The 70,799-nt window shown below is 42.7% G+C and overlaps 3 protein-coding genes across 5 annotated transcripts; 1 reads left to right on the top strand and 2 right to left on the bottom strand.

Moving 5' to 3' along the window:
• Window positions 1-10,745: 10,745 nt before the first annotated feature.
• Window positions 10,746-19,778, bottom strand: NME5 (NME/NM23 family member 5). The gene is made up of 6 exons (XM_050905446.1): window positions 19,653-19,778; window positions 18,721-18,887; window positions 16,494-16,699; window positions 16,015-16,115; window positions 14,856-14,974; window positions 10,746-11,765 (listed from the first exon to the last, which is right to left on the bottom strand). The coding sequence occupies exons 2-6, from the start codon at window positions 18,847-18,849 to the stop codon at window positions 11,679-11,681; spliced, it is 642 nt and encodes a 213-aa protein (XP_050761403.1). The 5' UTR covers window positions 18,850-18,887; window positions 19,653-19,778; the 3' UTR covers window positions 10,746-11,678.
• Window positions 19,779-29,401: 9,623 nt separating this feature from the next.
• HNRNPAB (heterogeneous nuclear ribonucleoprotein A/B) lies at window positions 29,402-58,037 on the top strand. 3 transcript variants are annotated; one of them, XM_050905286.1, is made up of 9 exons: window positions 29,402-29,464; window positions 29,584-29,884; window positions 33,003-33,171; window positions 33,256-33,414; window positions 33,834-33,965; window positions 35,779-35,887; window positions 35,981-36,133; window positions 36,212-36,296; window positions 55,797-58,037. In XM_050905286.1, the coding sequence occupies exons 2-8, from the start codon at window positions 29,622-29,624 to the stop codon at window positions 36,280-36,282; spliced, it is 1,056 nt and encodes a 351-aa protein (XP_050761243.1). In that variant the 5' UTR covers window positions 29,402-29,464; window positions 29,584-29,621; the 3' UTR covers window positions 36,283-36,296; window positions 55,797-58,037. The 3 variants fall into 3 exon arrangements, with proteins under 3 accessions (XP_050761243.1, XP_050761244.1, XP_050761245.1); XM_050905287.1 differs by lacking the exon at window positions 55,797-58,037 and adding an exon at window positions 36,552-36,876; XM_050905288.1 differs by lacking the exon at window positions 35,981-36,133.
• Window positions 38,965-48,248, bottom strand: PHYKPL (5-phosphohydroxy-L-lysine phospho-lyase). The gene is made up of 13 exons (XM_050905285.1): window positions 48,190-48,248; window positions 46,121-46,239; window positions 45,116-45,275; window positions 44,389-44,463; window positions 43,444-43,531; window positions 43,233-43,349; window positions 42,929-43,011; window positions 42,429-42,654; window positions 42,008-42,162; window positions 41,412-41,501; window positions 41,069-41,199; window positions 40,569-40,625; window positions 38,965-39,143 (listed from the first exon to the last, which is right to left on the bottom strand). The coding sequence occupies exons 1-12, from the start codon at window positions 48,246-48,248 to the stop codon at window positions 40,597-40,599; spliced, it is 1,332 nt and encodes a 443-aa protein (XP_050761242.1). The 3' UTR covers window positions 38,965-39,143; window positions 40,569-40,596.
• Window positions 58,038-70,799: the final 12,762 nt, after the last annotated feature.

The following is a 70,799-nucleotide window of genomic DNA, read 5'->3' as shown; positions in this document are numbered from 1 at the left end:
CGGGGTGCTTTGTACGCTTTCAGCACAAATTTAATTACAGCTATGATCAAATAAATATTTGGGAAAAGTAACAAATAGCTCTATGAAGAGAACGGAGAGTGGCAATCAGCACCTTCCAGCAGGAAGCCGAGCAGAGTTTTAAACCCCAGATGGTCTTTGGGGCACTTTTACTTTCTCTGTTCTGTGAAGATGTAATTAATTTCCACATCACCATGATTTGTTCAGTATCGTATTAACCACCCTGCCTCGTAACGAAGCTAACCACTGACAAACTCTTCAACTCATTCCCTTGAAATCTGACTGTAGGAGGACACTGACCTCACCCCAGGGCGCATTTTTCCTGGAGACTTTTTCTAGCACTAAAAACGCAGTTACATCTTGGTAGGCTATTAAATCCACATGTGAAAATAAACTCATCTATCATCTTGTACATGCAGTTTAGCTTCCTTTTAAGGAGATATAAATGCATTAGAGCATCCCATTAAAGCAATTTACATGTCTTGCTTTATTTTCCCAGACAGGCCATTTCTTCCTTGGAGATTACTGGCTTTTGGGAAAATGTATCAACTAAGGAGTCATGGAATAACAGACTTGTCCTTCAGGTGCTACTCCCTGGAACAAATGCCACCCTGGCCTGTGTTTTGAATGACGGGCAGCTTTTCACACAGACCTCTTCGCCCCTGAGACATTTCTTTTTCACAGCCACATGGCAACGGGGGAAAAAAAAAATTAAGGCCCAAAGGCTGGAAAAATGAAAACAGCGAAGCACCGCTGAGACAAGCAGATCGGTGCTTACAGGGTACAAGGAGATTTGCCGGAGAGACATGCCCCACGGGAGCTACATTCGGCAGCAGTTTGTCGCTGGGGTCGCAGTGTCTGGGAAGCGAAGGGGGAAGAGCCATGGTGGCAGGTCTGCTCCCCAGGTTTAGCCCAGCATTGTCCTCTGCTCTGTCGAGTGAAGGTCCATCAATCATCGTTCGGCAGCTATCTAATGATCGAGGGGCTTCTCCACAAGCACTCGGCTGCTAGAGACAGGCAGCGAGCAACGCTGGACATGAAATCTCCATCTCACCCAGCTCACCAGTGTGTAGCTGTTTCTGTGACGGACCAAAGACATATCCTTATCTTCTGAGATACCAGGGAAGACACACACACTTCTCTGCTTGCTGAAAGACATGGATTCTTAAGATAGCTAAATAAATGAAACAAGAAAAGGTCTAATGGTAAAAAACAACAAAAATCCTTAAAAAAAAAAGGTTTGGATGTGCTAGTCTTCCTTCTTAATTCCAACTGTGTCCCTACCACCATGGACACATTGGCTTCAGCCTGTTCCTCAGAGGTTTGACTGCTAATCCACTCACCAGTCCTTGAGGAAGAAACGCTCTGGAGATTTCATCTGGGTTAGAAATAGTCCTCACTTCCTAATGACAGCCCAGCCGATAAGACAGCACTTTATGGTCCCGACTGCTGCTGCTGTGGCCTGCTTTCCATTGCAAGCCACAAATTACAAAGTGTTCTTTCACTGAAATGCCTTCAGTAGTATTTATATTTAAGAGAAACTCCAGGTTGCATAGATAAGGTAGCTGACGATGTGCAGTTTTTACATTTCAAGTTTTTAATGTATTTTTTTCTAAACATCCAGCATTTCTTGACACCCGTTCATATTTTTTTAAACTTTTTTTGCAAAAGAGGTAACTGTTTCCAGCAGAAAGCAATTTCTGACTAACTTCACCACAGGCCTGCAGCGCATGACATGCAAATAATACCACTGCAAATATGCAAACAGCTGGGGAAAAGGTGAGTAATGCAGTTGCTTGGCAAAGAATTGCAGCAGCCTGTATTCTCACTTAAAAATTTTAGAACACGCTTGCTGTGACGCAAGAAGAGATCACAGCGGGCCAAAGGCCTGGAGCCACCCGACTCTGGCTTCTCACTCCTCTGCCGCACCAGCAATAAGGCTTTGGGAACACTGAGAGGTCACCTGGAAACACCTCTGGCCTGTGGATAGGTCGGACAGCCTCCTCGCAACTATAATTTTGTCCTTTTTAGGATGTCAGAAGATGTCCTCAGATCTGGCCTCAATCTCCTATTATCTCAAAACACCCCGAACAACGTGTTTGACTCCCTGGTGATGGTCCGGAGGAGCAGACAATCTGCTTCCCAGGCTCTGTCACACAGGATGGTGGAGAAAAACAGATGTAATCCGTTTTGGCAGTGATATACGTTTTCATATTACTTTGCTGCTATGTTTATTTCCACTGATTTTTTTAAAAGTAGTTGTTCAGGATCCCACACATACTTAAGTATACTTAAAAACACTCCTTCCACATTAATCACACATGAGGAACAAAATATTTTGTGCCAACATACTGATACTTGCCCTGGAGAGCCCTTTTTTCCTGGAGAGCAGTGCACTCCACGACACAAGACACCTGGACCAAGTCCATCGGTGTGCCAGAGCAAGATAATCAAAGCAAGATTGTTACATCAGGCTTGGACATCTCAGGGAAGGATGTACAAGAGAACGTTGTAAGAAAGGGAGCAAATTTATGCTTCCTGCAGTGACAAAGATGAATGTATTGATTGGGCCTGAAGGGATGTGAGAAAAAAAGACTTCTTTTCTGCAGGACAAACCATTAGAACTAAGAGGCTGAAGCCAGAAGCAGAGCCTACAGGTTAAGTAATGGCTCAAGTTAATTCATAAACCAAGTTTAACTACTTTAGCAGAAAAAAAAAACCCAACCCAACCCAACAACAACAAAAAAACCCAACCCAGGCTTGGAATCAGTTTTTGAAGTGTTTCAGCCAAGGAAAAATGCCCTATCCACTGCAGTGGGCAGTCAAGTAAACTTACGGTGTGGCTGGCACGTCAGATAGCTGGTACAGCGGTCAGGAAAAGTCAAGCCTGGAACAAAACACGCCATCAGCTGTTCACACGGGCACAGCCCCCTTTATGGCGGGGCACCACGTGTCCTCCAAAGTGAGGGTCTAGATACCTTCTCAGGACATTGCCTCTGTACTTTTAGTCATTCAAGAAAGGAATAGCTCTTTGAAACTAGGGAGTGATGCCAAAAAATCTTGATTTCCACAAAGGGAAGTCAGGTATAACAGCACCGATGGCAGGGACAGGACTACCCAGTCTGTGTAGAGACTTAGACTACCCCAAGGCAGCCTCTCTCCGCTGCAACCTCGCCTAAAAGACTCCCCATCGTCTCATCTCCCAGAGATTTACTAATTTAGCTGAATGGGTTAATTGTGACTCATCTTATTATTTCTTCCAAAGAAAAGATCCAGAAAGTTACTGCATTCCCCTTAGGTGTCTGCACCCCCTGCTGTGGCCTGAACTTAAGACACCAGAGGAGCTGCAATATTAGCTGCACTGGAACGTTTTGGTTTTCCCTTGCAAAACAGGCCCATCTCTCCAAGTGTGAATATGCTTCAGTTACCTAAACATACTTGAGAGGGGGGAAAAAAAGGAAATTTCCATTTTTCGTATTTAACTAAAGAATTCCCATTTTTGTTGAAAGCAAACAGAAAAGGGCATGCCTCAACATGTTCCCCTTGCACTATATACCAAGGTAGGAAGAAACTTTTAGAAGACAATTTTTTCCTCTAAAGATTAAACGAATTCCCATCAGCAATCTGTCACCTCTGGACCAGTGTGCAAATCCTACAACCTCCGTGAGCAGACAGTTTAATGTTACACATGCGTGCACATAAAAGACACATTATCTTTCTGGAAATACCCACGTGGCAGCAGGTACTGCTGTTTCACAGGCACAGGTGGGTTGGCACATATGAACAGTGACTTCTGAAAATTCTTCTGTGTTTAAACTTTCTCAACCATAAGGAAGAAAACCCGTAGCAGAACTGCAAATTAATACTAGGTGACAATGAAACAATTGATTTTCATTGGAACTGGACAGATAAATAAAGATCCAATTTTTTGTCAATACAAGGGAGTGAAAAATCAAAAGCTGCCAGTTTATACTGTCAGGACGTTACATTCTCAGATCATACCCAAATTGACATAATAGCATTCACCTCAGTAGAATTACATCAGATTATAGCACCTAAGGATGTGGCCCAACATCATCTTCTGCAGTAAATCTGTAAAAGCATACATAAACCTGTTCATTTCATTTAAAAAAAAAAAAAAAAAAAAAAAGCTTTACCTTACACCTTTTCCCTCACGTCAGCTGATGAGGGTCACATCAATTGTTTGTACCCAGAAAAAAAGCAGTTAGAGGGGGAAAAAAATAGCTAGAAAATTGAACTGTCTGTCAGTCTTTGCTCTCTCTGTCCAGGTCAGTCCTGCCTACGCACACTTGCCATCGTCACTGAGCTGAGCAGAGTTCAGTAAGAATATTTGCAAGGTAGAGGCATAGGGAAACATTTTATTTCAGTGTTGTAGGAACAGAGGAAGACACAGGCAGCTGAAGCTGAGTTTGCAGAGAAGAGGAACACGTCTGTCCTCATTTGGCCTTTTCTCTACCTGTTTGTTTCGCAGCTCCGAACGCTGGTGTAAGTGAACACACCGCGTGGTTTCCTCTTGGATCATTGCCTTTAGTGGCTGTAGATAGCAACACAGAACAGAAAACAAAACAGTCAGAGATGCTGCTAGAGCAGTGAAACACGGATCCTCCCAGTCACAGACTCATCTGTATCACTGGAGCTGAATTACTCCAGCCTCGGAGCTACACTCCGAACCTGCTAGTTCAATACAGACAGACATGACATCAGAACTATGCCGGCTCTGCTCGTTTTCACTTCCACAGATGAAGCATGACTTCTCACTCTCCTTTACAGCTCCCCAGCCTCCTTCTCCCACCGCTGTGTTACGTAAAAGTTTTCTTATGACTATTTTCAGTTGAAATGTTGTTTTGGCTTCAATTTATTCCCACTAAACTGAATTTACATGTAATTGTTACTGCAATGCTTTAGCAAGAGACATACTATAATACCACCTTTTCCTTTACTATAAGACATTCTTATGCTAGACCAACTGATTCTTTAAGGTTATTCTGCAATATATGTTATTTTTGAAAATAAGCTTTGGCTGGACTGAAACGAGACTGGCCACTCATTTCTGATCACTGATTTGGGAAGTCCAGAAGTCATTAACAGACTTGTAACAGGCATTACTACAGCGATAGCAGCTTTCTCCATCAAAACATCATACCACACACAGAGAAATTCTCCACACATATTCAGGTAACAGTCACTGCCTCCAAAGAAACATTTCAAAACATGACATGCCAAATGATCCAAGCACCAAACGACTGGCAAACCTTGAGAACACAGGTGTTAAACTCCCCATTCCTACGTACAGGTAGGTACTTAAACGTGCAGATCCCAGCAGTGCATATGCAGTAGCCATCTGCTTGTGCAATTACTCATATTCCCACTCCAAAGTCTGGTGCAGGCAATAGGTGCATGAGCACTAACGCTCCAAGAAATGGACTGTTCAACCCAGCAGTCCACGAGGTGTTGGATGATCGTGGGAATATTTGCCCACGTTCAGATGGGGAAATTGAGATGTTAGGCACACAGAAGACTGGTGGACAAGCCTGAATGAAGAGTCCAGGAGCCTTGACTTGCGTTCTGTTCCAAAAAAGACAGTGAAGAGACTTCCTCAACATTAACTCAGAGGATACTAGGCTGGGCTGCGGATCCAGTACACGGTGCCAAATCTCCTTAACTACAAGCGGGCGTTTTTTTTAATTGAAGAGATATACTGATATACTGCTCAGCTGATATGACACAAAGCTGGAACTAAATAGAGATAGGTTTTATTCTTGATCCTGCTGCTGCTCCAAAGGATGACTCGAGAAGAGCCATTTCACTTCTCTGTCCCTGACCTTCACACTTGTACCACTTGCATACTGCTAGTTCCTTTGTACAGCATTGCCTCATCTACTGAGGAGAGATGTTATAAAGAAACTAGGTATTGTTATTTAAACTATGTTTATGGATTACTTAAAATTGTTCATTCCGGGAATCCCATGTAGTCTTAAAAAGGAACATTTTACAGAGAGAATGAGCAACTGGTAAAGATACAGCATGGCTGCTTTGTAGTGTGGTGACATTCTTTGCCATAGGTAATGATGAATTAATAGCAATTATAACACTAAGTTTGGAGAATGCCTCGACACTGAGTCAGCGCTCAGGTGAGGCAATGTTTTATTGCAGTTCATTGAAAAAAAAACCAATAAAAGGCTTAAGAACCACCACAGATCCTAACTACATGAAGCTAATAATCAGTATGATAAACTATCATTTACATGAATAGGAAATTGAATGGACATTTCATTTCCTACGCCTTTGTTGCTCCCATTGAATTGCACTGATGGTGCTATTCAGGGAAGCCAGCATGGTGCCTGTTTACAAGAGAACTTTGCAAAACAAAGACAGTCACGGTCAAAACTTTGCTGGTCAATTCAGTATATTTACATGGAAGACCTCTGAAGAAAAAAATGTATTCTGAAATAGCCTCATGGGATAGTTTAGTTGGAAGTGGTAAGTAGCAGGGAATGATCTCACGGCTATCTAGATGTGCGGTGGCCACAGAAAAAAGCATCTGGTTTTCAAACAGAGGCTTGATCAAATTTTCCTCATCCAGGCAAAAACACCATTGCACAACTCCCTTAGCAAAATGGCAAACGACAAAGTGTTCTGCATGCAGAAAACAGTATTGTCCAAATCCGGCTCCAGAGAAATCTGGCACAAACTCTTTGCTTTCAACACGAGCGGAGAATGTGCCATGCCAACATCTGACAATACATTTCAGACGTATGTATAACATACCATCTCAGCAGCTCCCAGAAATGATCTGATTTTCCTTCTTTCTCTTAACTAAGAGAATGAAATTGCTCTGGATTTACAATGAAGCAAACTGAAAGCACAGTTGGAACTGCTGTTTTTAAGAAGACCTTGCTATGCCATAACTTTTCACGGTTCAGCTGCTAAATTACACATTATAAAAATAAGTAAGTGCAATTGAGAGACTGTGTTAATCTCAGAAGTTTAAACATTGCCCTGTAATGACTGCTTTATATTGGCGCATAGTAAAGTACTTTATGGGGCATGCAGGAGATCTATCCGCACGTGTACGTTAAATACTCCTGGGAATTTTCTCACATAGAGAGACGAGGCCTGACACAAAACTAAATACGTACAAAACATTGCCATCATTCACACTGCAACAGGAATGCCACCCAGTAAGAAAAAACTTTACAACACCTAAAAGAGATAAGAACCGATAGCCAGCATAGCAATAAGGTGTTGCTTTTGGAAGTGCAGAATTTCCTAACCTGACAATCAGTGCAGATTCTGGAAACGTAACAAAAACCAACTGTCCCCTTGCAAGGACATGAGAGCTTAGGCATTGACTATAAATAGATTATAAAGAAGCATGGGTGGTTTGCAGAGCAGTTTACTAAAGCCAAGAGTATTTATAGTCAAATTAGGTTCTTGCACATAAAAATTCCCTGGAATTTAGGGTGAGTTCGTATGTGATTCCTCGCTCAGGCAGTCTGGGGCTGACAGACTGCACCCAACTGCCTTTGGCAATTCTCTCTAGTAATACAAAAGATCCATCCAGGCTGGCTCAGAGATGCCAGGTGAGAAGACTTTTAAATAAAGTAAATATGATTGTAAAGAAGTTGCAGGTATGGTACCAGTGTCGTCTTTTTTTTTTTTTTTTTTTTTTTAAATAATCATGCTTCAGAATAGTACCACAGCTAAGCAAGAATGAGTCAGTCAGGTGTTCTCAGGGGACAAAATATGATGCCATACAACAGAAATGTAAGCATACCCAGCAAGGCAGTACATGAAGTACTTCTTATGAAAGCATCACCTCCCTCAGCTGTAAAACACTCACAAGCAGTAAACTGAAGAGAATTCTTAATCCTTCAGTGTTATCATGAGAGTATCATTCACCCACTTGTCTGCAAGCTGCCTTCTTCTCCCACCACCTGCTTCGTCTTACAACAATGCCTCATTTCTGGCTCAGAAGACCAACAATAGGCTCTCCCCTGAGCTTATGGCAGCATCTCCACCATCGCTTGGCAGGAGGCAGCATAACAATAATTTGACAGGCATCCTCCCGAGGAGACTCAACACATCAGTCATGCCGCTGACACGCTCCATACCCAGAGGAGCTCATCCAGACTACGGAAGATTTCTAGGTACGGGCAGCTGCTCTTGATTGACCATCCAAAAGATAGCAAGTTTTTCCGTTTCACTAACAGCAGAAGTACCACCTATTTCCTGTGACGGTCCTTGCTACACTGCCGTGCTGGTTTGAGCTAAGTCTGCTTGAGTAAAGGAAAGCAACAGGTAATCAGTAGAGAGGACTGAAGTCCTATTTCTAGTCCAAGAACAAATCAACTGACTGGCATCTAGAAGGAAATAGCACTGCAAAAACAATTGTAAATTACCTTTTTATGATGTGCAAAGAATCTCCCTTTCTAACAACATAAAAATAATTACTCTTCAGATTTTTTTAAAAAGGAAATTGAAAAAAAACCCAGTATTTTCACCACAGTATTTTCAGAAGATGCACTGTTGTTGGGTAGCACCAAAAATGACCAACATTTACTGTCCAGAATAACACAAATTATCTTGATCTGACTGCTCTGACTTAATGAATTAACTATGACTCTTGTATAATTAAATAGAATCTGTCATTCTAACATGGCACTGAAAAAGTGAGAGTTTGAGTCACTCCTTCCCTTCATGTAGTGCCATGAGACAAACGTCCATCAGTTTATCACCAATTTTGCTTAGACAACTGTTGCTTAAAGGATGGTCAAGATTAATAGCTTGAATGAAGGAAGACAGACAAATCCTCTCTTCTTTTCCCACGTGAGAAAGACGAGGGTTTGCAAATCTCCATGTAACACTTTTTTTTTTTTTTTTTTTTTTGCTTAAAGTTGCTGAATGAAAGTCCTAAGCTCTGAACAGCGACTCATTTCTGAAGCCTGGCATGCTGGAATGCTCTGGCTTACGTAGGCAATGGGGAACCGCTTTTGATTGAGGTTTCTGCCATCTTTAAAGTATGTTCAAGGTTCCTGGCAGTTTAATTGCTCTTAAAGATAATAAATTCCTTATGAGACAGGAAGGCTGAACAATCATATACTTCAGACTAGCTTGATCTGTATAGTTCCAAGAATAACTTCCAGTGCAGGTGACAGCAAGCATATGATAAGCAAAGTTCCAGGAGAAAGTCTGTTGAAAAAAACAGAATTATGGGAAACAGACTGAACCGCCGGGTTTATGGACATAGCTCTATTCCAGCACTCGGCACTAAAACTAAAATGAACTCCCTCAAAGTTAAAAATACCCAATAAAACTCAATAGGCAAGGTAATTATTTTGACTCGACAGAGGGAGAAGACAGGTCACTCGTTCCCACAGAGAGTAGCTTACCTTGCTGACACCAAATAGTAAGACATCTTTCAGTTCATCTGTTTTTTCCAAAGCTACATTTTCCATGATACAGATTTATAACACTGGCCAAGCCTATACCATCCTGGGCCAAATAAAAACCTAAAGACCAACAGAAATGTAAGCAGCACGTCCTCCCACAGCCTCTCCTGTGGTGTCACAGCTCCCCCAGGGGACCAGGCTGGTTGTCCAGGCTGGTTTTACATTCCCAGGACTGACCTTCTACCCACATCCTACTTATTAATGCAGGTTCCTCAAGATCTCAGCTGTGAGATTTGCTGGATCAATACTTGTCCTCAGTGTACAGATACAGTGAGTCAGGATGGCACCCAAGGGATGAAGGTATCTTCTCTCTTTCTACCTTTCCCTTGGAAAAATGGAAGTGAACGCCAGTCAGCAACTGAAGGTGTTAGCTCTAATATTAGAGAATAAATCCATGATAGACAGACACTTGAATTTGCAACATGAGCTGCTTTTGCCCTTTCTCCTACCCCTCCTGGCAAGGACCCACACACTCTCTGTGGAAGTTATGATCTCCCATAGATACAATATAACACAGGTCTGTCACAAAAGCAAAACTGAAAACTCCAGCAGTAAGGTACAGGAGAGATTTATTGTCAAGCAGTATCACATCAAAATAAGTAAGAAAATGCCATAGTAACTAACAAAATACAGGAGAATGTCTTGTGAATTCACCAGATTTTAGTTTCTAGCATCTTCAAAAAAGAAATTTTTTAATTTGGCTGACAGGAAACCACAAAGCACAACTGTCCTGTAATTGGAACAATCAGACATGTACAGGGACAATAATTATAGGCAAAATAAATTAGTTGTAAACGGATCTGTTTACTGTTTTTCTAACCACCTCATATTTTTTTCTTCATATTTGAGGGTTTGGCCTTTTTTTTTTTTTTTCTTATCGTAAAAGTCCCAAGATTTTTAGGTCTCTGTACTGTAGGGACCAGTTTTCCAGATGTTTATTCTCTGGGCTGGTAATAGTGGTTTATTCCACTAAGAAGATAAACAATTAGCTTAAACAAAGTTTAATATTACAGACAAATGACTTATGTTTTTGGTAATTACTCAAGTTGAGGGAGCAAGTTTTTCATGAAACAAATTACGAAATTGCTTGTTTGTTTAGTATTAGTCAAGCATATTTCAGGGTTGTGAAAATGACATTGTTTTCTCCATCCTAGCCAGTCAAACCATAAGATACAAAGCTTGAAGTTAACAGCGCAAGTACAGCTCTTTGAAGAAAATTAAAAAGCCCCACCCCACCCCCCAAAACAGTCCAGTTACTTTAGAAAAAGTAATAGTGCAGGATTAACCCATTGCCTGTTGAATAGCATGGCTCCTAACCCATTCTCTTGAAATTCTCAAATAGAACACAGTAAAGTTCAAGGGTAAAAAACAATACAAGGAAAACAACAGAAATCAGCATACCTTTTAAGAGCAGGAGAACACAGAAAACACCCTTAAGGTGAGCTGTTCCAATTAAGCACCTTTCTTTCAAACAAATGTTGGAAGACAGCATTAGTCCTTGACTAAAATACACCTTCTTGTGACTTCTAATGGAAATCAAAGACTGATTTATAATCACTGCACCTTTCGCCACTGAGATGGGAAAGGTACATTCAACGTACCTTCAAATAAGTCCTTCAAATTACATTCTGACAAAATACATCAGGCTCAAGTGAATCATCCCCAAGAGTGACCTTAGCTCAGTGATGTAACCGGCAATTAAAATTCTGAAGTTGCTAATATGCCTCCAGTAATTGTTTTCTAAATTACATCCAAGTACCTCCCTTCATAATGGAATTTGTGTCTGCTAAAAAACCGCTGAAATGCAACTCTCAGTTTCACAAAGCACAGGCCAGCTGTATGTCATTTGGGAATCTGCACTAGTGTAAATAATTTTGTTCTCCCCAGACAGTCAAACCAAGATAAATGGAGGAAATAGCAATTAAGTCACACCTGACGGGAATTTTGTCTTTTTCTCATCACTTGACACCATAAATTTATCATGTAATTCTACATTCACTTTGTCAATAGAAAAGCTACTAGAACTATTAAATCCTGGTTAAGTGTAAGTTTATTTATCCCATGAAGACGCAGGTAGTTATGACAATAACAATCACTCCAGATAATATTGATTACATAGCCAAGGGATACACTGAAAATGGTATGTATCTGTAACTTGGAATGCTTGAGATGGTTTCCACTGAGCTCTCACCCCTGATGCTCTTCTTCAATGATCTGATGTTGCAGCCTAGGTTTATTAGGATTGTGTTCAATCAACCAGTCAGCAAGCCAAGTCTGTGGAACAAAAAAACCCAAACATTTTCAGTTTTCTGTTGTTTTCAGCTAAATGTATGGGAGAATATTAAAAGCATTATTTGAAACCTCTGATACAGACACCCTCCTAACCGTGCCGTGAAATGAAGACCTTTCAGAAAAAATGGACGTACAAATAACCTGTTTTTTCAAAATGTTCATTTAAATCTTCATAGCTTATATTGCTTTTGAACAATTCACACTAGCCTTTAGAAGACAACTTTTTCTGGCAATGTCTATCTTTGTGTATGTACAAGAACATTTGAGCCATGCTTCAAATAATCTGGTTAACTCTGTTCTGGAATGAGGCTATACAATACTCATGAAACTGCTTAATGAAATATTACTCCTGACAACACTTACAGATACTTTATCTAGCAATCATTCATTAAAAGTGCCAGTCTTCTGCACCGAAATCACCTTATAGTACCTAAAACTTAAAAACAAAACATGGTTACTTTTTGAAATTCATCTTGTAAGTTTTCCAGCACATTGTACTTAAATAAGAATGTGGGAGGCAGGAATGCTGCGAGTCCTAACTTCATCTGCCAATGTCTTGGCCTGGCCTGAGGCATATTAACCTTTTGCCTCGATTTCTCCACCTGTAAAGAGAAGTTTCTAACACATCCTTATTCACTTCACAAAGCTATTGAAGATTAGTTTCTGGAATGCTAAATACAACAAACTTCGTACCATACTGTAAAGTGAAAAATGATAGAATAGTAGACCAGTAAGGTAAGCAACACTCTCCTTATATTACCAGGTACAAAAAGATTGGTTTGCAAAGAAAGAGACAACAAGCAGAGCACTACGACCACCCTCGCAGGTTAGTCAGCAATAGCAAAAGAACAGTAAGAACTCAAGACAGAAATGGAAAACAAACAAACCAACCAACCCCTAAAACCCAAACCACAAAAGCCCAAAAGCCCTTAGAAAGACTCCTTGGGAAAATGAGAAATTTTTAAATCATTTGAGCCTGATGAAATTTATCCTATGTTACTTAGGGAATTGGCTGAGACAAACTCTGTGCTGCTAGCAAGTATTTCTGAGTGGACAGATAGTTTCTGATGCCATCTTCAGAAAGGAGGGGGGAAAAAAAAAAAAAGACCCAAATCATCCCAACTTCAGTTCTTCAGTTCCTGGAAGGGTACTAGAAAAAGAGAAAACCATTCCATCAGTCTCCCTGTAAGTCACCTAGCAGACAACAAACTGAAAAGCAATAGCCAACATATATTTCTGAAAAAAAGTTGTATCAAATCAACATTATTTTCCTTCTGTTACAAGGTCATAGACATTATGGACAGGGAAGAAGGAGCAAATATCATGTTTTCATTTTAGTAAAGCTATTGACACTGCTTCATATAGCTTTACAGCTTTCTTAAAAGCACAGAAGGAAAGCATGGTCTCGATGAAGTTACCATTAGTTACCACATAACTGGCTAGAAACTTGTGCTCAGAATGCAGGGATTAATTGGAAGCAAAAACAAACAATGAGTTAGAGAAATGTGACTTATAAGGTAAGAGGGAAAAAAAATCACTTTTTAATATAGAGGAGAGACAACTGAAGGGAAAAAAGATGGTAACGCTCTTCAAATATGCAATAGGTTGCTGCAAAAAAAAGGAGATATTACATTGTCTCCAATGTCCTCTGGGGACAGTAAAAGAAAAAAAAAAGTAATGGGCAAAAAATTGGAGCACAGGAGATTTAGGCTAACTTTCAGTGAAAGCTTTTCAACTAAGTATAATTAAGCACTGAAACAGATTGCCTAGGGAGACTGTAGATTCTCCATCATTTGGAGTGCTAAAGAACAGGCCAGACAAACATTTGTTAGGAATGGTTAGATACAATTGGTCTGGCCTTCGGGCAAAGGGACGGATGAAAAGACTTCTTCATCTCTGTTTTCTAGATTTCTATGGTAACAGTGCCAGACATACAGATAAAGTGAACACGTCATAAAGCTGGAACAATCACAGTACATTTGATCTGACCCCATGTATACCACATAGTTCACAGAAACACCCCTGAATTATTTTTCAGGCTTTTTTTTCCTGAAATGTATCTTTTAGAAAAATGCAATGTTGATTAAAAACCTGATAATGGTGTAGAATCCACCACAACTACCAGTAAGTTGTCACACTGATTAATTATCTGCATTCTTAAAGAAGTACTAGTGTGAATGACTTGTGCTTTAAGAATACAAAACACATTTACGATATTTCTCCAGATGAAAGAAAGCTAATTTTGTTTAGGGACTGAAAAAAAAAAACCACCAACAACAACAAAAAAAACAACAGGAAATTAACTCTAGTCTAAGAACTGTAATTTGAATGACATCCATGGTTAAAAGGAATAATATGTGAGAGGAGGGCAAGATGCATCAGCTTGATAACTAGAAAGGGGTCACAAGAAGACAGAAGAATTTTCCGTAGGTCAGTTTGACTACTCAAGATAGATTTCACTCAGAAGAATCATAATTCATTTTCCTGGTGAACTGTGGAACAACCCAAGTAAATGCTAATCAATGCTGTATAGTCAAAATAATAGCTTATCCTAAAGAAGGATTGATAATATTAATTTAAATAAACATAACAATGACAAATATAGACAGCCTTGCTAAGAACTCTACAGTATTTTACTCAACTGTGCAACTACTACCAGTGTGATTAGCATCTAATCTTACTTAGTATCTATTGTATGAGAGCTATTTCATCTCAAACTCACCTCAAAAACAGCAAATAAAGCAAAAACTTATATTTGACATCATATGATAGTACCCATTTACCTTTCCAGCCATCTGTAACAACTACATGTTAGAAACAGTTTTATAGAAGTCACCTAAACCCCCTGTCATTTCATCAAGGCTGATTTCATTTAGTCCTGGCCTTCATTTCATCTGTTAACAAACCAATCAACTTCTTGAAAGGCAAATGTTATTTGATTAGCTCATTAGCAGGTAGCTAAAACAGCACAGCTCTTTAACAAAAGAGTAGCTTTCCCCCATACAGGGACTTTACTAATACAAAGTAAATGTATCACAAAGCATACAGCACAATACTGATATACGTACATACCATTGGATCTGCTGGCTTCTCTTTACACAGTGCAGTGAGCCCAGCTAGTAAAGTAGGCTTTACATAAAGGTTCAAGTAATCCCTAGCTCTTTGTCCAGCCGGAATTGGCTCCAGGATCACTGCAACGAGTAACCACAGGTGTTGGAAAGCAGCTTGTAGAGTGATTAAAAAAGGCATTCTTTCAAAGGTTGTTTATATATGAGCTGCTGTTTTCCTTAATAAGTTAATAATACCTAATGGTTTTTACAGCTTCTCCCACAACAAACTGCAAAGAAACTACCTAAAACCCTTTACAATGTCCCTGAGGTCATCTTACTAATTATAGACAATTATGAAAGGGGAGGAAATCGGATCATCTGGGGAAAACCTATATCCTTGAAGATGCATTGGTGCCATGAGAGAAACAATATATCCCATGCTTAGTACTTTCTTCTTGCAGGTTCCTCCTGGTTTCTGAAGACGTTAAAAATCTCACCTTAAGTCCAGCTTTGTCGTTAGGGTGAGGAGAAGAGACATGGTTTACAATGGGTAAGGTTGGTAGGGAAGTGCAACATCTTTTATTAAACTGATTGATACAATTGACAGAAACAAGTAAGTTTTTCTAGCAGAGTTTCCCTTGCATTTTTCTGTCAAAGAGCAATGTCACCTTTCAACTGTTACATTACAAACAAGAGATCCTCTCCCAGCCTTTCCAGGTTCTATGGTCCATTTCTCTGGCTCTTAACTTTGGAATTGCACTATCATGTGAGCATCCAGCTGCTGTTGAACAGGAATTACTCAGCCTGAGCCCAAGAAAAGAGTCAGTATTCTCAAGCCAACAGGAGTCCCCGGGGCTGACAGTGCCAGAAAGACATGCTGGAGTGTAATAGCTTCCCATTTCCTCTCATTTACCAGCTTTGTCTGCTCCAATTCCCAGACCACAGAGTTTGAAAAGTAAAAGCAATCCCTGTAACTATAATAGCTCTTCAGATACCTTTTGGTATACCTTTCATTGCAGAAAATATCAGCTTATACAAAAAGAGACTCACGTTCTCATAAAGCAAACAAACCCAACCTCTTCTAAATCCAATTGTATCTAGAGTCCAGTCAGAGACGACTAATAACAGGGAAGGACACTATCCTCCCAAGGGTTGGCAATGTATTATTTGCACCATTTTACCTTCTGGAAACATGAAACGAATTTCTCTTTCTGCTGAGGAAATGCTGGAACTGCCGTGAAGCGCATTCCTCAGATCGTCAGTCCCATAGATTGCTCTTAAGCTAAAAACAAGAGAAAAACCTGCTTGGTAGGCAACTGCAAATCCCTTCCAAGTCTCTACAGTCTGAGAGCATATAAAAGCAATATATATGGACTAATTAACAAGTCATTGCCTTGGTTTTGTTTTTAAACAAAATAAGTAGCTACCTAAAATCTATGTTCATGCACTCAGCACTCCCCATAAAATGGGTGAACCTTACATACTAACAAACAAAGATGAAAAGCTATTTTACAATACACAAAATTTAAGAGATAAGAAGCCACTCCCAATCTGTACCTCTACTGTACAAAAAAAAGAAAAAAAAAGGAGAGGAATTCTGGTCTCAATTAACAGAATGACAAAATCCTACTGACTTCCCCAAGGCCAATCAGTGAGTTACCTGTGAGGGTGAGTTCTCCTAGCTCTTATGCTGTTTGATGGGCCAAGCAATTCCTTCCAGTATGAGACTGCGCAATGTCTGGCAAGAACCATAGCAACTAAAGGTCCAGAACTCATATAGGCTGTTAAATTAGGAAAAAACATTTTTCCATATTGATCTGCATAAAAGTTGCTACATTGCTCTGGGCTTAACTGGAGCTTCCGCTTCTATAAAGTGTAAAAGAAAAAAAGAGTGAAAAAAAGCTTGCCAAATTAAGATAGCTTGCTACCTCAGGTAGGATACAGTCCTCTGGTGCAGAGGTATCTTCAAGTGCAGGAGAACAGACACAGAGTACGGTACCAGCCTAATCTGATTCTCACAGATCTGATCCTTTTTGAGATACAGAGTAACAAAGAGCAACAGTTTTCCAAGTTAATTAAGCAGGCCAACAGGCCATTTGAGTAAGATGTGATTTTAGCCTACGTAAACTACAGCATCTTAAAACTGCTGGATGACTTACTTAAAGTATAGTCAGGGCACAGTACAGAAAAGGTGAAGAGCACTACAAGGACAGGATTTAATTGCTCAGCTGCTCCAGCATAATGTTCTACTTTTAAACAATTTTCTCTTCAGCCCACACTGTTAATTATGCAATTGTTCTATTTTTCTTTTGGTACTCATGCTTTATGATTCTCACAACAGCTGCCTAGCCTGCAGGTGGCCAGGATAAGGACAACTTTGGGGGGTTATCAGAAGGCATAGGGCAGCCACAAAAAGAGAAGAATTTTTTTTTGAAGTGCATTCTTTGAGCCCAAACTTATGCAACGCGAGTACCACAAATTCAGATTCCTGATAACTTTGGTGCCAAAAGTCACTGGAGACATCAGAAGACGCTATAAACATCTTGTCATTGAAAAAAAAAAAATCTAATTTCGCTCATCTCCTGATACATTTTATGTAAATAAAACAACCAGAAAGGTAAGGGAGGAAATTAAAAAAGGACAAATGGGAAAAAGGGGCATTTACGAGAATAAGAAAAATGATTACATTTCCAGGGAAAAAAAACCCCAAACTTCTTAAAATTTGGGCTTAAAAAGCCCAGTCGTCGCTTGCTCAGTGCCACAGAGCCAGCCACCAGGCCAAGGGCGCTGCCGCGGGGCCGGCATGAGGAGGAGGAGGAGGAGGAGGCGGAGGAGGATGAGGATGAGGAGGAGGCGGCACCGCTGCGGGGAGGCCCCGGCCGCGCCCCGCCGCCGCCGCTGGCAGGCGCGAGGGCACAGCGCCCCCCAGCGGCCGCCCCGGCCCCGCCGCGTGCTGCCTGGGCGCGGCGAGGTGCCGACCCACCGGGGAACTCGGGGAGGGGGTTCCGCCTTAGCACGGTCCGGTTATAACCGACAGTTAAAGGCGAGCAAAACCGTCCCGCCAGGCACGGAGCAGCGTTGCCGGCTCCTCGCTGAAGAGCCTGACGCACCCCTCGCTTCAAGCGATCCAGCGCTCCTCCTGTTTTATTTCCCAGATTCTGGCTTATTGTAATCTTTTTTTTTTTTCAAATGCTCTTACAGAGCGAGTGTATAAAGAGCCCCATAAAAGAGGACTGAGAGAATACATTTCTTATTAGCTAATGACAAATTTTGTCTTAACGCAATCTCTGCTGAAAATCACACTCTAGAGCCTTTCCCGGCAGCACAGGGTCTGACACGGGCACTCAAGGCAACATTCCCATGGCCTCCATGTCAGGTCCAAAAAGGACAAGCTCACTAAGGCCTATTTAAATGAAACATTTGCAATACATTTAAATATCCATGAAGTCCATTTACATTAAAAACAGTGGAAACAGAAAATACATCAGACCGCAACTGGCCAGCTATCTAATTCAATTAATTCTCGAAGTATCCACTTGGCAAATGCATGCTGTATGAAACCTTGTGATACCAGAACGATACACTCTCCAAAGAGTTACTTTGGAGAGTCCACATATCTGCTACATATGTTTGCTAAATCCGAGCTTATTAACAAAGTCTGTGTTTTCCTGTGGTCAGCAAAATAGTCGGTCTGTCCTGTTCCATCCCATGCACCAAAAAAATGTATCCTTACAGAATCTGGCAGCGGTGGTTGATGACATATGAGAAATATAAATTGATTTTTGGACACACTAGCTTTTAGTTACTGGCTTGACTGCTGAAAGTTAAGATAAATATTGTTCTGACTTATAAACTGCAGTTATTTTCTCTGGAGTACAGTCTGTTACCTGAACGATCAGGAATCCTGATCGGAGAATGAGATCCTCTATTTCTTCTTCTTTATCAATGACATCTGGTTTGATGAGAGCCAGGGTTCTTTCCACAAAAATCTGAGGTTCAGGCATTAACATCTGCATCTTGGCTTCTAAATTAGAATTCACGTGCTCCTTTCGTACTGCAATGACACCAGTTCATGATATTTGGAGTCTGTCAACCGCACAGTCACCTGCGGTGACATTTACCGTGTGCTCTAGGAACGGAGCAGATCATCCCCGTTTCACAACACCCACATGAGATTTTCTCTGGACTCGTTAGTACTCTAGTTCACACTCCTGTTTTCAGTGCAGCAATATTTTGTGGAAAATAAGCCAAAAATTAAATGTTGTTAGCCACTCATAAAGTGTAAACTATTCTAATATTTCACTAATTAACTCAGAGAAAGCATGAGAGAAAGAGAAGCGTTATCGTACACTTTGCCATGTGCAAGAGCGAGACAAGCTCACAGGCTCACTGCACTCCCACATCCTCCATCCACCAACCGTGTGTTCCACCAAACTCAAAATCTGTATTCTCATGCATGAAGACTGTAGTGTGGGACGTATTATTTGGAGCTAGTCCATCTGTAAGCCTCAGGGTATTTCTCAATTATTATTTAATTCCTGTATTTATGGACTCAAGACAAAGCGCCATTTTTCTAACTGAGTGGATCAGGCCATTAGCAAGCTATTAGGACACAAAACTGTTTTGTGAATAGCGGAACTAGTGCAGACGGGTTTCCTACAGACTTGTGACCACCTGTGACCTTCTTTTTCCCCCTCTTCCCTCTGCTTCCTTGCTCCCAGCCCTCGGTCTCTCTCCATCTGCACTGGACAAGGCACAGGTAAGCAGCCGACTGGCCAGCTCACTGCTGCAAAAATCATATGCAATTGCTCAGTTATACCTGCCTTCTCGGTCGGGATGATCTTTTCTGCACCTATACCTTTGAGACTCCTCGTTCGCTTTCAAATTTGGTTGAAGAGACTGCGGCCTCCGTCAGGGAGGAAAGATGGAGAGCTGAGCACAGGACCGCCGGGGCTGCCTTTGCCTAGGAACCAGGCTGAAAGTACACACACCCGTAGCGCTCGGAGCAGTCGGCCTGGAGCCAGAGCACCCTGTCACGGACACCGGCCGCCCGAGGGGCCCAGGACTCGGCAGAGACCCGAGGAAGCGTCTCCCTCCTCTCCACAGACCCCTCCCCGCCGCCCGACTCGGAGAAGGGCTCAGCCTCGCCTACCCTCAGGGGCCCGCCGCCACGCCACCAGCTCCGCCCGCTCTGCCCCCACAGCGGCTGCGACCGGTCCCCCCGCTGCCCTGCCCAGCCCGGCCCGGCCTAGCCCGCCGCCTTTCCCGCCGGCAGCGCCATGCCATGCACCTTCCTGCTCCGCCGCCGTTGCTAGGCGATGGCTGAGCCGGCTCCCCGGGCGGAGCGGCCACAAGATGGCCTCCGCGCCCCTCGTCTGTGTGCTGAGCCGGGGCGGGAGTGGGCGGAATAAAAAATGGCGGCTGGGGAGCGGCGGTGTGCTGGCGGCGAGAGGCCGCTGGCCTCGGCCTGCGTTGGAACGCGTCTCACAGCCCGGGACAGCCGCGGTCTCCGGGCAAATAACTGAGGGCCACATCTGCCTGTTTATGGGCGCTTCATGTGATACGAGAATAAGGAAGAGAGCAGCGTGATCTGGAGAGGAGCCATCAAAAATCTCCTTTCTCTGTGACAATAAAAGCTTTATGTCGGTTTTACCTCACACTCAGGACTGCTGAGGGAGGAATGATCTCACAGTAAACGTTATAAACTGAGGTAATGCTATTTATTGGAAAAAAGAATAAGCACACAAGCCCTTCTGCAGGTTATTTAAATATCAGTATTTATTGTGGGAGCATGCACAAGGTTTCCTGTTTACATGCCTGATCAACATCAGCGGATCGGGAGGTTATAGTACGCAGCCGTCTGGCATACCAGCTGTACTAACCTGAATCGACAGCTCTTTATTGTTTTTCAGCATTTTTTATTGAATTACAGTGTCTATCCAGTCCTACTTAACTTTTATCACAAAAACAAATGCGAGTAAGAAACAGTCACTGTTTTCTGAGATAAACCATAACGAGGTGAGCCATAAACAGAGCTGGGGAAAAATCCCTGGGGATTTCTACCAGATTTTACCACCATCGTGCCAATACCCTTGCTCCCTGCACGCTCCCCGTTTCCTTGGCTCTCTGGGGTCGCTCCCGCTCGGAGCAATTACAGTACAGCCATCATCCATCCAACATGATCTTCCGTGCCATAGCCCGGCCCGTGACCTGGAAGCCGAAGCGTTGAGTGCTCCGGTATCATCTCCTCCCCGTCGGCCCTGTTTACCCCGGGCAGGGCTGCGCGTGCTGCGGCCGGCTCTCCGGGCTGAACGCCTGCCGGCTGAACGCCTGCCAGCTGGCCCGGCACTATCGGGGTGTGGACCGGCGAAGGGCGCTGATAACTGCTGAGCTCGCTCTGCAGCCATGCTTCTCTCCTTTGGGCCTCATCCCCTCTTATTACCGATTTCTCAAAAATTGTGGGCTCCGAGGTGCTGTTAAGGCCTCGGGCCTGCTGGTGAATTCGGCTGAAATTGGCCATTGCATTTGAGTCCTTGAGGTGACACTGACAAAGGGACAGAGAGAAAACACAGGTATATAGGCTTCAATTTTTTAATGAAATCAGGCTGAAAATAGATGCAAAAGAGAAAAGACAAAAAAACCCCCACACTTTAAGAGCCATAGATGCTGACACTGTGTACCCTGGTTAGCAGAGGAAATAGCAAATTTACTGCAAAAGCTGTTTTTAGTGTAAGAAAAATCCACTCTGCCTTAATCTTTTTCATGAGTAATGTAAATAATGTAAAAATAGAAATGAGAAACAAAACTATGCAATTATTTCCTTGCAGCCAGTTTGAAATATGTTTAAAAATCAACGACTGAAGTTTTTATTCACATACTGTAAAAAATAAAGGTTCCAAGTGCACAGGACTGAGTAATTCAGATATAGATACAGACTTTCCTTCACTGATACAGGCACATGGCGTTTGTTTCTTTAATAGAGATACCTTATCCAATATTTAATTTGAAGACATTGTAAACACTGCAACTACACAGAGATAATGGATAAACATGTTTTATTTTTAAAAAAAGCTGATAGAGTTCACCAGTTTTTTAGTTTAGTTCAGAGTTAATTCGGCAAGAGTAATTTCTTTTCAAAGTCAATGAGCACAAGTCTGACAGCCCTAGCTTAGATTTAGCAGTTCAAAGGCTTCCTCAGCCTGGATGAATACTTCAGAATTATTATTACGTAAGAAATGTTGAATTTAATATCCATGTAAAACACTGCTAACATTAATCTCTTGCAATTTCTTTATTGCGTGCATTTTTTTTTTTTCAGCTAACCAAGTTAAAAAAAAAAAAAAGTATCTTTCTGTGCATCCTTATACGCTGCAGTTTTGCCGGGAGAAGGGTCCTGTGCACTTCACTCCCCACCACGGGCCCTCGATCTGTGTCAGAATTTCTCCTCCTCGCTGTTTCCAGAAGCATTTCTGGAGGGCGGAGATTGTCTAATTTTAGTACCTCGGAGAATCCTCCGCTCTCCAATGAGCGGGCGGCTGCATCTGGAGCTGCAGCCAATTACCCCGGGTTTCCTCCTGCTATGCTTCCCACGATGGTTTAATAATGCAGACTTACAAATTTAAAGTGGCCCCACATGTTAAAGGAAAATAACATTATGTGTTCCCTAACAAAGACATACATTTTTACAGTAGTAGAATCTCAAAGGTTTCTTCTAAAGCCTTGGATTCCATAAACCTGACCTTACAACCCTGTGTTAATATCATTATCTTACGTATATTTTCTTTACAGTGCTTGAAAAAATATTTCTGATAACTAAAAGGCTGGTCTGAAGCATCTTCCCTAACTTCTGTAGGCCAGGGATGTGGTTTTAAGAAAAGAAACAAAAAAAAGTAAAATTATAATTACAATATAATGAACCGTTACAGTTCTGAATACTTCTCTGGGCATAGCTTTTGCTCGTGTATCTTATCTGTTAAGCGGTTTAACAAGCCTTAGTTGTCTCACTTATTTTTAGCTGGCATGGAATATAACAACACTGGAAGATTGTGGCTGCAGGTGCATTTGCATTCTAGTAACAACAGATAAGTAACTTTTTAAGGAAAAATATTGTTTCAGAGCTTTGTACTCCAATACTGCAAGAAGGTGGAGAACCTAATGTCTTGTAGACTTAAAAAAAGGAAAGAAAAACAGAATGATGAAAATAACAGAGTGAAGAAAAGCGAAAGAAATAATACCAACTAGTTGCATTGATTAAAAATGAAGCTTGCATGTCTTTTAGCTTTATTTGCATTTTGACGTTAAGCACAGAAAAATGTATTTGCTTTAGTAGTAATTTACTAGCTATACATTTACCACACATACAACTTTCATCCACCACTGACTTTTTTTTGCTTCTGTCTCTCATGATAAACTGTCATACCTACCCACAGTACCAGCTTACCTTCAGCACTTGCTTCATCCATGCTTGCTTTTGCAGTGCAAAGTGTCTCTGACGGAAATCCTGTGATCAAGCTAACTTCCTCTTCTGCAAGCCTGCTCTCTCCTCCATTTCTGCCTTCTTACAGCTAAACAATTCTACTTCTGCAGCTTATCTGCACGCCTGTAATCCTAGCTAGCTTTTCATTGCTGCTGACTAACCCTTGTCAAGCCTTTCTTTCTGCTTTCCTCTACCTGCTATCTCACCATTTTCTTTAAAGATAAAATTAACAGAATATTCTCTTGATGCTTCCCCTTTCTACAAGTCTCTAAGTGGCAATAACAAAAATCTTATCTACACGTCTTCTGTAACCCCACCACTTGCCCTATTAACCTCACCCTATTTCATTTCCTGATCCTCCTCACACCCACTCGTTCATTTGTTCACAGCTTTAGTCATTCAGTCTGCTCTGACCCCCCAGCACCCACACAGATATGCTTGTCTCTTTTACATTAAAAAAAAAAAAAAGCCTTTGGTAGAAGTGCCTCTTGTCTTCTCACTTTTACAAGTCTTCTAATTGCATCTCTTGTCTGGTTCTACCCTAAATCCCCTTCAAACTTGGTTTTGCTTCCTCTCGTCATCTGAAAGCTTCTCAACCCATCTTAAACCAATCTCTTCTTTGGCCTTCAGTCACATTTAGCATAGCTAGCTAGTGTCCTATCTTAGCTTTTGCAATTATTCTCACCTATTGCTGCTTCTCCAGTCGCTGTTTCAGCTTGGCTTGTCAGTACCGTGCCTTGTGCTTCTTTCCCTTTGCTGCAGTGGTGAGTGCTGTTGTTGACTCTCCTCCCTTCCCTTCTGGCTCATAGCTCAACATCCTAATGGGCAAATAGAGATGTGATTGCCTCTCATTACTGTCTCCTTTCAAACTTCAGGTATCTCCATTGCAATTTAAAGTCTTGGTAATGAGCATGTGTTAGACAAACCATCTGCCTGAAAACTAACTACTTTCCTACTGAGTTATTTTACAGCCAACTGTGCACAGGAGTGGGTGGAACCTTACAGCCAGGAACGTGGGGTTTGGGCTCAGGTTGGTCTAAACTGCTGTGGAGATGTCAACCAAGACGCGATCTTTGTTATTTATTGACATGGCTGGGAATCTTGCTCAAGCTCTCCTCATCTCAGTTATTGTTGACATCCTTTTCTCTGGCCTCAACAAATAAATCATTCGCTTCCATTCGGAAAGCTCTGCAACACCATTTTCTTAGTTCTTCAGTTTAACTATGTTAGTTCTCCACATCTTTCCAAAGAGTCTTCTCTATCACACACAAAACTGTTAGTCTTCAACTGCAAGCCCATTCATTCACACACTGATCTGGTCCTACGTACCTTTTGTTTCACTCTGAAAGGGTATCACCTATCTCCTGCCAGCCGGTACAACTGAATTCCACTACTGCACTTTCAAATAAAGACCTTCCTGCTTTATCCCACGTTGTTGCTCAGGGTGAGCTCCTGTTGAACACCTGTAGAGGTTGGCATTGACAACTTATTTTCTATAAAGCTCCTCCTCACCTGTATGTAGACATTGTGTATAGATACTGCATATAGATATTAGGCTTTTACCTAACTTTTTGGAGCAGAAACACCTGCATGTGTTCGCTCTTTCATTGTTCTACATAATGTTTAACATAATACTGGCTTGGATTATCCCAGAGGCCTCTAAGCTCAGAGGTAAGTATTCAGTGTGATACTATCCACAATGAATAAATGAATGTATGAATAAACCAATAAAAATCTTTTATTTGGCAAATTACAAGAGGCAATCAGTTAAATAAGGCTTTTTTTGAAGTTATCTTGTCAATGCTTCCCTAAATGCATCTTTTTTTCATCTTAATTCCATGTAGCATAAGGTGTCCTTTTTGCCATTCTTATTTTGAGCACTTACTTTCAGCTGTACCATTAAAATCAATGGGATTACTTGCATAGTTATTATTATTAATAAAATTTATTTATTTTTGCTGTGCATAGAGACTAACTCGGACAGAAGTTTCCTATAGCATGGTATTTTGCATATAGCAGGCAGTCTGTGACCTGAAATGCTTGCAATCAATTTAGACAAGACAGTTGTAAGGTGTGGGAAAGGGATAAATTACATCAACAATTTCAAGGCAGTGAATGATATGTTGGTTCTCTTTTTTTTAGAATAGGGGAACTGGAAAAATCAACACAATGGAAATAACGACGAAATAGAGGATAAAGAAGAAAGGGAACAAGGCAGTGAAGACAGGTATCGCACAAAACTGGTATGCACAGACAGCAAGTTTGATAGAACAGCAAAATTAGGCCCAAGATCAGAAAGTTCGTACACCAGTAAAACTCAATTAAATTTCAGCCAACACCATGAATAATCATAGTAATTACAGGATTAAAAAAATAGCAAACAATGATAGTTTTTTTCTCAGCAGTTAATGTGTCATGTAAGGAGGATTACCCCCCGAGAAGGTATGCATGTATTTTTCTTTCCTTAACCACAGGCTTTGAGTGGGGAGTGAAATGCAAGACCAAAACCTAAGTCACAACCCAGAGGAATTCTTTAAAATTACCTGTGGCATGATGGGGCCTGGCGAGACAAATAATAATTGTAACAACCCATATTCTCAAGTTTCTCGATCTTCGATGTCCAGATATGTAAAGAGTGACTTTGTTAGTCATGCCAGTCACAGTTTTCAAACCAGGCTGCTTACCCAGTCTACAACCACATTGTTATCCTGCTTTTGGATATGGGACATACAAGGCATCAAACAGCTATTAAAATGGGGCAACTGGGAATCACAGAGAGCCTTGCCAGTTGGGAACTGCTGTTTGGAATTGCCAAGGTGACAGATTGAGACCTGACCTGGAGAAATGGGCAGTTGGAAAAGAGTCCAGCTTTAAAGAAAGCACCGTTAAGCAGGAAAGGCATAACACATGCCAAAGTACCAGTGCAAGGGCTATGAAAGGAAAGATGAGACAGGTTCAGCAAAGCAAGAAAGAGAACTGGAAAAGGAAAGAGAAAAGAAAGAAAAGGGAAACGTATGACAATCATTCAGGTCCTTAGCAAGGCTTAATGAAATACAAGGAGCTGTTTGGGGCAGTGAATCTTGCATGGAAATCAAGTAATAAATATATCATCAAAAGCACTCAGGTTACATCCATCAGCTGAGCCTAAACTTACATGACAGACTCATATAAACTGCTGCCAATTTCAGTTTACTCTCAGGTGCTGGTCTATAAACTTGTAACTTCAGTGCAGATGTATTTCCGTAGTCAGCTGCCACAGCTGCATACATAAAAACCTGCAAGAAGAAGGTGGACAGGGCACAAGGGTGGTAGCATTTACCACTTCAGCCATCCCAGTCAGATCAACCTGCAAATATCAGTTTGGCCTTAGTCCCCTGTAGTGATTTAAGCAGATGCGTGATATTTTCCAGTTGAAGCAGGCTAACAGCCCTGTATAAATGAATGCAGTCAGCTGACAGACAGTGGCTTAGTTGCTTTTCATCACAAACCATACCTTTTTGGTACAGACCTGATTGATGGATAGGTTTACAATCTAAGCCAAAGCTGCCTAAAAAAATCAAAAGAAGTTCTCTTGCTGGATGTGGGGTAAGTTCCTCTGAGATGGTATAAATTAGGATAAAGAATATCTTACGAAAAATGTCTTTGCTTCTAACATTTAAAGTTCAATACAAGCAAAACAATTTAAAAAATATATTCTCATAAAGATGAGTATCTTTATCAGATAACATATACAACCTGTCATGTGGACATTACAATTTTCAAGTGTACTGGTTAGGCACTCTTTGTACTGTCTTTACTAGACCTGACCTCATATAACATTGTTTTACAAACTTTAGCCTAAAGACCTGGTTGTAGAGCTTGTCTATAGTGTACCCTACCCTGTCAGAAGACTAGGTTGAGATAAACATCTCTAAAGATGTTTAAGTTCTGAGCTATTGTAGCTTGGGCTGAAAGTGTGGCAGAATACTTACAAATTAATATCCTTCACGGATAGAGCACCTGGCTGACACATCACACATATTACACTATGCTCGTGTATTCTTGAAATTACTTGTGTTGGGCACTTATTTTTAGATCGCTTTAATACTTTTCCATTTGTGAGCAGCAAAAATTGGAGGGGGGGGGGGGGGGGGAGATTTCCAAAAGCAAATAGCCACTATGGCTGAGGATTTAAAATCCAGAAATTATAAGCAAATCAGTTGCAATTCCAGTAACAAATACGATGCAGTCTTGCTGCACGCGTGCATGGGTATCAAAGCAGAAAGCTCAGCTTGAACCAGTTACAGTGATGCTCGTGGCAAGCACCAAAGCAAAAGAGTGGCTTGAAATTCTTGGCTGCAGTGAGGGGCTATTTTTCATACAATCTCCCAATACTAAGCAGAGTTTCCTTTTTTCCCCCCCTCTTTCCCTTGAAAGGTCTGGCTTATAGCCTGAAGCAATGGAATGTTTTTATTAAAAAAAAAAAGCCAGATCAGGCCCTTGCCCTGAACACATGATGTTGATTTTGTGTTCATCTTTAACACTCTGCTTGTTGTAGTGCTACAAAGCTTACAAAACAAACCTAATGTCCTCTGTTTTACCAAGTCCCTACTTCAGAAAATGAATCCTGTAGAGGATAAAAAGTGCTCCAAAAGCAGTTCACTGAAGGACAGCCTGGATCCTAGACCGGATTACTTAACAACAAAATGTATCATCACCACAATTTATTTTTATTCACAAGTAGCTATGTGCACTCTTTCTGAACTGTAATAGCAAATGAAAATATGCAAGTTGAGCCAGAGGAGGTATCTGACAGAGGGTGGAACAAGCAAGTAATAATGTATGCATTCGTTACTACAGAAAGTTAGGTAATAATTGTTACTTTTCGCCCACAAGCAAAGGGCTTTTTTTTAAGATGTGGTAGTAAGCTTTGGCTGCCTATCCAAAAGCCACACTCTGTCCCTTTAACTTGGATGAGTGGGATATTAGGAATGGTATACTGTACAAGAATTTGAAGTATGATTACAAGGAGCAGTTGTCTTCTGCACTTTTCACATACAACTTTGTCAACAAGGTTGATGTATCCTCGGGCAAAAGGAATTAAGGCCTAGGCACATGCTCAGGGCTCCAGCTCCCAGAGTTATGTAATATCCAAATCTAAGTTTCCATTAAAAACAACAAATTCTGTCCCTCTCGGTTGCAAAACCAGCAGAGCTGGAAACATGAAGTAAACCTCTTGTACTGGAGTAACTGACTCAGTGTACGTACCACACCTTAAGTGAAGCCAGTGCAACACTGCAAGCAAATACAGCGCTCAAGTCACAGGCATGTTTCCGTAACTTCACCGTGCGGCACCCGAGGGCCTGGGCTACCGCGGCAGGGCTCTGGCGGGGCCGGCCTGCCCGGGGCGGCGGGAAGGGCTCTTCGCGGCGCCGCGCTTCGGGTCCCGCCGTGACCGAACAACGGAAGAGCGTTAGGAGCGCGCTGACTCGGACTATCATCTCGCCCGGGCCCTGCACCCTCAGGGGCTGGGTTTCCTCCCTGTCACGCTTGTGATTTTCCTGAAGCGCCTGGCGAGGACGATAACATTCGCCGGGGCGATGGGGCGGCCGCCGGAGCGGCCCCTTCCTGTCCCCGCCACACGGGGACAACGCGCCGGACCGGCGGGCCCCGAGGGAGGGCGGTGCTCGCCGGGCGCCCCGCACCTCCCGGGCTGCCCTGGCGATAACGGCAACGACGGCCGCCCTCCTCCCCCTGGCAGGCGGGACCGGGGCCGCCCCGCGGCGGGGAGAGCCGCCCTCAGCGCTGAGGCGAGAGGCGCGAGGCCTCCGCGCGCCTGGCCTCCCCTCCCAGCCCAGTCCCGCGGGCCGCCATTCGCCTCACCCCGCCCGCCCCCCGCGGCAGAGCCAACAGGAAGCGCCGAACGGTGTGAATGACAGACGGCGGCGGCCAATGAGGAAGCTCGTTATTGCTGTGTGGCTGAGGCTCCGGCGGTATAAAGGCGGCCACGCGTTAAGGCTCCGGGCCGGAGAGTACGTGTCTTAGGGGGAGGAGAAGGTGGCGGCGGGGCCGGTGCGGAGCAGCCGAGCGCCGCGGGGAGGGGTGTCAGCTCCAGCGCGTGGGGGATTTTAATCCGATTCCGGCCGGCCCGGATTTTATTGGGAGCGGGTTTTAAAGTGAGTATGAGCGGGATGGCGACGGCGGAAAAGGGGGAGGGGCGGGACCGGACCGGATCAGACCGGCCCGGCGGGGGGAGTCGCCTCGCTGACCCGCGGGCCGCGCTCGTCTCTTGCAGGCGCCTGTCTTCCCTCTCGCCTCTGCGGACGGGGCAGCATGTCCGAAGCGGAGCAGCAGTTGGCGGCCGCCGCCGGCGCCACCCAGAACGGGCACGAAGCGGCCGAGAGCGCCGGGGAGCAGCAGGCCGAAACCGGCGGGGCTCCGGCGGCGGCGGGCGCAGCGGCGGTGGCGGCGACGGCGGGAACGGCGGTGGCGGCGGCGGGAGCGGGACCGGCGGCGGGCACAGCGGGGACGGCCGCCAGCCAGAACGGAGCCGAAGGCGACCAGATCAACGCCAGCAAGAACGAGGAGGACGCGGGGTAAGCGCCGCGCCTCCCTCGGCGGGAGCAGGCCGCGCCCCCCCTCCCCCCCCACCCCCGGGCGCCATGTGCGGCGGCGGAGCGCGGCCGCTAGGCCCCGGCGCGGCCCTTCGGCGGGAGCGGAAGCGAGGCGGGCGGCTGGCGCGCTCCGCCGCCCTGGGCCCCGCTCCGCCCGGCGGGGGAGGGCGGCGGGCGGCCCCGCTGCGGAGGGATCGGGCGGGCGGTGAGCCGCCGGCCCTGCAGCACCAGCGCTTCCTTTGTTCTGGAGCTGCCTTTTGTTGGCGCCATGTGGTGGCTGGGGGAGGGGCGGGGAGCGGGTTTGTTGCCGTCTCACGCTGTAAAATGGAAGGGGATTTAGCTCGGCTAGCTTCGCATCCCGCGTTTTCCTCATCCTTCCCGTTTTTAACGAAAGGAGCGGATGGAAGGAGTTGTTTTCTGTCGGGAGGGGGGCTGGTTCAAACTTTCTGGGGATTGCAGGACCGGTCGCCACCGGCGTTGGTGTAAATGCGAACGTGTTTTGCGTAACGCATATAAAAAAAATAATCCTGGCTTTGGAAGGTAGTCGGGGTAAGCTAAGTATTTTTGGAGGGAGTAAAGGGAAAAACAGCATGATTGAGACGATGTGCGGTGTGTTTAAGCCAGTAAGAGCGGTTTTGGTATACTACTTTGCAGCATTGTCAGAAAACGGCTTATCTCTCACAAGTTATTTCTGGAGAAGTCAGTGTAGTTTCGCTGTGTTTTGGTGGTGGCATGCTTGTGTACAAAAGAGTAATTTCTTTCCTGTCTTAGTTGGTCTGTTTATGAATATACGTGCTTGACTTGAAAATTACCTGCCTGTTTCTCAAGCGGGTCTTTGTGATTCAAGCTATCCCATTAATTTAATTTGAACTCCCTTTGTTATCCCTGGGCCCTGAACCAGAGGGTCAGATCCCTCAGGTGGAACAGAGAGCTGAAGCCACAGTAGCATAACAGATTTTGGCTGTAAGGGAAGGAGTAAGACTTGCACAAGTTTCCTATAAGCTAGGGCCGGATGTAGCTTTTGCAGACACTAGAAGGGTTGAGAACCAGGCCTTTTAGCTGTGTGTGAATTTTCTTTTTACTTTTTTAGTGTTCTGCCCTGAAAAGTGGGCGATACTCTTTCCCTTTTTCGCATAGGAGGTGACACTTTCAACCCCAAATCCGTGTGAAATGAAACTTCTAAGAAAAGCAGTTATTTAGAGGGATTGACCTATGTGGAAAATTTAGCGCTGTGCTAAAACAAGAGCTGTCCAAGGCAGAGTTCAGGGTGCTGACATTAGAGTATTTTGTTAAGAGCTGAAATATGCTTTGATTTAGCTGCACTAATACACTCAGAAGGAAAAAAGAGACTACATGTTAAGAGTGCAATTGTCCAGTTTGCGTGGCCTCTGAAGGAAAAGCCAAATACTAGAAATTTGGTCTTAATTTCAAAGGCTCTATATTGTGTTATTTAAATATGTGTAGGTATCAATCATTCCAATTACAAAACAAAGGACTGTAAATTACAAAGTGTAATATCTACTGCTGTGGTAAGAGGTGAATTTAGCATGTGGCAATATCTACGTGCTTACCACAGTCCCAACCCCATGGCATAAAAGCAGCTAAAGCTGCTTCCAGACAAATTCCTGTCATCCCCCAACCATTGAATTTCTCTTGAACATTCTGTAAATGTAGTCAATGATGACAGGGTATGCTATGGAAAACCACTGTCAGTCTGTACAGATGATAAGTCATGCTTGGTCAGTAAGCTGTTGTCATGAGAAGGAATCCATCAAGTCACCTTTCTTTCACCTGTTCTTGAAAGGCTTAGTAAACTTTGTAAGGCCTTTTCTGTAAGGCTCTATTGTAATGGCTGCAGGAAGCACACAGACTTTACTTGGACCCTATGTATCATGCTGCACTTGTCAGTTAAGAGTGCACAGCTTGATCTTCTGAAAAAATAAGGGTTTAGCCTACAAAGGATATGGTTTCATCCAGTTTAAGGGAAAAAAGGCAAAAAAATCATAGCACATCCAGTTTATTTCTCATGTTCCCTTTTGAACATAAATGGATGCTAGTTCTAGCAAATCAAAGTTACACATAAACACCAAAAGCCAATTTTATTTAAACGTAGTCTAGCTTCTAAAGTGCTGATAGCTTCTAGTGCCAAACTAGGTTGCCTCTAAACAGAGTAACGACAACTTAAACTGCTTTAGTCTATAGTTAGATAAAAAGGCTTGAATGCTTTTAAAAGCTTAGTCTGTTACCTTGGAAACTCTGAAAATAGAAAATACAGCTGTTATTAATGTTTTCATTTGAAGTGAGGCATTTGAAAAGTGCCTTATTGACTGATCTAAGTTTTGTTTGTTAGCTTCACTTCTGTATTGCACTTCACTAGTATTTAGTTCTTTGAGATGCTTCAGAGGATATTTTGTGTGGGGAAGTACTGTATTGGCCTTTCATGAAAATAAAAGACTAATAGTGGAGCTACTCCTGTACTACTGATGAAGATAGAACTAAGTAACTAAGCAGGAAGAAGTGTACAACATAGTAGTTAAGGCAGGTCCAAAGTCCTATCTGTTGTATGTGACTGTTCTTGGAGGACATAGATACCTGGTTTAAATTTTGCGGATCATTCTTAGGACTACAATTTTTACAGCCATTTGTCCAAATCCTAAAAGAGCTGAAGTATTTTGCTTTTGATACCTTATTCTATCCTGAATGCTTTCAGAGCAGTAGGAATGATCCTAGGCTCTTTCCAAAAACTGAATTGGCAGTACTTGATAATCAATACTGCTTTGTTGCAAATAACAGAATACCATTGAAAGAACGTAAGTTACTGGTGAGGAATATTTTAGGCAATTTTAACTGTTTCTTATAGCTTGGAACAAACTTCAGGGTGCATTGTGTCATTTCCTCAAAAAGAGAGGGGGGAACCCACCCTCGTGCACTCCTATAGTATCACTAGCTCTTGACAAGATGCAAAAGTGTTTAACTTTCAACAGTTGGTCCTGTTTCTGACAATGCTGCTGAGGTGTGTACCACTGTGAGCATCTTGCTGCATGTGCTTTTCTGTAGTACTTTCTGAATCTAAACAGCTCTTATCTCTTTGAAATTTCAGGAAGATGTTCGTTGGCGGCCTCAGTTGGGATACAAGCAAAAAAGACTTGAAAGACTACTTCACCAAATTTGGTGAGGTAACCGACTGTACGATAAAGATGGACCCTAACACAGGAAGATCCAGAGGCTTTGGATTTATTCTCTTCAAAGAACCTGGGAGTGTTGAAAAGGTGAATTTAAGATTCATATTTCAGATTCTTAACTTCCAGGGGAAATTTTTCAGCCTGAGTTAATCCTATCAAACTATCTTTCAGGTTCTGGAACAGAAAGAACACAGGCTAGATGGACGACTAATTGACCCCAAGAAGGCCATGGCAATGAAAAAGGATCCAGTGAAGAAAATATTTGTTGGTGGACTTAACCCAGAAGCCACAGAAGAGAAAATCAGGGAATACTTCGGAGAGTTTGGAGAGGTGTGTAATGTTATCTTATAAACACTGAAACATGTAGTCTCCAGTTGCTGTTTAGTTTACTAATAATTTGCAAGTTGCAAATTAAATTAACTTCAGATGTATCAAGCCTTCTGTAACTGGTCCAGAGGTTTCCCATCTTGAGAGCAAGGAAGGCACATACTGCACTAAATGCTTCCATTGCTAGTTAGATACCCTTGTCTTTTAACTCAAACCATTTTATCTGATGTTAAAATTGTTTTCAAGAGTTGTAAAATTGAAACCTCTGGTCTGAGACCCAATGTTAGTATAGAAAGAATATTGCAACTTTGGTGTTGCATAATATGCATAGATAGGAAACTTACAGTTTTACTGTCCTAAATGCCATGCACTTAACTGTTCTGCTATAGTACAAGTCTGAAAATAGTATTTCATGTCTTCAGATTGAAGCAATTGAACTTCCAATGGATCCAAAGACCAACAAAAGGAGGGGGTTTGTGTTCATCACTTTCAAGGAAGAGGATCCGGTGAAGAAGGTTTTGGAGAAGAAATTCCATAACGTCAGCGGAAGCAAGGTAGAAACTTTGACTTGTAAATTTTTGTCCAAGTTATTAAGCATAATACCACTACATCTATAACCTGAAAAGGATTTTGTAGACTTCTGATCTCAAGGTACCAAAATTACAATAAGGACAGCTTGCAGTTTACCATAGGGGTGTTTTGCTCTAAGTTCAGTCACAGAGGCTACCTGGGTTCTTTGCCAATACTTGTGGCTTTAATACTTGCTGTGTTCTAGGGGCTTTCGTTTGTAAACTACCTAATCGCATTCATTAAACACATGTGGAAAAACTGGCTTATTTATGTATCAGTCTAGCAATATAAGCCATTTCAACAGATAATGTACCTATTTTCAGCACAGAGCACTTGCATAAATTCAAGGCTTGCAGACACTAACTTTGTAAGCTGAAACTGGCTCTGTCCGACATGGGGGCAGCTTCTGGTGTCCTCTCTCAGAAGCCCCCCTGCAGCCCCCCCCACTACCAAAACCTTGTCATGTAAACCCAATACAAGGATCCAGAGAGTAAATGTATGCTTATGGTAACTTGTACCTGGTCAGCTGGTGATGTGAACTACTGTAAAAGCGGTGTGAGATGGTCTGAACAACAGCTGACTGCTCATCTGTGGGAATAGCTAATAGAGGCCGATGTGTCAAGCTAACGAGAAGAGGACTGGAGGCAAATGATGTGTGCTGGCTGGAGGTGTCCCTCTTCCCTTGCTCCACGGCCGCTGCTGACCATACACTAACTTCAGAGCCCTATTAGATCTGGTCATACTGTCTGACACAGTGACTTAGATTGCACTTAGTTTAAGACTGATCTTGACACAGCACAGAATAAACTTTGGCAAACCTAATGCAGTGGCAGTTGCCAAGACACTGTAGTTAGTTAGCAATAAAGTTTGTTTTCAGGAGAGATGAATGCTTACGTGCCAAAGGAGCTGAGAAATCATATCTGTACATTGTAACTATGGCTTGTTTTTGTGTCAGTGATAATAAAAAGAGCAGGTTACCTTAAAGCTCCTGTGGTGAAGAATTCCAAGCCAGGCTTGCTCAGGTGCTGTTATCACAGGGAGTTGTTCCTTTCACAGCAGCAGTAGCTTTCATCTCAGACTGTGCACAGATTCAGGAACTAGGAAGGTGGCTGACAGCTTGAACTGCAGCTTGGGAACCTGTCTTGGAAATGTCAATTCTAGTTGTTTTTAACTATTCTTAGTATTTGACAAGTGATGATTTCAGGTGTTGGTAGGTGTACTGCACAGTCCCAACACAGATGCTCAGTGTATAGGGTGTACGAAAGCTGCTAGCAAAACTCGTTCTGGTGCCTTTCTCAGAGCCTTGTTCATCCAGTGCAGCTCAGGTGAAGTGGTCCAGTAGCAACAGCCTCCTCTTGGAGGTTGTGCCAGGACAGAGGGCAGCCTTGTGATTCCCACAGGAGCAGTTGCTATGCTGAGGTGGCCTCAGTACCTCTTCCATGGGGGAGCTGATAGTAGAGAATAGGCAGTATTAAAACACTCTGAAAGCAGTGGCCTGCTTTCTGTGGCCAGTAATGACTTACCTTTGTCTTCCATGGGGGAGTTAATGGTAGGGAATAGGCAGTAGAAAATATTCTGAAAGCAGTGGCCTGTTCCCAGGTGGCATTGGATAAATCAGATCCTTCTGGATAATAAATCAGATGCTTCTGGATATGCATTAGTCCTGCTCACATGATGGGGAGCACAGCATGTATACCTCCTTTGCCTCTAGAGTAACCTCTGGCTTTCCTAGGTGGTTAGGTTGGGTGCTGCTGCTATAAGACAGTCTACACACTCTTCCTTGTTTTTTATTTTCAGTGCGAGATTAAGGTAGCACAGCCAAAAGAAGTATACCAGCAGCAACAGTTCAGTAGTGGTGGAGGAAGAGGTAGCTATGGAGGAAGAGGCAGAGGTGGAAGAGGCGGCGGTAAGTACTACACGCACTACTTTAGTATGGACACATTCTAAATAAGTTGTGTGTACTAAAATGGGATTTTGTGGATGGTTTTCCCTTCTATAGCTCAAAGTCAAAATTGGAATCAAGGTTATGGCAATTACTGGAACCAGGGTTATGGGAATCAAGGATACGGCTATCAGCAAGGTTATGGTGGCTATGGAGGCTATGATTATTCAGGATATGGGTATTATGGATATGGACCAGGCTATGATTACAGTAAGTAAAGAGAACTGTATTGGGTATAAGCAAGCGTAACTAATTAGCAGTTTAATGCATTTGTTCTCTTGTTCATAGGTCAAGGCAGTGCAAATTATGGGAAGACACCAAGACGTGGTGGTCATCAGAATAACTACAAGCCATATTGATCAAACTTATTCAGGTATGCAGTGGCATGGTCTCTTTTGGAAAATGACTGCATAGGTTTTGTATACAATGCTGTAGATGGATATTTCAGTTCTGTACCAAATTTAACTTTACAATAAATTTCTATGGCCTGTTAAATGTGCATCTTACTTGGAAGAGCTCCCTGGAAATGTTTTACATGTTTAATACTTACAGATAACTAGTTGTCTAGACAGTGTGGTGTGTAAATTTCAGCCTTGCTGAAGATATTAATTAATGATTTTATTAATAGGTTAAACTGAAACTGATTTTGAGGGTCTGCTTAAAGCTGCAGCTCTGCATCTAGGGACTGCCTCTTGGAGTTAACTATGGACTCTGCATTACTCCAGTTGTACAGAATGAGATGCATCTTAGGGAACCAGTGTCACTTTCCACCTTTTTATTTTGTATTGTTTTTGTGTCATACATTTCCTGTAATGGAAGTGTTAATTTTACTGTACTTTTTGGTACCTTTTTGGAATCTAATGTATTGTAAGGTATTTTACATGTGTTCTGATTCACCATGACATGGATATTGAAGCTATCCTAGCTTTTGAAATAAAAAAGGCGTAATCTAGTGTCTTGTGCCATTCTTCAGCTTATGTATTAGTAAAATGCCAGTATACTGTTCCCAGAAATTAGTTCATGGCAGTACTTTGATAGATGAAGAGTTGTGCTTACATGTTTTTAATCTTAAAACTAGAAGGCTGTATTGGTAGTTGTGCTCACCTGCAGTTAAGTGGCAGCTAAAAACTGCAGTCACTTCTGCCTGGAGGTTATGGAAAAGAACTCAGGTGGAAAGCCCCAGCTGTTGTGGAGGCTTTGCTGGTGACTTATGTTCAGACAAGCATAGAGGCTCAGCATAACTGTGTTAGTGTCTGCATTGTAGGGCTCTGCTAGGAGGAGCCAGAGGCATAGGTTTCAGGTAGGGCTTGGGAGTCTAGACAGCATTTCAGGAGGAAGCTAAGAGGTGTGCAAGAAGCTGGCTGCACTTCCTTCATGTTTTGCTGTCTTGAGTCTTGAGATGTTTCTACAAGTTCTTAATAGTATGTATACTTGCCTTGAAAGACAGGTTAGACAGACATTAAATTACCAATGCAAAGTCTGAATTTTTGCAGCCTTTTTGTGTATCAAAAAAGGCTAAAAGAACTTCCACTGAAGTTGTGGGTGGAAAACCAACAAAACATCATCTCTTTCTCTAGAGATGAGTGACCAGCTAGAAATATGCTCTCCTTTTTTGACTAGTTTACCACTATTTCAAGGCAATAACTATCATGTGATTTGCCTGTCTTGCTGTAGAATAGTCCCAATCTCTGATTTATAAATAAGATTTATAAGTAAGTGCTGCTGCACAAAGTAAACTTCTAATCTTTGTTACAGTAATCAATCAATTTGATTTTTACTTTCCTTTTAAAGCTAAAATCTGACAATTTTTTTCTTGTAATAAGTTCTATTTGAACAAATGGGAACCAGAAGTGGAATCAAACCAAGTAACTAAGACAAGACATAAACAGATAATTACTAGTGACCTTTTTAGTTTTTTTAACAAGGGATGCAGCTATTCCTGCAGGGACTATAATATGCTGCTCCCTGCTGGCTGTCCTTGAAAAGAAAAACTTGCTGTAAAGTTAGACATCTGTAAGACTTTTCTGGGGTTAAGTGGAAATCTTGCGTATAAAAAAGATGAATCGGACTTTAAATCTGATAGTTGACATGACAGCTTTACAGCTGGAGTATGTAACCTAATGCCCAACTTACTTGCAAATAAAAAAACCTGCAGACGGCTGAAACAAATGAGTACAGTATTTAAAAGTATTACTGTCTCAAGATTTAAAATTGAAATGCTTTACTGCATACTTTCACTTGCTTTCTTACAAAATAAGGGGTAGCAGAATATTTTTCTAGCAAACAGTTTGCCCTCCAACAGGGAATTTGCATAGTATTGGGACCATACTGCTGCAGTACTTCTGGCTAGTGTGTTAGCAATAGTTTGTCAGCTGGCTGTTACTTTGGTGTTTTTTGGAAGTAGGTTCTCAGGTAATGCTTCCTTGACAGGTGATGTGGCCTTAAGCAGAAATGGAGGATACTGGTACTTAAATGCAGAGCTGGCTTTCCCTTTCTTCTTTGCATGAAAAGTTTGTGATACAAACAACATGTAATTGCCTGGTGAAAGCACGGGCTTGTACACAAGGTTGTTGCTTATGGCTGTAATGTACTCTTAATTTACTAATCCTGCTTGGGTATTTCTTGAGGACAGAATATTTTGTAAGAACTGGTTTGGGAGCCGTGGCCCTCAGCTGTCTGTTCCTCATGCATTTGATGTTATGAATTTGGGACTGAAGTTTTTGAATTAATCTGGTCACTGAGACCATTTGTTGAATATAGTGCTACTAGGGACCTGGTTATGAAACTGGCTACTGAAACTGGTCAGAGGAGCCTGGGAAGGACTGGGTGTTCTGGCAGCTAGAATGGTGTTTGCATCGGTAGCAGCAGGTTTAAAAAAATAAGAGAACCCATTGGCTCATCTTAATTTGCAAAAGTCATAACGTGAAAGAGCATGAATTTAGAAAATGTAGTTTATAGTAGCTACTAGAAATACATTCCTTTATAATCAGTTTTAGATCTGCTGTTTTAAATAAAAGCCAATTCCACACTTCTGCCAGAGTTGAAACAAGCTTTTGTAAAATTTATTTCTCTTAAAGCTTTTACTAATAACAAGATAACTGAAAATAACAAAATCAAAGGTACCTTATCTGGTCTAAGACATGCTAGGATGAAGATTAAATGTGCATTATTATAGTAGAATAATGTTTCTTAGCAGTAGATCTTGAACACTGTTTGAAACCTATGGAAAGAAAATAATGTTATGGTTTTTTGTAAAAGCATCATTAAAAGGAATATACTTCATTGCCTCATTTTCGCTTACATTATATGTAAGTGTCATACTAGTACTGTACTTAGTAAGAGGCTTTTTGCATTCTTGGTTTCCTGTAGAAAATAAAGGCATTTTTCTTGCTTAGTTTAGATTGCAGACAAGCACATTAAGTCATTAGGCCTCGAAGTTAAACTGGCACTGTTGAGTAATCTTTCTGTTCGCAAGAATAAGTAGTACAAACAGCTGTATGTCTTTCCATTAACTTGCTAAATAAAATATTAACACATTTTTCTTGTGCCTGCTATACTAATATTGCACTGAACTAAAAGCATGTTTCTCCTTAGCTCAGGGCCATAGCACTGTGAATCTAGTATGGTGGTTCAGGCCACCAATGATTACATTAGGTACATTCCTGTCCAGGTACCTAGAGTTTTACTGGGCACTTGGTTAAAAAAAACACTTGGTTGTCTTTTAGTCAGATGGGGTTGAAGAAGTGCTAAGTGTACCAAAGGGTGTTGTTATCGAGGTGTTAACTGTAAGTGTACAGTGTGCTCTGAGTGTGTGGCAAATTAAGTTGCAGCTAGATGTTCTCTGTAAGCAAGCTACAGAGAGACCTTGGGTAACAGATACTAAGATTTACAAGGCTTGGAAGAGTTAACAGGACTCAGTCTTACTGATGCCCACAAACTTCTGAGTATAGGGGTAAATTGGTGGTTAAGCATGAGATAACAGCCATGAACCTGAAATGATCCTACAAAGTAGTCAAAAATGCTCAAGAGAACAGAAGGCAATATTATTTCAAAGTCAGATGTTAAGTAAAACAGGAGCTATAGTAGTAAAAGTACTGCTTATAGCTCTTCATAAAGCTGTTGGCATAAGTGGAGGTTCCCAAATTGTGGCATGTAGAATGTACAGTGCTCCTGCCCTTAAGGGCAGTTAAGGGGAGACCTGCTGAGAAGTAGTTACGCAGCTGGAACAGCTTCTGTCTAGAGACTTAAGGCACTGAGCAGCTAGCATAAAAGCTATGTTTTTGTCTTGATGTATATGTCATTTGTGTGCCAAGGGTTAAACCCTGTTACTCTTAAAGCTTCCCAGACAAGCATAGCATGCTCTAGTGGTAGGCATTTCTGGGACATGTTGGACCTAGCTTACAAACAAATGAATACATATAGCGTTAATAAAAGAGTCAGACTCTGATAGAAGGTAGCTGTGAATGCCAGATGTACACAAGTCTGGTCCATGCTTCTAGAATGCCAGAAATTCCTGCAAACTAACTTCAGGTAAAAGCATCTCTGAGGAAGCTTGGTCCTGCTCTGCTGCCAGTGATGATGCTTGTGAAGTTATGTTTAGAAACCTCTGCTTTTAAATAGTAAAGGGTGACTAATAGATACATACCTGCTGAGGTAGAACAAGTGAATGTTTTCTATTGGTTCAGACATTCTTTTTCCATATCTGGAGAGAGAATAAGCAACAATTTAGCCAACTCATGACTTTGAGACAAGTTTTTGCACTAACTTGCTTAATACTTGGTGTGCAGAAGTTGTATAAAAAGCTAAGTGGCAAATGCACACATTATGGCTTTCAAGAATGAAATCTGGACAGCTTTTACCGGTTGCCTTTGTTCAGATAGGTAAACACTTCAACCTCTGCCAGAGCAAGGCTATTTTAAAAGGCATATGCATCTCTGGAATAAATAGTTTTGTTACAGAACTTTAAAACAGAATAATTTAGAAGTGAAGTCTGAACTTGCATTGACTAAGACTAATTTTCCTATGTGCTGAGCATCTACAATCTTGGCTCTGTTTTAGCACTTCTGAAAAGCAGGCTCAGCAGCTCAGCATTGGCTTTAAGGCAGTCCAACAGCAACCCTCTAAGGCAATTTTGATCTGTACTACCTGTTAGTAGCTTGTCAATTGTGTCCACAACAAATTTTGCATCCTCCATGTTGAAGCACATTGGGGGCTTGAATTTAAGCACATTTCTTCCTGGCCCATCTGTACTCAGTAGAATATATTCCTCCTTAAGTCTGGAAAGAGCAATAACAAAGAATTATGTTTACCTTTGCATGTAGTTCAGAAAAACTTAGAAGCATCAGCATGCAGGCTGTCGAGACAATGCCTTTCGGCACTGACTGGTTTCTTTTTCTGCCAGTTGGCTATATTTTAACAACTATTGAGTGGCAAGATTACTTTGTAATTGTGTGCTTGCCTTGCACATTGAGGAAGTACATGACTGTACCTTGTTACTAGATATTCTGCTTCTGCTGTGGCTGGGGTCCTTTCTGCTTGATCCTTGATTAAGTCTACTCCAATGAATAAGCCAGAACCCCTTTAGAAGAAACAAAAATAGTCAATCTGTGTCAGAGGAAGGAATTGCAAGTGAACTAAAAAATTGAGAAAGGTTTTTGTGAGACCAAACCTGTACTGCATGAGAATTACCTGATGTTTGGCTAGTGATAGAAAAGGTATTGCTGTTCTGAAGAAGTGTAGTAATACAATACAGACTTTTATCTGCTCAGAATGGCAGCACAGGACATGATGTTAATCATATTTTCCATCCAGCTCATTAATTCTGTTCTTTGTGCACTTGAAGTAAGAGTTCAAACAGGAAAGTGAATTCCTTTAGCAACTAATAAATCAATAAAGCAGTACTGGCCTAGAGTGGCAAAGTATATCAGACTTTTGATAAGCTCAAGTTTGTTTAACGTACAGCAGGCTGTTGATTTTTGCTGAAAACACAGATCTAATGAATTTCTTAAAACCACATCAGTTGGATTGAGTTATTTGACTGAACCAAACAAAAAGCAGCTCAAAATGTAAATAAGGCACTGATACCTGACATCACCAATGATGGGATGTTTGATTTTCTGCTCCTTGAGTAGCTTCATCAAGAAGTTGCCTACTTCTGTGGCATGAGCCTGAAGGTGTTCCTTCTCAATCACATCTAACACAGCTAATCCAATTGCACATGAAACAGGGTTTCCTCCAAACTGAGCTCAGGAAAGGAACATGCATAGCCATGGAAAGGGAAGAAAGATGCAATCATGTCACTGAAAGTGTAGCCTCAGTGATATAATGAGCATACTGCCATTTTTATCAGATGGAGCCAGTAAATAGAAAGTTATATACTAGAAAGATACAAATAATATAGACAGTAACTGTGAGTGACAAAGATTAATAAAAACACTGCATGATTATTTAATTTTAATACTTAGACTCCTGTACAGAAGGAGAGTTTGGGCAACTTTTTACTTACTGTATTAAAATATTCTACTCCTGTGGCTGCAAATGCTTCTGCAATTTCTTTTGTTGTTGCTACACAGGCAATAGGGTGCCCATTTCCTATTGGTTTCCCCATAGTGACAATATCGGGTATAAAATCTTCTCCCTGAAGCTGGAATGCCCAAAAGTGCTTGCCAACCCTGCCAAAGCCAACTTGAATTTCATCGGCAATAAATACACCTCCTGCCTTGTGCACGTGCCTGTAACATAACAGATTTTATTGTCTCTTAAGAGGAAATGGAACATAATATTTACTGTTTAAGAACATGCAGAAAGCATTACTTTGCAAACTTCCAGGAAACAAACTTGTACAGGCCTGTATTCTGTATCATGTGTTTAAAAACAGGTCTTTGCCATATAAAGTTTACATTCTAACCTGAAGGCATAGGCCGTTTCCTGCCTATAGCAGGCAGAGAAATTCTCGATCATCTATATGTTAAATCTAAAAAGTTAAAATAATAAATGACCACTTACTCTGCAACCTTCTGAAAATAGCCTGCCGGTGGAATGATTTGACCACCCACGCTTGGCAGAGATTCAACAAAAAATGCAGCAATCTGAAACATACATAGCATGCAATGTTTGAACACTACAGAAAGTTGTGGAAATTGTGTTAACAATTAGCAAGCTCTTTGTCATTAGATGGTTCTTGCATTGTTATGTGATCTTTTCTTTTTGACAAGTCCATACCACTTAGCTCAGTAATCCTGAATGCCATTGACAGTCAGCCATGCTCATTTCTAAGGCAAGACAAATGGTTAAGGAAATCACTTTTTACCTTTCTGCCTCTCTTATGTGCTTGCTCAATAATATTTTTCACTTCGTTAGCATAGGCTGTTACTGAATCTTCATGGTCTTCTCTATAAAGTCCTCTGTATGTGTCTGGAATAGGAGCCTATGCAAAGGAACAGTATCCTATATTCAGTATATCATAAATAAGACTTCATTAAATTGACAAGTAGTTGATAGTTATAGGGTGAAGTACATACCACATGGACCCATTCCTTTTGTCCTTCTAGATTTCTGAATTTATATGGGCTTATGTCAATCAAGGATGTCAGATGTCCATGGTAAGCACTTAAAAAACAATTAGCAGAACTAAACAGTAATTTCCTCAGTATCAAGAGTTCTTTAGGGTTAGCATTACTGATAGCTAAAGAGTAGCTAGGCTCTGTCACCAGGTGGGAATACAGTCACTTAAGGGGAGAACAGCTCTGCAATTTCTATCAATAAGCTTTGTACTATGTGGATTTTTTTGCATATCTGAATATAAGGGATGCAGAGGGACAGTACTCCTTGTCACTGGTTTGCTCGGAGCAGTGACTAGAATCACAGCAGTGTAAGTCATGAGCAGTATTACAAGACTGCAGAACAACTGGAAGGGCCATGTCTGCCGTACTTGTCTCTGAATATCCTCCAGCAATAGAGTTTCCAGTCTCTGTGGGTGTCCTGTTCTAATATTTGACCACCTTCATGGTGAAAGAGTTTTTCCCTATGTCTCATCAGAATTCCTCAGGTTTCAACTTAACGTCTGTTGTCTTTTTTCCTGTCACGATACATCTTCAGGCCTGGCTCCATCTTTCCTGCTCCTTCCCATTAGACAGTTGTAGTTGCAGTAAGATCTCCCTCTAGCCATCTCTTACAGCTGAAGAAATCCAATTTTCTTAACCTCTCAAGCCTGTGGCTCCCTACCCATCGTGGCAGGCCACTGCTGGCCTCCTTCCAGTATGTCCACGTCTTGTCATGTACTGGAGAGCCCAACCCGGACACAGTTCTCTGGGCTGGTCTCGCAAATACTGAACAGAGGGAAAAATGACTTCCCTCAACCTCCTGGTCACAGTCTTTCTACTACAACAGGTTTTCAGAAACGCTCTGACCACGGACCAAAACTGAACCTCGTACCCCGCAGTAGATAAAATTGCCAATGTACTTACTGGTCTAAAACTATAACATCCTCATGTTTTGTATACTGTCGTGCCAATCTTAGGGCAAGATCGTTAGCTTCAGATCTACAATTGAAAAATTCGATAAATGTTTCATTGTGGATGTCTGAGTTTTGAAATTCTAACCTCCCTTGCAATGCTGTTTGCGTCTGCAAAGAACAGACAGAACTTGATGCATGTTACTCGCAGATCCCTTAGTAATCAGCACTCATTAGGTAGGACTGTTCACCAGAACAGAATCCATCTTAAAAAGCTGGAGTATAGAAACTACTTTGGAAACAGTTCTTTTTCTTTTTTAGCTGTAGTTTGCTTGGGAATACGCCCCCCCCCCCCCCCAGCAGAAATATGCAGTTACATTTAATTTTGATAACAGAAATAATTCCTAGTTCAGAAGACAAGTCAGACCAGAAACTAATACAGTAAATATTTATGTTAATGTTTTGTAGTCCAAGGCTTTATAAATAGAATAAAACCCTTCTTAAATAAAGCACTAGTTTAGTTTCCTGATAGAGAGCTTGCTAAATGTGAACTTCAGAGTCACTGAAGTTCTAAAAAGGACCACAGTTTCTTCAAAAACAAAAACCCCAAACCATGTTTTTTGTCTATATCTAGTCATCCACACCAGATCATCCAGTTGGCTGTTGATAAAGTAGTATACTTGTCTGTATATACCTAGTGAAAACACAGTTATCAATTCTAATATACCTGGCTTACTTACCCAGAATTCAAAAAATAAAAGATGCATAACTTCTCAGGTAGTGTTTTTGAAAGTCTCTCTGCATAATCAACCAAGTTGTCGTGAAGATAACGAGAATTTGTATTTAACAGTTGATTTTGTTCATGGGCTGCTTTTACTATATCAGGGTGACAATGTCCAACTGCAAGATAGTGTGGAGAGTGGTTTGAGAGTTCTTCCGTATTACCCATGCTGTTCATTCACATGCTAACTTAACACTTGTAGTTCTCTAATAGTATAGAGATATTATCGCTGATGATCGTATTTCATCAGTGGGGCATTAATGGTATTGTCAGCAGAAGACAATGTCGGTACACCTTGCAAGCTTTCTCTAGAAACATTTTTTCCCCTCAACAAGTTTGAAGTTGCCTGCTACTATACTTTATTTAAGGTTTGTAGTTAATACTGGAAATTGATATGCTAAAACAAATAGTGTCTAATTCGATATTTGGATTTAGACATTTACATAATTTAGGGGTTTGGGAACGTGCAGGTAAGCTTTACCATCAAAGAATTATTAGCCCTGCTAGGGTGTTAGTGACAGCACTGACCGGTTAGAGAGATTTCAAGTATTGTCAGAAAGCAGCAGCTGCTTCATAATACACAGTTAAGGTACTACACTGAGCAGTGGTCCTGTGACTGTACGCTTAGCAGTAACTTTTATAAACACAACAAAATCTCAAGCGATTTGTTAGTTTTACAGTTAGGTGCTTTTACTTGAGCTTTCATGGAAAATAAATCTGTATATTTTAGACAAGTGTGTTTCTAGGAAGACTGAACAGGAAGCAAGTCTGGAAAGCACATTCATGCACACAGAAATTCAAATGTGAACTAACGTTCCCAAACTATAGGCTCAAGAAAGGTTTCTTCCACTTTCCCAATTAAACAATCCCTCCCCCAACACAATGCAACAGTGGTAAAAAGTACTGATTGTTCCTTGTTCTGCTTAGAAAAACATGGTATCAAATAACATGACTTTTAACTTACCATGAGCAACATTATTGATGCAGTCAAGGTATTGTCTTCCATTCTCATCATACATATACTGGCCTTTTGCCTTTATGATCTTCACCGGATCATTAGAAAAAAAAAGCTTGCAAGAAGAGCTGTGAAAAGCATCAGAAAGCAGAATGAATCTTAGTGAATGCTAAAAGTCGCATAGTTTATTCTGCTGGTAGTATTTTCAGTGCAGTCAGTTAATGAAGAGAAAGACATTTCCCCGGTTTGCTGGCACATGCTGTCATCCTACTTCTGGCCCCTAAAACAAAGCTCGGGATGGGGAAGAGAACAGGCCTTGTGCTCTAAATCAAGTCAAATGTTGTTAGACTTGCAGGGAAAAAACATGCTCCAGAACTGAAAATCCTTCACTAGGAAATCTAGCCCCGCAGCACACAGATAGGACTTAGCTCTGTAGTTTCATCTGATCTTAACTGCGGTTCCTTACTGTCTGTCTACCCTTCATGTTCTTGAAACCCTCCCTGGTGTCTCTTACCTTGTGATTGTTTTTATTATATTCTTACTATTCTTGCTAAGGTCCTGATTTTCCAGAAAGTATGGTGCGGGTAATTGTTACATCTGTATAAAGCTTCACTAACCTTAGCTGAAACCTTGAGTGATTTTATAAGGCTGGGTCTACTTAAGTGCGTTTGTTTTGTTTCACTTTTTAAATAAAGTGCCAAACAAGTAAAATTGAAACACATCTGCCTAAGTAGGAGTTGCAGAGATTTGACTCTGAAGGGCAATACCAAAATTTCATGCTTCATTTCGTAAAAGATTGCTTATACAAAAATAAAATAATTTGACCGTACATACAAAATCATTGTCAAATGAACAAAAAAAGACAATGATAAAAGGAGAAACTGCTCCCCTACAGGAATCCTATACTTTCTGTGTGAGCTGGCAATAGAATGGTAAAACAGTCAGGTTTTTTGTAAGCTTGTCCTAATTGTTCAACAGATGCTAAGAAAGCACTTACAGAGGCTGGGTCTTTGTTCCCAGTGGCAGGGCAGATCAGTTACAGAAGGATTAAATACATGGAGTGGTATTCTTCAGGTGTGCGTAACTGGCACAATTCTAATTCCAGTGTTTACTTTCAGCCTAACTTCTGGATTCATAAAACATATAAAGATTAAAGTGGCCTTGTTTTTGAATATATGTAAGGCACAATATGAAGGCATTCCCACAGTTAAATATAACAGTTCCGCTGCCATTCCTGGTAGCAGTCTACAGAACTAAGAATTTTTTAGGTCAGTTGAAGCAACAGAGGTAATCGGAAGTTTGGAACTGAGTCTCGTACTGTCTATCAAACTGGGCAGACATACGTTGTTAATTCTATCATGTTTTTGGTGTAATGAAGTTTTCTGAAAGGCAGGCTATAACCCTAGGCCAGCGAGAACCTCTGCCTAGCCCAGCATCGCCTGGCAGTACCACTGCCGAGCCTCCAGCAGTCCTGCAGGTGGGTTAGTTCAGCTCCACCTCCCGCCCTCGGCTGAGCTCACAGGAAACGCTTTCTAAGCAGTTTAAAGTTTAAACAGGCGCGCTAGACATCAGACAGGTTTTATACTTCAGTTTCGTAACCCCCCCTCCTTCAGAAATGCTAATTACTGTTAATTACACCAGTAAAATCAGACTTTGCACGCTAACAGCACCGACTTACTTTCTCCGCGACGTTGCTAGTTTAAATCTATGGGAGGAACTCGGTTGCTTTAGCCCCGGGAGCGATCGCGGCGGCCGAGGGCCGGGCTCGGAGCAGCCAGAACACGCCGCCGCCGACGTGCAGGGGGACGCGTGCCGGCAGCCGCGCTGGCTGCCCCGGGGGGGGACGAGAGCAGCCGGCGAGCAGGGCCGCCCGCCGGGGCAGCGGGGCCCCGCGGCGCCCGCTCCCAGCCCGGGGCCGAGGCCGGGCTGCGGTCGGTGGCGCCCGCAGGGCCGGGGCCGGCGGGACACGGCCCTGCAGCCACGTCAGGCGCCCCGCGGCGGGACGGGCGGCCCGGCGGCAGACGCTCTCCCGGCCCGAGGGGCGGCGGCGGTGGCGCCTCCCGGTCCGCGGCACTTACCCGATGAGCTGCTGCCGCAGGGCCAGGGTCTCCTGCCGGGAGCGCTGCGCCGGCCTCATGGCCGCTCTCGCCGCCTCGGCGGGGCCCGGGCCGGGGAGGTGCCGCCCCCCGCCTCGGAGGGCGGGCCGGGCCGGGGAGGGGCCCGCCCCGCCCCGCCACCGCGGCGCCCCCTGCGGGCCGCGCCGGGCTACTGGCGCAGCGCTGCCCCCGAGAGCCGGTGCTGCCTTCTGCGGGGTGGCAAGCGGTGTAACTGGGGTGCCGGATTCCCAGCTGCGGGAAGAAGTGCCTTACCGTGACGTTTAGCAGAAGCTGCACAAGGAGACAGGCATTGCACGTGTGTCTGCTCTAGCAGTACTGTAACTGTGCACCTCCCTTATCGTAGAGCCCGGCCCCTCCCCAAATAACATCCAAAACAGCTTTAGGCAAGCTGATTTCACAAGGAGTAGAACAGTAACTCACCAGTGCTTTCAGGCTCCTCCGGCTGTGAGGCTGGACTCTTTACTTACAGCATCAGGAGTGGTGACTTCATCTCTGAGGTCCCATGGCACAAATCGGGGAGAGGCTGCATCCCACTGGGGTCCTGCAAGGCTGCTGGCAGCTCGTGTGGAAACTATACCTCGTGGTGTTACACCACTGGTGGTGGCATATGGCCCCAGATCCCACTTGGTTACCAGGCACCTCAGAGGTAATAACATGTTTTTGAGGGCTCTGCTGGATCATTATTACAGCTGTATCATAATACTCACTCTCTTTTGAAATACTTACATATCGAGGAAGTTTCTTTTACAGTTGAAAATAATTTGAGGTGGTAGCCTAGGTATTACAACAGTATTAATTGTTCAACACGTACTTCACTATTTAAGCAAAAGTAAAAACAAACCATTTATATTGTACTCTTGTGTTTGATCAGTGACAGACAGGTAGACCTGACTGACTACTGAAGAGGCAACCATAGGATAGACAATAGTTAGGATTAAAAGAGGAAATGCTATTGTCAGATTAGAATGGTCATTCCTCTGTTCCTGTTTGATTGGAATTACTTAAAGAAAAATAGGAAGATGAAGAACCAGAAAGGTTGTTCTGGGATGGGTTGAGTCCTCTGCCACTGCGAGTGTTGTATCCCATAACTGCGTTCATAAACTTATCAAGCTTCATTCTAAAAGATGGCAGATTTTTTTTCCTTCCAAGTATGTTCACATTCTTTTGTTTTAAACTGACAACATTTGTTAAGAAGACTCTAGAAAATAGAGCAGACCCTTTTAAAACTACACACTTGGCAGACTTTGTTGCTGACTAGATATAGCCACCAATAATTGTCTCTAGTTGCAGTTATTTGATAAACACAGGAGCAATTTAAATTTTGTGTAATACGGAGAATCCAAACCCAAATTGCTATGCACTTAAAGTTAGATTGAACTTAGGAAGTCAAACTCAGTTGCCTAAAAGTCAGGTTTTAAGTAACAAAAGACAGTGGAGGAAAAGTTAATAATGGCTGTTAATCTTTATTTGAACTCTCGTCTGGTTAAGATATTTAGAAGCTATTTATAATAACAACCTGAACATTTACAATTTGGAAAGTTTATTCTTGGTTATAAATGCAGAGTTCATTATACATATTCACACAATTGTAAAAGCAATCTGTACAGAGAGACCGTTTTTTTAAAATCTAGTCTTGCTTTTATTACAGAAAGCACAAGAAAAAAAATCTGTTGAGGTCTCAAGCTAATGTACTGTCCATTACAGCTTTAAACTAGAAATACATGATGCAATACTAATTAATAGCATTTTAACATGATAAAACAATGGATAAGAAATACTGTTGTTAATGCCTTCATTTTTAAAGTAGTTGTTCCCCAGAGAAATGAGTAAATAAAATACTTTTCATGGCACATACATGATGAAAAATCACAAAGTTTGCAAATAGAGATGTTAAGTACATTTTCTGTATTTTTAATATCTAGATATATTTCTTTTTAAAGATGATACATTTTACAGAGATTTAGTCAGCTTTGTATAAAATACCATGTAAATACCTTCAAAACAAAACTAATTTTCGCAAGGTGTCCAAACTGCACACACAGGCAAATAGCCCTTTCTCCTCTGAACAGCCTTACTGGAGTGATGCAACCACTCACATAAATAAGGGACACTTGCATAACATGGTAGAGGATTAAGCCCTATCAGCATCATTTCAAAACAAATATGGACAGATAAAGCACAGATTGCGTGTATTTTTCTAAACTGTATACAAATAAGTGAGATTTTCATTTAGATTTTAAATACGAGCAGGTATAGTTTCTCAAATTATGTTGTTTCAGAAATGCTAGCATACATGCCAGTTTTAAAGTATTTCTATGTCCAAAGTAATGTAATGCAACAGAGCAGGTGGCTTTCAGTTTTGACTGTGGTATTTTGTGCTGAACATTCATCATATTGAATATTTTTGATTGTTTTTTTAAGATACCAGAAAAAAGAACCCCAAATTCTAGCGCAAAAAGTTGCTACGTTATGAAATTGTCTATAAAACTGCACTCTGTCTATGAAACTAACCAGCAAACACAACAGGACTCCAAGTTTCATTTTAGCTGATGGCAATTTACTACCTCTTCCGCTTAATTTGGAAATTCAGTGGGTAACATGGGTGCTTTTGCTTTGCAAAACCAGATCCTAATTTTTTAATGTAATTGCAGAAATGCACGTTTGATATGCACCCACCTATACTTAATAACATTATGTAAAATGCACTTTTCAAAGTTACGCATACAACACAGTGTTTAACAGCATATAAAAAAGCAGCAAGTGGTATTAGTGTCATTTACAGATACCTGGGACATCTCCAGTTTAAGTTTCTGTTCATTAATATCTACATTATATAAGAAACCACACACAGACACACAAGTGAGCTGACTGTTCCATGAAACTGCGCAACTGTGAGGCAACTTCTACCAGAACTTAGCGAACAGGGATTGATTGTTGTCCTAAGACGCAGGGAAACGGCAGATGTTAATAATGTATTTTTTATTCCACTCTGTTGTCAATAATGCCACTTCCTATGCATTGAAAACTTATGTTTCCCAGCTTTCCTGTGGTTTTCCCCCAGGCTCTCTACAGTAGTATAGAGTCATACAATCTATTAAGTCCTTCTTCCATTCATTTCTAAGTAACAGGTTTTCGGCACTTACTTTAGCTGCAGATTACACAATAGTTAGACATCCCTTTTGTTGTGCCATCTAATGGTACACAAGCATATGGAAAAGTTGCAGTAGTTCACCTGGGGACGTGAAAATACTAGAAGTAATTTTTAGCTTACAAATATAAATGATAATCAAGGAAGACAAAAGTTTAGGAGATGGATTTTTTTACTCACTGGTTTGCTTCAGTCTGCAATAGATTCCCCAAAGTGGAGCTGTGAAGTATTTCAAACTGTACTAATTACGGTCAGGTTCACTGCAGTGCTAGGGACACAATTAAAAGGCAGGTGACTCCAGTAAATGACAGTGAGACTGGACTAACTACAGCGACCAGATATTTTCTTCCTCTTTTAAAAAAAAAAAAAAAAAAACCAACACCAAAAAAACCCAACACTATTGCAAAAGGGTCCAAGAAATATTCTTGCATAAATGCTGTCCTGTAAGGTTGCCAAGGTCAGTATATGCCACAGTGATTGCCTTCGCAAGCTGAAGTGTCTTAGGCCTCTTGAAATCTATCCAAATACTTCACCTCTCACTTGAAAATCTTCCTGGTTAAACAACTGGAAGGCTGGCTGTGCTACTAAGCACATCAGCAGATACTTAACAGGTAAAACTTAGGAGCTTCAAATGAAATAAAGCAGTACCAAGGTTTTACTCCACCCTTGGACACCTACTGAGGACACTCCTAGCTATGCTAGTGCAAGTTGGAACCAAACTTACTGATCTGAATTCAGCCAGATACCTACAATATTTGTCCAGGATAAGTGGTTTGGGGACATTTAAATTTTTACATTTTTACCTTTTGTTGTTATTAATATTTTTGCATATCTTAAGTATAAATCTGTTGTCTGTAAAGAAAATAATTCAAAGCTTCCATGCTCTATAATTTAAAAATGGAAACTTGACAGGTAACCTACTACAGATAGATTTTATTTGTATAACGCTTTAAATTGTCTGGGCAACAGTGGGACTAAAAAAAACCAAAAGAAGTAAGAATATGATGGTATTTCCCAAGAAAGAAATATCAGATTTGGAAAAAAGATGAAAGATTTCTATTTATGTGCTCCTGTTTTACAAATATCTGTTCAAACCATATAGTTATGCAAAAGGTGTGCCCATCCCTATGTGTGCTGTCAATTAAGGGACAGTGTCACGGCATAAAATTTGCATAAAATTTGTCTTGGCATAAAATTTGTTTCTATTAAGAAAAGATCTCCTCTAGAGGGCAGCATTAAATCAGTATTCAATGACTGGGAAACCTACGCTCTAATACTCCTTCATAATACATACTACATTTACAAGCTAATGAGGCACAGTTATATTGACCAAGGATGGTTATTTACCATTATGATAAAAGCTGGAAATTTCTGGCATCTTAATATTTTAATTAAGCTATGCATTACCAATGGGTGAGTTCTTTCATTCTGGCCCAAGAGTCTGCTCTATTTGGCAGATTGCAAAACCATGTGCTACATATAAAAATTCACAGATTCATTCTGAGCTGTGGGCTGGCGAGATAGTAAACACTGCAGACTGAAATCTTTGCTGGTGTAATCTAGTTCAGCGCTGTTGCAGCCAGCGCAGTTGTGCTCAGTTACAGCAGCTGAAATGGGACACTGAGCTTGCATGTGGGGGGAGAAGAAGAAAGTAGCCACACTAGAACACAGGCTTTCTGGCATGAAAGCCTTGGTCACCACAAACACACTTCCTGGGTAGTGGGTTATTGTAACAGTCTTAAAACCACGGGTAATGACCTGTGTCATTCTCCGTGATTGCTTTTCATCATTGCATAGGATGTCTTGAACTGCTGAAACCTCACACGTGTTCTGCTGGTTTGCTTAAGGATTTCAAATGCTGAATTTATGAAATGACAGAAGACAAAAGCTCAGCTAAATATTTCATCTATTGGTTTCCTAAAAAGAAAACACATCAGAAAGTCTCTTATTGTTAGAAGAAACATTCTTATTTTTAAATACACAGGAGAAAAATCCATACGGAAATAAATTCATCACCATTATATATACAGCAAGTGTTAGAAGCAGTGTATACAAGAAAGGTGACTCCCCCCATGAGAATAAAACGAAGCATATGGCAATGTCTTGATTTTTTTTTTTTTTTAAAACTAAAATCCCAGTGCATTAAGGCTTGGAAACAGTGTCAGTTTGGAGTCAGACTAGGTTTTCTCTGCCCCCTGTTTTATAACCCAGAGAAATATTCCTGAACTCACTGGCCAAGCCCCTGATTCAGCTGCAAAACTCTAATTAAATCTCACCTGCCCCCATCAGCACAGGCCAAATCATCAGGTTCATGCTCTGGCAAGGGGCCTCTCGAGCTGCCAGCAAGCTTTCAGCACTGAACTGAAGTTACAGACATGGGGGTTATTTGGCCACGTTCCCTTCCCCCCAAAATCCATTCCCCCCAGAAGCTTTAGGGAGCTCTCCCCTGGCTTACAGTTGGGTGCAGCATCACCAGTCCTGGAGCACCAGGGGCCGGGACACAAGCGCCACAACCACAGCGAGCAGCAGCTCTAGCGTTAGTCACATAATGCATTTGCCGTGTCTTGTGGCAAGGTAGCCCTGCCTGCAGAGCTTTGTAGCTGAAAAACTTTGTAGGGGGTTCAAGTGAGTTCTTGTGCCCTTAGGACTCAGTTTGGGAACTTTGCTCCCAAAATTGATTAGGCTACAGCATGTTAGAGGATGTTGGTAGTAAATGGAAAGATGGTCATTAGCTACAATTTTAAACAGAACAAGCCTTAAGGAAAGCTGCTTGTCCTCTGCTCCTGGGCAGCAGGCAGACGTGGTTATCTTAACATAATGGAAATCACCATGCTTTCATGGTTGGTTAAATTAGACTAAGGAATTTTGTTTTGTGGACTAGAAAACAAAAGATAAAACACAAATTTGGCTAGGCTTCAGATTCCCCCAAGATTAGTAACTTAAGTGTGTTATCCAAAATGTCTATGGATGAATCCATGAAGCTAACATATTAAACATTTTAGCGATCAAGATAAATCAATTGCTCAGTCTCACTGACCTACATTTCATAAGCATTAGCAGCCTCTCTGTCAATCATCTTTATTGCTACTGACATCTATTGGTAACATTAAGCTGCATTTCTGAATTCCTGTAAAACAATCTTACATTCTCTCAAATCAGAAGGGGCAAAAAAAAAAAAAAAGGAAAAGAGGGGTTTCCTGGAGAAAAAGGCACTACGCTTTGTGAGAGGTTGAAATAATTACTGAGTGAGACTACCAGTACTACCTAGAAGTAAAATTTATCTTTGTGAGCTATTTGCAAACTGAAAGTATTCAAAAAGACCCACATAAACATTTTCATATGGAAGGAGAAAATAATCAACTGATCTGGCACGAATTTGCTGAGCAAAGCACATCTTTTTTTAACTCTTCCCAATAAGAGCATGACTGCTCTGAAACAATTTATCATTTAACAACCTACTCTTCTAAATATGTGTGTTTGGAAAGCACATGGAAATCTAAACAGATTGCCTCTTAGACTCTGTGCAATCGATCCAAAAGTCAACAGTTCCTCTAATACAGTCTGTTGATCTGCATGATACAATCGATAAGGAACACTGAGTTCAGAATATAAAGGCCAAATGCACCCATCTCGGCTGAGGACCGGGAAGGACTTCAAGTGCAGCTCACAGCCGCAGCCTCCTGCAGCAGCCTTGCACGGGGATCTGTACCTCGCTCTGTTCCCAGGAGCTCTGCTTTCCACAGCTCTCAGCTGCTTTGGCGATGGAAGGGGTTGGCAGAGTAGACCTACCACCAGCAGATCCTCGGGGATTTACTGGTTAGTTCCTCGTAGCTGAAGTGGCAATAGGCACTGTATACAGCAGGATCCGTACCTGCCAGCATTTCTAATGGAAATGACAGCGGCAGAAGTCCAGAGAAGCTACTACACACAGGCTGCCGATCTGTACGTGTGCAGTAAGTCACACGTCCTCAACATACCAGACTTGCTGCAGGTGCATAGATGGATCTTCTTTGCACGTGCTGGACTCACCATATTTGAGATGCAGAATAAACCAATGCAGAGAGGGCATTTGCCTGGGAATTTTCGAAGATGATCACTAAAAGGTTTGGCAGCTGAGGTGGTAGCGCTGATGGGTATGGATACCAGCCGCCGTCCTGTGCTAGGAAGATAATTCTAGCCTTCCTCCTTGACTGGCATGGAAACGCCGTGAGTGGTCAGGCTCTGCGTCAAGGATGGAGAACAACAACCCCGGTTAAGAGGTTTATTCGATTCAAAATGAGCTCTCTTCCTCCTTTATGAACAAATGTCTTGGGTTCTGTGGCAGCAGAGGCTCTGTGTTGGGAGGGGGACGGCTGCCATGCAGAGCGATTAGAGCAATAGGTAAAGCACTATTCTGGTATTCTGTATCAATGTTTTGCAGGCCTGGCAGTGGTCACAGTTGATGCCTACAAGCACTGGATATTCCACAAGTTGAAGACGGAATACTGACTTGTTTACCTGAAGATAATAGGACTTCGGGGTATTTCCTCAGAGAAAATACAAATTTTAATATAATTTCATAAGCTTTGGAGGTTAGCTTGTCTTGTAGCTTCAGTGATATCAAACTTCTTCAAGTAGGAGCTAGATAGAAAGCTGTTTAGTTTTTGCCAGCGTATGTAAAACAAGACTTTTCTATCTGCATTGTAGATTGTTTGTGGACACTTCCAGATTCTTGTGCTTTCTGCAGTCATTCTGGGGACTGAACTCTCATTGATATCCATAGAGGTTCCATGAACAGGACACGTGCAGGAATTTGAGTGTAGAAGCCCACAGTGTGGTTTGGAGTAGTGAGTTGCTTTTAGTTGGAGATGACTGGGGGAGATGGGAAGAGCAACTGTACATTAAGGGAACAATTACAGATCTTCTTCCCGGTTACATCAATGAGAGATTTACCTTCAGCCTTCCACAGAAGAAGATTTTTAGCTTTAATTTGGGACAGTAAAGGGGTTTTTCAAAAGCACTAAAAAGCCAGTGGGAGCTTGTTCAGCTGCTCCTTATGCCTTTAAAAACCCCTATACCAAAAGTGATAGCTAACAACATGAAATGGAAGTAAATAAAATGCATTTTTGTTGCTGTTTTGAGTTACATAATTCTTGTTTCTTGATTTGTTAGTTGATCTGCATTTACATGGATTTAATCTATATGGTGACCAAGAAAATGGTCAGTAACTGGTAAAGATGCAAAGTATAGCCACAAAGCAAGCAATGTGTAGATGTAGACCCTAAGCAGCTAACAAAGACACATAACAAAAGTTCACTGCCTACAGCCATAAGTCTTGTGTCCGCATCTACCAAGCTAGATGGCCATTTCAGCATTTACCAGCAGATAACAAATGCTCCCAGCTGACTAAAAGGATAAGCTCAAGGACACCTAGGACCCAGTCACAGATAACTCACAGACATCAGTCAAACGTCACCCTACCTGTGTGGAGCACTGAGCATGTTCCTACTGTTCTTCAGAATATTGGAGCAAGAACTACCTTAGCGCTAGGTCAGCTTGTACGGGGCAGATTGCCCCTGGACGGTCGCATCCCTCTCTCAAGTCCTCTCTGGCAGTAGCTGCCGTAAGAGACGCAGTGGAACAAGGATCTGACAGAGGGTTCGGATCTACTCAATGCACCAAAAATGACCCCCTTCTGTATTCTCTAAGACCAAGGCCACAAAAAGCCCTGATGATATCTGGTTTGATATCGTGGTCAGGCTCTTAATTTCACCTAGGACTCCTACACAGAGCCTAGCAACTTGTATTGGGCTAAAGTATTTCCTCCAGAAATGATCTGTTAAATCAAAAAGGCATTAAAGCGATGGGGATTACATCACTGGTCTGGTTAGGATTAACTAGTCTCACCATTAAAAAATCCATGGCTTACTTTATTTGATTTTGTGTCGCTTCAGCTTCTACCCATTGGGCGGATATTTGTACATCTTTCTCTGTTCAGTTTAAGAACTTACTACTCCAAAGTATCTCCTCCCTGTAAAGGAATCTGATTGCCTCTTGATCTTCATCCTAAGCTGAACAGACTCGGCTGTAAGCCATTTTCTTCCTCCCTGAAATAATTTTTTATGGCTCTTTACTACACAGTCTCTGTTTTTTTCAACGTCTTTAAAAATGTGAACAGTGGAATAGGTTGCAAATTTTTAATTGATCTCACTTAATGCCATATGCAGATATCAGAATCATAATCCTCCTTTTATTCATTACCCTGCTCTGCATGGGATGTGCCTGAGATAAGATAATTTAAAGAAAGAGACCGAAAAATGGGAGAGAAGGAAGAGGACAAGAGGATTGTGCAGAGTTACAGAGTTTACAATTAAAACCACGTAAACCAAGAAAAATCAAAACGCAACTGAACCCTACAAACCAAGACAACTAAATACTCCAAGCTCCCAAGTTTTGGGAACCCCAACAGCAACATTATGTGCTCTGTTGTTTAAGAAAAGACTTCAGCAGAGCCCTCCCTGTCCTGCAACTCTCTACACTGAAAGTATTACTAGGTTTTTGTGTTCTGAAATTCTGCAGTGGATGTTTCTTGGGGAATTTGGGTTCCACAGTAACAAAGCGCTTGCACATCTTCAGCCACAGACCCCAGAACAGGACCCAGACGTGCTTCCTCTTGAGAAAAAAAAAAAAACAACCTTTCCTTGATAGTAGTGGAAATAACCACAGGTAGTCAATGTTGTTCTGTTTAGCCAAAGAATTGCTATTTCCATCATATCAACAGCAGGTAGCAACGAACGGAGCTTGGCTTTGTTTCCTCTGCACGTTGCAAGTCCTTCTCTTGTTTGACCAGATGGTATACAGCAGCTTCTTTCATTTCTAGGGCTGCATCCTTTTGTTCTTCTTTGTTTTCAGCCAGTTTTTTTCACCCTTTTAATGTGCATGTGCAATGCAAATACAGAGTTGAGAGCGAAATTAGGATAGGGATTTCTCCCTCCTTCATGCGATAAGGCACACTAGGCAACACGCTGTCTCAGTACTGTTAGTTCAGGCAGCAACATTAGCAGTGAATACTGTTCATTCCCAGCTACTGTCATTGGTACCTTTATCAAATCCTGATGTTATCATGCGTATCTTACGGGTTTGGGAGCTTTACAATATTTTCAAAGTCCATAAATGACAGAATCCAGTATAAAAAAAGGTCAATATATTACTGTTGAAAGTTTTTTTTTTCCTTTTTTTATACAAAAATTAAAAAGATCAAAATATATCACATTATTTACATATTGTGCTTCATGCTTAGAGATCACTGAAAAAGAACACACAGACAAACATTTTAATCAAAGAGAAATGCTCCATTCATTACACTTACTAATCTTATTGTTAATATTATAAGGATTGGCATTCAGATTTCTTTTAACAGTACATCCAAACGACTTACCACAGAATTAAAAACTTTCATATGCTAAGGGCGTGCTCACATTCTAACCGAGAGTTTGCAACTAGTTAGTAACATGCTTGCTATTAACTCAAACTGTGTCCACATACCACATGTCTGAAACTGGGTTAGTAATTCCAATCAGCTCCAGTGTCATACCCTTGTTGGAGAATGAGATTACAGCATCCTCCTACAAGTCTGGATCAAATCCTCATCTTACGGGGGGACACGTCTCTCCTTATTCTCCCAGGCTGCCTTTAGCACTTAAAACCCCCGGCTCTTCTGGGGGCGCGAGACGGTACAAATTACCTGACAACCTCCACCCAGATTTACTGATTCGAGCCCTGAAGCAGCGGAGTGGTTGTGGATTATAATAACAACGGCAGAAAAGTCTTTGTTTGGAAATAAATGTGTTGTAACTCTGCGACAAAGAGGTAACCCACTGTAAAAGTCTCAGCTAGAGGATATGGGCTAAGTCACACGAGCACATTTTGCAGAGTGGTGCACAGTCTTTACACGAGTGGTTCCTAAACTGCCTGGGCCATAATAAAAGCCTAGCCTGAGCAAGCCTGAAAAAAGGCATTGCTACCAACAATATTAACGAGAATGATTTTTCATGCCTAGCCAGTTTTTGGAGCGGTGTTCCTAGCACCAGTCTACAGCTGTGGGGAACAAGACATGAAGCTAGATGGAATCCTGTTCTCCCAAGGCATGACGTTATGTCTGCCAGGCATATAACCTGTTGCTTAAAGGATGTGCAGCAGTGCAAACAATCACCATGCAGCAAACAAAATTACTCAGGACCTGCTCAAGGATATACAATTATTATTATTACTGTACCTTATGCCAACATCCTGCTACTGGCAGTCCGTCTGGTCCCTGCAAAATTGAATTTACAGACTTAATTTCTGTTGACAGTGACTTAAGTGTCAGGCCCAAAAACCTGAAGCTCAGTCTTCACAATGATGAAAGGTTTAGCAGCACCGTTAATTACCATGCAAAACCCATTTACTGTATATGCACAAAAATAAATATGCAGGCAATGTAATCCGTGTGTCACACACAACACAAAATTGAATACACCCCAGGGTAAAAAAAAAACAACAACAAACTACACTTTCTTTTTCCTTTAAACGAAAAAAGAAAATGTGAACAAATATAAAAATTTGGAACTACAGTTAATTAGCTTCATAATCTGCTTTGTAAGGTAGTGTTTTTTGCAATCATATCTATGGAAAGCATGATGTGGAAATGTATTTTTTTGTTAATATGCGCTTTTCAGTTTGGGGGCAGTGGTGTAATTTTTTTTTTTTCTGGATGATATCCTAATTGTGTTAAATTCGATCCTGCAGTACTTAGTTTCTTTAAGAAATCTTGAGTTGCTGAACTGATTGAAATAGGATGAGTTGTGGACTATGCAAAGGGAGTGAAAATATTTGTCTTTTTCTGATGGAGATACAAGAAACACACAGAAATCAGAAAGCCAGAAGAGCTTACTTACCAGGAGGAAAACACTGAAAAGGAAGGAGCCCCTTAGAAGAGGCATGGACTATGTATGACCAATTCTTTCAAGATACTTTAGAAGAAATAGCAGACTTCAGCTGCCTTTTCTGATGCTGGATTTTTTTAAGGCTCTTGGATCTCTGATTGCATGAATTTCTGCATGTAGAGCTACAGAGAGCACACATGCACTGACCCTTCCCTCAGAGCCACCTCCAAATTAACTAGGGGTGGGAAGCCACGAGGATGCGTACGCAGCGGAGATCACTGCTAGTGCAAATATAGGTCAAAACGCATTTTTACATTTTTTACTGTAAATGTCAGTCATCACATTTTTTGTATTCTGTATTGATTTTATATGTAAAATAGCCTATGCCCAATAAAACAGATGCAGTGAAGTAAGGTTACCCTCTCCAGCTACTCAGAGTGTAACAGGTCAAATTATTTTCACATGCTTTCCTATAACGTTCGTTAGAAAACATACACATTTTTCTGCTGACACCACTCAATATTTTGGTCCATAACTATTGATAAAAAAAAGTGCAACTTGCACATTTGCCAGAGTTGTCTGGGGGTGAAGGGTAAAGGGGACAAGGTGCAGAGGAGTTGTTTGACCTAGAAAGACCCTGACCTGCTGTTAAAGCGCATCCTAACACCGATGGTCACAGCGTTGATTTCTGCCCTGGGCTTTTTGTCCTTCCTGTGCACTCAAAATACTTATTTTGGCCAGCATAAAACTGCACGCCTTTCTACCATGTTTCACTCGAGTGATTCCAAAATGACTTGTCAACTTAAAAAGAGCTTTGCAACCTGCGTGTAAGGCTCATGCTCATGCTCCTGGACTGAAAGCCATCGCCGAGAACCCAGCAAGCCTCCACCGCATGGTGGGGTGGAGACCAAAGACAACGCTCCCAAGCCAACATGCAGCTAACCCTCACCTACATAAGTGGGAAGATGTGCAAGTGCTTTACTAACTAGTCATGTAGTAGTTACATATTGGAGAAATCGCCTACTGCAGTTTACAATGCCTTCAATACAGATAGGTCTTGTGTTTTCTATATAGTTAAGATGGGAGATACTTGGTAAATACAACATCTCTGGGGAGTAAATATGAAGAGTTGAAGCAGGCCTGCTGCTAGTAATTGGTTTCTTTGAGACATATGAAAGTAATTTAACTTTTTGAAAGAGAGACAGCTTACTGGCCTTTTGTTTCTCTGAAGACAACTGCAAATCATCTAACATGCAGCATTTTCTGTGGTTAAAAAAATGAAAATAAAACAATGACCTCTTTTAGCTAGTCGTGCAGAGCCCTTTCGGGGAGCTGAGCACGAACCTTCCTGCATAACTGTTGGACTTCAACCTGAGTTCTGCGGGGCAGAGCTATGTGCTGACACAGCAAGTGCCCTTCTGATGCCCCGAGTGCTGGTGACCCCTGCTCTGCAGAACTGGCCGTTCATTTGAGGAAAGCTTTTCAAAACCCAGCTGGGAATCAGACCCACAGGGCTGCAGCAGCACAGGCGCGAGGGGAACCAAACCAAACTGGGCCAGAGGTGCTGAGAGAAACCAGAACTAATTTTTAGCATCTGTTATCAGAAAGGGCAGGCATCCCCTACGTGATCTCCCATTGCTTACATGCCTTATCTAAAGTCATTTTAACTGAGAGGAAGAAGGCACAACACATTGGCATCCTTCCCCGAATGCCAAAGTGAAACATCTTGTTCCAGCTCTGCTGCCTTGTGTCCTTCCTCTCCCTGGAGGGATTCGCTCCTCGGGACAGGGCTTGGCCACAGCAGAAACACACACAAGCCATGCAAGAAAGAAAGAGAGCAAATACTGTACCAAAGAGCAGGGCACGCTCACCCCATCCAGGCCTGGTAAACCTGGGTCCCTTTTGCTGCCTGCAATGCTATGATCTCCCTGTTTGAAAAAATAACTGCTTGTTGAGAATGATAAAGGGCACGGGAGTTACTCAGATTCCCGCGTTTCAGCGGAGGAGGATGGGTCCAGAACTTTACACCTCCATTTCTGATGACACAGCAAGTCAGCAGAGTGGTTTTATGGTAGGGAATTCACAGACACGTAGAGTCTGTCATCTGGGAAAGATCTTCTATACACAAACCAGAGATTCACGTTTGTAACAGCGCAGTGAAAAAGATGAGGGTTAAATCATCCAGCATGTTGAGGGAGGAAAGGTGATCATCAGAAACAAAAAAATTAATTGTAGTTCACATTCAATCTCCAAGCAAAATAAAGCATATTGACCGAAGGAGCTTTTTGCTGGTATAGTGGAGCTATACAACAGCTTCGATTGCCATAGCTGTGCTGGTGGGGTGAGAAGTCACACATTTAGAAAAGAAACGAGTTTTTTGGAGCATGTTGGAGCAGGTACCTGGCACTACTAGTTAGGTGCAGCTGAACTAGGGGCTAACAGCTACATTTAAGTAGTTTTAGTTCAATAGTTGATATGAATCACACTTTCATCCTGCAGCCTCAAAGCATTTTAGGGAAAAGATCTCACTGGTTTTAGTCATATGAAAAATAGTAATGAAAAGGAGGTAGATTTTACCAGGCCAAATAACTTCTTATAAACCAGTATAGATTTTTTTTTTTTTTTCCTGAGCCCTAGCAGAGGAATGAGAGGTTCTGGAAGTGGACATGGGAGATCCACCTTCGTCGGGCTCAAACACCCAGGAGGTTTCCTGGAAAGCCTCTTTGTGTACACGCTGCACAGCGGTGGCCCGGGACGTGTCTGAGAAGGGACAGATCTGAGCCACGAGCTGCTATCTCAGGTGGAGAAACACGGGGAGGTCTCTTCTCTCAGGTGCCAAGAGGCACTTCTTGGCAGCCTGGGGAGCTCCAGCTCCTACATCACTTATCTTTGGCAGTACTAAGATGCTATCAACTCCAACCCACTTCCCCACGCGGGAGAGCTAGAGCCAGGCTCATCCCTCGCTCGGTTTGCGGAGATGAAGGGATGGAGCTGACCTTATTTTCAAATCGCCTCCTATCCACTGCATTGAGTTACTCCCTGATTTCAAATGTACTCAAAAGCCAGGCCAGCAGCTTCACCAGGGCATGCTATCTCCCGAAGAGCATTACTGAAGCCCATTGTTCCCAACTACAATAAGAAGGTTTTTACACAAAGATTCTTTATTTTTACTGCTGTGGCTTGCTCCCATCTGGCCAGTGAGGAGCCCTTACAGCGAGCAGTGAACTTCCAGCAGTGCAGATAAAACAAACCATTAAGAAAAGTGAGAAAACAATAACCATCTGCTCTGATTTACTGCAAAATAAAGAACTACCAAATCCTCCCTCCCTTTCCCTGGCTGCAAAGCTGCGTCTCCTTTTCAGTCCTGGCAACGCGTGCTTAGGATGAGTGAAATAAAAGACGTACCACAGGACAAGGCTGATCCAGTCCGGGAGGGCCTGGTTCCCCCTTCTGCCCTTTGGCGCCTTTTCTCCCCGGTATTCCTCGCTCACCCTGTTCGCACAACAGGAAAATATCAGGAACAGGTGGGGAAACACCTTGGCTTTAAGTCGCACAGCACTTGCGGAGTCCCACACCTCACCCAGAGTAGGGACGTTTGCATTAGTGTAAACTCAACTGAGTAATTAAATCACTGTGAAAAATCTTCAGTTAAAGCTGGGGGGAGATATTTTAATAGATAATTTTATAACAGAATGACTAAATGACCGGTTTCTGCTAGAAACCAGGTTGGTATCTGACAGTAAGTGGGAGCACCAGCTTCCAGCCACTGCCCTGCGCTCAGCTGGGCTCCTGCCTCCAGCTGGGCACCCCTTTATTTAAGGATCCCTGTAACAAAGCCTTTGACTTGGATCCATTTTCAAGGTCTATAAACCAAAACTAGCAATTCTTTGCAACCTGGAGCTGTCGGGCTTCTCCATTTCCCCACAATGGTTGTGCTGGGGTGGGGACAGACTTGCAGAAAGCACTTCCAAGTGGGTAGGAATTAACTGCATGTCCTGCCCTACACTGGGACCATGCAAATACTTGTGCCATAGAAAAGGCCTTACAGCAGTGACCTGAGAAACACTGCCAGGCTGGAGAGGGAACCAGCACCCAGGGCAAGCATCGCTGCCTGCCGAAAAGAGCAACCAGTCCTGCCCCCACTAGCATCTCTGCAGCTGTAACCCACTCACCTTCTCGCCTCTTTCACTTCTCTCTCCTTTCTCTCCTCTGAGACCTGGGAAACCCTATCATGACAATTTTGGGGGGGGGGGGGGGAAAGAGGTTTGTAAGTTTAGTGTGTGAACATCCCGGCATCTCAGTTCCACATAAGCAATCTCCAGTGATCAACCCATCCTCCCGTGGTGAAGAGTATGACATTTTCTTCCTGTTGACTTTGTACGTCAGCAATTTCTTGGGAAAGCTAGTGCTTTACCGTACCCCAGTAACATTACAGCTATTAGAGATTTTTGTTTCACTGAATCCAATACAAATATTCTCAATTGGAAAGGGAAGTCCCCGTGGCATCTTTAGCTGAGCAGTTACCACTGTGCAGTGCAAGTAGTCCGGCAACTGGCGTGAATTAAGCCCTTTCCTACAGACATCGTTCCATGGGCACTGTGTTTAAGGGAGAGTAGTCTATACAGTGTTAGCCACATATTTTTCCGACAATCTCAAGCAATTTGATGGCCTTTACATGCATGTCGTTCATGTTTCTACATGGCACAATTAATGTTTTCCATACTCACATCCAATCCTGGCTCCCCTGGCTTTCCCTGCAGTTGTAAAAATAAAAATTAAGACATGCCATATTGAGTTTGGTGTTGCAGGCAAACTTATATCCAGTTGGTGAAATACGGTTGTGACAGCACGGGCTCGCCTGTCAGCCCCTGGGGTGGGAGGGGAGCTCCTGGCCACGCATCGGGATAGTGCTGGTAAGCCCAGCTCTGCAGTTCTGCCTGGACCCACCGCGACAGGATTTTACAGTCCCTATTTTAGGATTACACCACAGCATCACTGCTCCTTTCCCACACCGATAATTACCTTCTCTCCTTTGGTACCGGGTAAACCGATGAGCCCTGGAGCACCTGGGAGACCCTTAAAGAAAAAAGAAACAAGGCATTGGGATAGTTGCTGTGAGGCAGGTTTCTGTTGACGGCCAGAAATGAGATACGGGAAAACAACTCACAGCGGGTCCAGTGTCGCCGTGGTCCCCCTTCTCACCGCTGTCACCTTTTTCTCCCTTTGCACCGTCCAAGCCCTGCATAAATGAAACAGCATCAACCAAGAAGACCTGGCAGCTCTGCCTGGGACAGCCACCTCCTACCACATCTCTGGGATGCTTATACCCGCGCTGCCGTTAACGTTTTCCTCTTGATGGGACCATATAAGAAAACAGTTGAAAATACAGGTTTAAGCCTGTGGGTTTGGAAACCCTGACTCGCATGTGCCACCGGCCCTCAGGACTCCATGCTGGAGGAGGATTTAAGATTGTAAATGTGTTTGGAAGGAAAAATGGCTTGTTTTCCAAAACATCAACTGCTGAACAGCACAACCAAGGGATGTGTTGTCACAAACCGTGACAAAAAAAATCAGTCCCCAGAGCTGACAGGCCTTTGTGAGCCTGTAAATAATGCACTGGCAGCCTGGAAACAGTGGGTGACATTTAATTTATTGACTTACTTTAGGCCCCTGGATTCCTGGAGGACCCTGCAGGAAAGACAATGGTGCATTTGAAAACCAGAATTTAAAAAACAAACCCCAAAGTTTGCTTCCCAAACCATTTCTTGCTCAAATTATGGGCTGACAATGGCCAAATATTTCTTTTCAAGACAGGTGGCAGTTTATTTGGTTCTCCCACATCAAATCAGGGGGAAGAGGAACTGAAAAGGACCGCTTTACGTAACATGCAACAATAAAGCTCTGCAACACGAGGTTTGGGGAGCGAGCACTGCAAGAGCTTTGCTGAAGCAAGTGACAGCAAGCTCCGGAGGGCGGCACCCTGCCACCACGGCCCTTCGAGCCCGGGCAGGGCTGGGGACACTTCCCGGGTTATAAACACCACCTGGAAAGCTGCCTGGTTTTGAAGCATGAGCTCTCAAAGTGCCTCTTGGACACATCAGAGGCATCCTGACCTGCCTGATGCCCTTGACAGCTCCTCAGCCTTTTGGAGCACCATAGGTACCAAACACCTTAGACATCTGCATCAAAAATGCTCCGTGTGATCGTCACCACCCGCATCCTCTCCCACTGCAGCTGATGGCAAAAAACTTACCGACTTCGGCAAATTTATGGGAATACAGACACCATTGCAGTGGGGAACAGGTTTTCCCATCCCACAAGGTTTTATCTTTTCCCCATCCCAAGGAACAACTTCGTTATTTGCAAAATGTGCCACAAATGCTGATGTACTTTCCTAATCCAGCTGCTTCCATCTCTCCAAAGACAGCACCCAACGCTGTAGCTCTTCCCTGATTTTTTTGCCGGATTCACAGCAGCCCACAACAATTAAACAGAGCAAACCACCCTCGTCCTTAACTAATCACATGCGATAACAAATCTGCAGCAATGCTCAATGGCACAAGCCTCTTTCTAGAGTCCTACCATAGGGCCGGGTAGTCCGGGGGGTCCGGGCTCGGGTATGATCTGCAGAAGGGAATGAAACGGCACGTTAACGGGGCTGGGCACAGAGAGAAGACAGTTCGGGAATGGAAACCTCACATGGCCCAGAATCATGATTTAATGCCCTCTGATTTAATGACTTTAATCAAAATACCTGCTAATCAAAGAGCTGCATGTAGGATTTATAAATAAAAGAATCTTAATAAGCACACGAATCAAGGTCGCCTCTGAAATGAGAGGTGTGACCCATGCTACTCGGTGTATTTGCCAGTCACAAAATGGATGTAATGGAAAATGATGCCATTTTCTGCACAGACGGGAGGAAACCAGCCTTTTTGATTAAAAAAACCAAAAGAACAAACAAAAAAACCCGACCAGAACAAAATTAGAGCTTTCATGTCATTAATAAAAGACTATCAAAACCCACCACTTCTATTTTTTTTAAGCAAAAGGCGTGAATAAGGAAAAAAGGATGCAGAAATCTATAAAACTGCAATGACCCCAATATGTTTTTAGAACAAAACGTAATCATAACAGCAGCATCCAATATCTCAACCATCAATGCAAAATCTAAAGTAACTTTGTACTGCCGAGTGTGCAAAGTGTTCTTCCCTAACAAATAAACCCCATTTAGATGCATCTGACAGTCCTTGTAGCAAACAGTTGGGTTTTGCTCCCCTCCGCTGCGCTGATGGATACGGGACCGATGGCTCCAGCCTGCACACCCCAATTTCGCCTGACCCCGCATCGTGCAAGAGGCTTTATAGTGCCAGGATCTTACGTGATTATTCTGCAAACACGGTGACCCAGTGTCTCCTTTTTCTCCTTTGTCTCCTTTTGGCCCTTCTGCTCCCTAAAAGATAAAAATGTAACGCTGATGTGGTGCATCTTCCAGGAAAGCAAAAACAAGAGAGAAAATACATTTGTCTTCCTCTAAACTCCAGCCTTGGCTCAAGCAAAGCTCACGTTCATCCCCAGGGGACTTTGAGAAAAGATTTTCTCCTCCTTGCTACTGGCTTAGATCACCTTCTGAATCAGCCGTTATCATCATCATTAGCAAAGAAAATTCAAAGCTCTTGTATCTTCCAGCTCCGCAGTAACGCGGTGTGGACAGGCCATTGCTTAAATCGGCAAACCCAGCCATATTCTGAGCATTTGCAGAAATCAATACATTAAAGAACCAAGCAGCAGACGTACAGGGACAGAAAGAGGGACGTACCGGTGGACCCGCTAAGCCCATTTCTCCTGTTTCTCCTTTCTGTCCCGTGATCCCCGTGCTGCCCTGGTCACCCTTCGCTCCTTTGGGACCCTGGAAGTTTACAGAAAACAACTCGCTTAGGAGAAAACTGTTAAATGCCCCCCGCCCCCCAACAGCCGTTTCTGCCTTTCTGCTGTTTCTCTCCGTATCACAGCACGAGCTCACAAAAACATGTTTTAACGTTAAAACTTACATATGCCAAATTTTGTGGGCGCAGCAGAATTTAGCTGGGCCGTAGCAGGGACTGCAGCCATTTAGGGTTGGGAAGGTTTACGACAAAATTTGAGACAGTGTCTGATGAACCACTTGTAAAAGGAGCGCCTTTAACTCGGCAGATGTGGCCACGAGCAGCATCTGCGCGCTCACAGCTGAGCGCAGGGCCATAGGCAAAGGGCGATTAATTCAAGGAGAATTAAGCAGCTGAACATTACAGGGCAGAGCTTGCTCCTGGCAGGCTGAGATTTGCTTTTCACAGCGACAGCTTTCACGGACACACAAGTAAACTCCTTTTTAACTCGGCTCCTGCAAGGTCTCGCTCGATCCAGCCATGCCCGACGCACCTTTTCACCGTCCAGTCCAGGTGGACCCGGCAAGCCCAGCTCTCCCTGAAGCAACACAAAGAAAGGGGAGCCCATGGTAAATTAAATCAGGAAATCATCTCGGGAAAGCATTTTGCAAGGAAATGAGTTATTCATGTGTATCAACCGTTGTGGTTATGGGTTTGGCATTGCCAGGCTCAGGAGCAGTAGCAAGGAGGTTTCAGTGATGTGCCAGCATTACCAGCTCATCCAGATTGGGTGACACGGAGACCTCGAGAGGCACCGAAATCCTGCCCCATCCTGTTCTTCCAAGAGATGCTTTTCTGCAAGTTAAATTCTTCTTTTAAAGAAACTACAGCTGACTGTAGGTTACCGGCTATTGCTTGTGAAGCAGGAGGACAGAGCGGTCCCACTCGGACATGGTGCCGGGGCAGTAAGCAGCACACGGGGCAGGTGGGATGGAGGGTGGCTCAGCACAGCCTTTGGGACTGCCGGCCCCTCCTCGCTACTGCTTCTCCCATTTACTTCTGCCTCCTGCTGCCTGCAATGAGGAAATCTCGGAGGGGCCAGGATTTCACCGGTCAGGTGTGGGATTGGGAGCGGATTCGTTTCTGGGATGGCATCCTCTGGAAGAGGCTGGAGACCAGAGACAAGTCAACAAAACCTTAGCTTTTGTATGAAAACCTCCTTTTTCAGCCCGAGCAAGTGTTAAATAGCATTTCCTTTACCACGCGTAGTCTCAAGCCTCACAGCCAGCATCGCCTGCCTTATTTTGGCTTGGGAAACACTTGCTACATGGAGAGCTGCTAACGACCACGTCGCTCTCTAGGAAACACCATCTGCATGGCAGAGGTTGGGCTCACCTTGGGACCTGGAGCGCCTTGGGGGCCTGGCGGCCCTGGGGGACCCGGCGAACCCTGAAACACAGCAAACAAAACGGGCACAAGCATGACTAATATGAATATGGCACACTATCCTCGTGCTGCTGGGGATGAGCTGGGAGCAGCTCCCAGCCACGATCTACAACAGACACTCGTGTGACCGGGGTTTGCCCAAACACCACGATGAGCTCAGCTGACACCAAGCGAGCCGAGGGCCCCTCCGGCACAGGGGATGTTCATGCAAAAGAAACCACAGCCGGAGCTAGCCGGGTGTACCGGTGCAGCAGTACGTGTGTTAACAGGCAAAATGCCTTTAGCCAAAGGTGTGGCCCCAAATCTCGTGGTCTCCTTTTGCATTCTCCCCCCTTCCAGCCAGCCGGCCGGGGGAGAAGCATCCTGCTGGAAACAGCGACAACCGGCCGGGAGGTACAAGCAAAGAGCGGAAATGAAGGAGTCTGTGGGAGCACTAACAGCAGGAAAACCTTGCACACTTAAATAAGCTATTTTTCCCAGGCACCGCTGGGTATGGAGACCACGAACCGCCTTGAGATGAACAAATATTTTACAACTTGCAAATTATCTCAAAGAGCAAAACTCGTGATCTCGCTCAGCTGAAAAACAAAACCGTATCATATCCTCAAGCACCTTTTTCCATGAGTGCATACTCAAATACATTTAATCACACTGGAAGCCGTGTAAAGCCACCCCTTTCCAAAGCTCTGTCCGTGAGACAGGTCAGTGCGCAAACACTGAAAGCAGCTAATAAGCAGGAAAACGGCAAAGTTAACGAGGGTCAGTGACGTGCCCCTTGGCAATCGCCGCATGCAGCACACGGGAGAGGGTCTGGGCCCAGCAGATGAAGTCTCCAGACGTTTGATGGAGTCTCTCCAACCACTGCACTCCACAAACTCCACTCACAAAGCTGCATGCCGTGCAGACATCCGGCAAACGGTAATTACCATCACTTTGTGTATCCCTGCAGCCTGTTATAAAACAATTAGGATGGTTCTCAAATATGTCTGTAATTAAATTTATTCTATCCAGCTTCTTTCATCTTAACAAAAATGGCAGGGTGCTGCTCGGTCAGGCAGGTTAGGGCTCCGGCACCATTTCCCTTCCTCCCGCATCCCGACCACTGCTTGCAGAGAAAACTGCTGCAGAAGAAGCGCAGTGAAAACCACGGCTCCGCACCGTGCCCTGGAAATAACATCCCGCAGCCAGCAGCATTTAAACTGCAATTTG

This window comes from Gymnogyps californianus, chromosome 14, assembly GCF_018139145.2.
Source record: "Gymnogyps californianus isolate 813 chromosome 14, ASM1813914v2, whole genome shotgun sequence".
NCBI classification, from domain to species: domain Eukaryota; kingdom Metazoa; phylum Chordata; class Aves; order Accipitriformes; family Cathartidae; genus Gymnogyps; species Gymnogyps californianus.
Note: the sequence above shows the minus strand (reverse complement) of the source record. Positions and strands in the feature narration are given on the sequence as shown.

What these genes read in the sequence shown, in the direction of transcription:
- NME5 (XM_050905446.1), bottom strand. Translation starts at nt 18,849, where the DNA reads ATGCAGATGTTAATGCCTGAACCTCAGATTTTTGTGGAAAGAACCCTG. An exon ending in CAGGATTCCTGATCGTTCAG is followed by an intron (nt 16,700 to 18,720) that starts GTAACAGACTGT and finishes TACACTTTATAG; the next exon opens with AAGCGGAAGCTCCAGTTAAG. An exon ending in TCGTTTCATGTTTCCAGAAG is followed by an intron (nt 14,975 to 16,014) that starts GTAAAATGGTGC and finishes TACTCGTTGCAG; the next exon opens with TGATCCTGGAGCCAATTCCG.
- HNRNPAB (XM_050905286.1), top strand. Translation starts at nt 29,622, where the DNA reads ATGTCCGAAGCGGAGCAGCAGTTGGCGGCCGCCGCCGGCGCCACCCAG. An exon ending in AACCTGGGAGTGTTGAAAAG is followed by an intron (nt 33,172 to 33,255) that starts GTGAATTTAAGA and finishes ACTATCTTTCAG; the next exon opens with GTTCTGGAACAGAAAGAACA. An exon ending in TGGACCAGGCTATGATTACA is followed by an intron (nt 36,134 to 36,211) that starts GTAAGTAAAGAG and finishes TCTTGTTCATAG; the next exon opens with GTCAAGGCAGTGCAAATTAT.
- PHYKPL (XM_050905285.1), bottom strand. Translation starts at nt 48,248, where the DNA reads ATGAGGCCGGCGCAGCGCTCCCGGCAGGAGACCCTGGCCCTGCGGCAG. An exon ending in GCAGAATATCTAGTAACAAG is followed by an intron (nt 41,200 to 41,411) that starts GTACAGTCATGT and finishes TGCTCTTTCCAG; the next exon opens with ACTTAAGGAGGAATATATTC. An exon ending in AATTGACAAGCTACTAACAG is followed by an intron (nt 40,626 to 41,068) that starts GTAGTACAGATC and finishes TTCTCTCTCCAG; the next exon opens with ATATGGAAAAAGAATGTCTG.